The sequence below is a fragment of the Schistocerca serialis genome, chromosome 4 (genome assembly GCF_023864345.2).
Source record: "Schistocerca serialis cubense isolate TAMUIC-IGC-003099 chromosome 4, iqSchSeri2.2, whole genome shotgun sequence".
NCBI lineage: Eukaryota > Metazoa > Arthropoda > Insecta > Orthoptera > Acrididae > Schistocerca > Schistocerca serialis.
The window spans coordinates 704,899,007-704,971,095 of NC_064641.1; positions in this window are offsets into that span (position 1 = coordinate 704,899,007).

The window sequence follows — 72,089 nt, forward strand, 5'->3', positions numbered from 1 at the left end:
TGTAATTCTCAATCACAACAACTGCCTGCAGCTTTGCTCTTCCATGGCTATCCTGTTCGTGTTGAGGCCTATCCAGTGCTGAATTCTTCACTTGGTATTATTTACGCTAGGCTGCTCAATGGTCTAACAGAGGGAGAAATCCAAACCTACCACTCCGATCAGGAGGCCACTGCAGTCCATCAGAAAATGAAAAATTTTCATGGAGTCTTAGGACTTACACGCAGTCTTTTCCTCACATTTGATACAATAGAGCTTCCATAAAAGATCAAAGCAGCCTATGAAGTCATCATGATCAAACCATACATTCCAAACCCGATCCGTTGCTACCAGTGTCAATGTTACAATCACACTCACATGTCCTGTCGAAACATGGCCAAATGTGCTGCTTGTGGTAGGGGTGCTCACGAGGGCAATTGCCCACCTCCTTCTCCTTGCTGTATCAATTGCAATGGTGACCATGCAGCCTTATCCCGAGAATGTCCCATGTATCTCGATGAGCAGGCCAAGCAGGAGATCAGGGCGAAGGAAAAGGACCTTAACCTGTCACTCCCAAGTTGTTGGCTAGTCAAAAGCCTTGAATTTTACCATCTTGCACTTAGAGTACCGTTCTTGGTACACCTCGCTCCACAAAGGACATGGCCATGCAGAATTACAATGTCAAATTCAGCACTGCAGTTGTCAAATCACTCAGTATAATGGTAGCATCCCCGTCTCCTACTCCTCCAGCTACACGACAAGCCACCAAATTTTCGCCCCGGTGGGGAAATCAACCTGTTTCACAATCAGATGGCTGGAAAGGACAAAAGGAATACTCCTACAAAGACTTCTTACATCCTCTCCAGCCAACAAACATCTGAATCCTCATCTGCCAATCGAAAAGGCCCTAAGAAATCGAATACAGACAAACCGTCTTCTCCTCCCCCGATTCGGAGATGAACAGTGTCTCTGCCTGATACCCTCACCTGGTGGATCTCAATTTTCCTGGTGTGCACTGCCCACCGTTTTCCTGCTCTGGAATCTCCAGGTTCACCCAGAGAGAATAACGACGCATCTGTAGATCTCATGGAATAGGATCCTCCCACCTCTGCACCCTGTAGCAATGTCTTTGAAGCCTGGCACTCGTGAGCTGCCGAGGTGACAACCCTTCATTTATTCCCTTCTCTATTTTCCTCATCACGACTCTCCTCCAATGAAACATTCAGGGCATTAGATCCAACAAAGAGGAATTATGGCTGCTCTTGGAATCGTAGCATCCACCTGTTCTCTCCCTCCAAGAAACAAAAGTGCGTCCTTGTGTCTGATTTGACCTCTAGCATTTCCTTCCAGTTTGCTCTGACCTTCCTATTGAGGATGGCATTGTATCTCATGGGGGAGTCATAGTGGTCATACAGGATGATTTTCATAGTTGAACCATCTCACTGAACACTTGGCTGTATCTGTTGTTTTCCTTCCTTGCTTCAGCTTTTGTCTTCGCAGCAACTACATCCCTATGTCATTTAGTGTCGCCAGGACAGATTTCCACCAGCTTATTGGTCAACTCCCACACCCCTTTTTGCTGCTTGATGACTTTAATGCACACCATCTTCTTTGGGACTCTCCCAGAACCTGTCTAAGAGGTGCCCACTTGACTGAGCTTCTCAATCAACTCAGCCTCATTTGTCTTAACATTGGAGGATCCACATTTAGTGTCGCCAGAGCAGATTTCCACCAGCTTATTGGTCAACTCCCACACCCCTTTTTGCTGCTTGATGACTTTAATGCACACCATCCCCTTTGGGACTCTCCCAGAACCTGTCTAAGAGGTGCCCGCTTGAATGAGCTTCTCAACCAACTCATCGTCATTTGTCTTAACATTGGAGGATCCATATTCCTTTCAGACTCCACACACATCTATTACCATTTGGATCTCTCGATCTCCATTGCTCAGCTTACCCGCAGTCTTTGTGGTCCATTCTCTCAGACACATACTCAAGTGGACATTTCCTGTGTGCTATTAGTTTACTGCCTCCTACCCCACCGATGTGGAAACGCTATTGGTAGCTTTCTAAGGCCAACTGGAGATTTTACTCCATCCTGGCGACCTTCAACGAACAAAATTTACTCAATAGTGATAGCCAGGTAGAAGACCTTAGAAACATTAACCTTACCAGCACAATATGCTCCATACCTCACACTTTATCTTTACTGCACTATATTCCAATCTATCGGTGGACTAAGGCGTGCTGCGATGTGATTCACACATGGATACATATTCTCTATGTCCTTAACCATCATTCTACGATGGCAAACTATACTCATTATAAACAGTTGTGTGCACAATGTCGTCAGGATAGCAAAAAAGCTAGGTGGATTTCATTTAGTGGTTCTTATAACAGTTTCACTTCCTTTTCTGTCATGTGGGGCAAACTCCAATGGCTTTCTGGGACCCAGGTCCATTCTCCTTCGAGCTCTACTAACTGTCGACCCACCTTCCTCAGACCTCTGCCCTAAGTATCATTCTCTTTGCTATAGCCATTAACCCTTTGCTATAGCCTGTCTCCCACTGGGCATCTGCAGCTTCTATTTCGTTGACGACTTTGCGATCTATTGCAATTCTCCACGGACTTGCATCAGTGAGTGGCGTCTTCATCGATGTCTCTGTCATCTTTATTCATGGGGCATCGACAATGGCTTTCGCGTTTCCTCTGACAAAACCGTTTGGATGAATTTCTGGCGGAGCAATGGCTTGCTCCCACCATTTTTACATCCTAGGCCTATTGCTATTCCATTCACTGAAACAACGAAATTGCTGGGGCTCATGCTTGATAGAAAACTTTCTTGGTCCTCCCCCATGTCTTACCTGGCTGCACGCTTGACCCACTCCCTCAATGTTCTATGTGTCCTAAGTGGTACTTCCTGGGGAGTGGAACAGACCACCCTCCTTCATTTGTACATAAACCTTGTCCGTTCGAAAGTAGGCTATGGGTGTTTCATTTATGCACCTACATGTCGATCCATCTTACCTATATTAATACAATCCACCATCGTGGAATATATTTGGCCACTGGCACCTTTTACACTAGTTACAGTTGAGAGTCTCTATGCAGGAGCTGCATAACTACTGCTCTTATACTGCAGTGATGTTCTCCTCAGCAGAAACACATACCATTTGGCTGCCATGCCTGGCCACCCATCCTATGCCTCCTCCTTGGATGACTTCCTTGAGCATCAGTATGGTTGTGTGTTTCTTCTTTATTGCTTCCCAGAATTCGCTTCCAGCATGTGGTCCAGCAGCTTAACGACACACTACCTGTCACTTTCGTGATGGGTGTGAACACTTCGTCACCTTGGCTTCATGTGGCAGTATATGTTCACCTTCGACTTCATTTGCTTCCTAAGCATACAACTCTGGATTCGATCTATCACTGTAAGTTTTTTGATCTTCGCACAGAATTTAGTGATAGTACCTTCACGTACACTGATCGCTCTAAGACTCACTTTGTAGTTGTGTGTGCCTTTGTCACAGGCACTGACGATTTTTAGTATTGGCTTTCGGAATAATGCTCAATATTTAAAGTGGAGATCTTCACACTGTATCACGCCACGCAGTACATCCAACGACACAGACTTTTTGTGTCATATTCTCTAATTCTCCCAGTGCCATTCAGAGCCTCTGCGTGCTGTACACAGCCCATTCCTTAGTACAATGTGTCCAAGAAACCTGCCAATTGATCGTTCTCGAGAGAGTCGCTGTGACGTTTGTGTGGTTTCCTGGTCACGTCGATGTGACGGGAAAAGAGGCTGCTGACACTGCTGCCAATGCTGCCGTCCTCATACTTCAGCTTGCTAGCTCTTCCATTCATTTGGATTAACTCCATGTTGTCGTCTGTCAGCAGGTGATGACACTTTGGCATCACATCCTCTCAGCCCTCCCGCCCCTAGGAGATCATTTTAGCTAGATTGCATACTGGGCACTGTCATTTGTTAGGTGCTGATCCCCCACACTATGTGCTCGCTGTAGTTAATGTTTGACGGTTCGCAACTTCCTGAACGAATGCCCTTTTTTTAACGACTTTGTGTCTAGTGTCTGGTTGCCATCTGAGTTATCAAAAATGTTCATATGTGTGTGAAATTTTATGGGACTTAACTGCTAAGGTCATCAGTCCCTAAGCTTACACACTACTTAGCCCAAATTATCCTAAGGACAAACACACACACCCATGCCCGAGGGAGGACTCGAACCTCCACCGGGATCAGCTGCACAGTCCATGACGTCTGAGTTATCAGCCGTTTTAGTGAACCACGCTTGGGCTGTCAACAGTATTTTACTTTTTATCAGAAGTGGCAATACGGCAAATCACATTTAATCTTTAGTTTGGGACCTCCATTGTCTCTACGGCGTATTTTATGGAACGTTCTCCAAGAGGAAGTCTTTGTTCTTAGCTCTTTTTCCTTCCCTCGACTGGGCTTAACGTATAGTCGCTTTAGTATTGTAAGGTTTTGACATGGGAGCTTATGATCTCAGTTGTTTTTACACCCTAAAAGAATATAAAGTAAAACCAGCAGACAGCACTCCATGGTCATGAAGCTTTAGTAAAATAATCTGTGGATGGGAGTGGGCTGCTACAGACTCCCTCCCTCTTGGTTCTGCCTCTGCTGGCGTCCAGGTGACCATATCGTCGTATCTAGACATTCAGCCATCACACTCTACAGACATTTGAAAACACTGGTCCATTTAGTAGACTTTACTACTGTGTTGTGCGCCGACTTCCCTAAACACAGCAGAACTTGCTTGAATTACGAAGGATAAGGAGTTAGTCCGGCTTGTATATGTAGTAGGCTGCTGAACTAGGGCGGCGAGTCAACAGGTGCGTGGCGGACCGACCGCAACATCGCAGCCGCTGGAAGCGTTAATGGCCGCAACAGGCCTTCCTAATGTGGCGTGACGGCGGCGGCGGCGGCGGCGGCGGCGCCTCTACCGGCAGCCCGTGGAAGCCGGCATTCCCCTGGCGGGAGGTGGAGTGGCCCAGGACCCTGGCGGGCGATGTGTTGTGGTTTTAGCGCGCAGCCATTACGGCCACTCCGGCGCATTTGACGCCAGCGTGCTGCAGGTAATTACCGCTAACGAGCCGAGCCATTCCAATCACAGCTGCCGCCGTGCATCTACCACAGACGCGTCGCGCCGCCCGTGCCTGGCTCGTTGTCACTGCTAAGCGACAGCCGCTCTGTGCTCGCCGACAACCATAAAACTCGTAATTGGCCGATTTGTCCTATTTGCTTATTTTGTGAAGCTGTACTGCAGCTCGGTACCGGAGCTGGGGAGATCAAATTTCGGAGCGTGAATGCGCGTTTTAACGTTTGAAGCTTTGATGGGGTCGCTTTTAGCGGATTGAGGTCCCAGCACGGGTACTCCCGATAGAGTCAACACGTTAATTTGTCTGTGATTTCTAAACGACAGCAAAAACAAGAAAAGAGAAACAGCAAGTTGTTCGAGTGTTACGCTTTTTATTTCTGATTTCAAAAGTAGAGTTAACACACAACATGACTGGTCCCTGTAACATACCCGTGGACTGCCAGGTGGCAAGACTGGAGAGTCACCGTGACCCAGACGGAAGCTGCCCACCGAATTAATGGCCTTTAGCATTGTACACTAGCAGCGAAGGTGTATGTTTTGCTGGCTTATCACAATCTTACAGTCAAATCATAAATTCGTTCGTCTACTAATCTGAAACATGATACACAAACTGTTAAAACTTGAATGTGCAGTACGGCAAGGAAAAACGCTTAGGAACTGGAACATAACTGGTGTTTGCATCTACGAAAGTTTGTTCCATTTTGTAAGTACATGTTTATACGCGAAAACGCAGATCAAGTGTCAATTTGACCTGCAGGTTTGTTCTTTTTTATCGGTTTTTTAAAGTACCGTAGTCAAATTGCACTCCTTGTGTTCAAATGGATAAGCAGAAATACTGTGTCATCATAACTATATCTGTGTGGCTATGTTTGGCTGACCACCAAAAGAAATTCATCTTACACTTGTGAACATATAGGGAGTGAGGGTCTCAATTTTCAGTAGTAAAAAATCAGTAACTGATCTGAAATGTAGTTGTACTTTGCTTAAAAATTATCCACATGTCCGACGTTTCAAATAAGAAATACGGAGAAAAAATTACGCTCTGAAACAGTGGTTCCATATGAATGGCGATTCACGCTCAGTTACGCGCTATACATGAGCGTATCATCACTATCATACAGTTATAGTCAGACTGTTTGGACTACTATTTTCGTGTGTTGTTGTGCCACTTTCAGTTAGCATACGTTCCTGAAACAGTGCTTAGAAAATAGTCACATGGCACTGCCAACTTAGAGAGCCTGAGGGGAACACATAATGGATATGGGTTTTCATCCTGCGAGCATGATGGTCCCATTGAACATGGCGTATTTGTGTTTTACGCTCTGCATGTATCCGTTGAGTATAGTGACTGCAATAAATGTGTATACAGGCTGATTTTGCTAAATGGGGACAAAGAGCAGGATATAGTTCCTGGAGGATACGGAGTAAAAGAGGCCATATGGACATAAGGGCAGAAATGTATTCCAGTGGAGGTACACCAATTTGAAGGTGAAACTGAAGGTCTTTCACGGTGGCATTGGTATCAGCACCAGGCACTTGGTCTGACAGCATGGGATAAGCCCGACAATTGTGTGGCACATACACTACTGGCCATTAAAATTGCTACACCAAGAACAAATGCAGATGATAACCGGGTATTCATTCGACAAATATATTATACTAGAACTGACATGTGATTACATTTTCACGCAATTTGGGTGCACTGATCCTGAGAAATCAGTACCCAGAGCAACCGCCTCAGGCCCTGATAACGGCCTTGATACGCCTGGGCATTGAGTCAAACAGAGCTTGGAAGGCGTGTACAGGTAAAGCTGCCCATGCAGCTTCAACACGATACCACAGTTAATTAAGTGACTGGCGTATTGTGACGAGCCAGTTGCTCGGCCACGATCGACCAGACGTTTTCAACTGGTGAGAGATCTGGAGAATGTGCTGGCCAGGGCAGCAGTCGAACATTTTCTGTAACCAGAAAGGCCCGTACACGACCTGCAACATGCGGTCGTGCATTATCCTACTGAAATGTACGGTTTCGCAGGGATCGAATGAAGAGTGGAGCCACGGGTCGTAACACAAATGAAACGTAACGTCCACTGTTCAAAGTGCTGTTAATGCGAACAAGAGGTAACCGAGACGTGTAACCAGTGGCACACCATACCATCACGCCTGGTGATACGCCAGTATGGCGATGACGAATACACGCTTCCAACGTGCGTTCACCGCCTTGTTGCTAAACACGGATGCGACTATCATGATGCTGTAAACAGAACCTGGAGTCATCCGAAAAAATGACGTTTTGCCATTCGTGGATCCAGTTTCGTAGTTGAGTACACCATCGCAGGCGCTCCTGCCTGTGACGCAGCGTCAAGGGTAACCGCAGCCATGGTCTCCAAGCTGATAGTCCATGCTGCTGCAAACGTCGTCGAACTGTTCGTGCAGATGGTTGTTGTCTTGCAAACGTCCCCATCTGTTGAGTCAGGGATCGAGACGTGGCTGCACGATCCGTTACAGCCGTGCGGATAAGATGCCTGTCATCTCGACTCTCCTCCTTACACGAGGCATCACAACAACGTTTCACCAGGCAACGCCGGTCAACTGCTGTTTTTGTATGAGAAATCGGTTGGAAACTTTCCTCATGTCAGCACGTTGTAGGTGTCGCCACCGGCGCCAACTTTGTGTGAATGCTCTGAGAAGCTAAACATTTGCAAATCACAGTATCTTCTTCGTGTCGGTTAAATTTCGCGTCTGTAGCACGTCATCTTCGTGGTGTAGCACTTTTAATGGCCAGTAGTGTATTACTAACAGACTTGCGTCCTTGGCGGCGGTTTTATCGCTGGTTTTCTGCAAGGCCAACACAGTGTTGGGACTTCTATTATCGATCCTATTCACAAATGAGGCTTCCTTTTTGAGGGGCAGAATTATCAGCCTTTACAATACCCACCTACAGGCTTCAAATAATTCCCATGCTATGGTGGCAGCGAACCATCAGCACCAGCTGAGCACCAGTATGTGCCTGTAGATTATTAGGTATCGCCTCGTGAGCCAATTTATCTTTCCATAACGCCTCATAGGTGAAACATACCTGCAATTGCTGCGGATGACCCCTGACTTTCCTGCTGGAAGACATGCACTGATGGTACAAAGAATAATGTCACTACTACATCATGGTGGTTCCTTCTTGAATGTTGAGCTGAAACACTAGTACACCCAGAATGTCCCACGTGCCTGTTATATTCTCAAGTGTGCTGTTAATCATTGAAATGTACACTATCAGAGCTCTTTTGTCCTCCACTTTCAAATATATGTACCTCTCGTGGGACGCCATTTCCAGCCATATACGAGTATTCATATCACATTTTTTTCTCCTTCAGCTATCATGTCAAACCTTCTGCGTGCATAAAGCTACCCAGACCCAGAAAACTAACTGCGCGGCAGTCACGCCTTTAAGATCTAAGCTACAAATTTTAATATGCACAACTTTTACGTATAACACGATTTTAAAGATCTAGCTGCAGATCCTAATGGAGAGATTTACGCTAAGAATATTTTAATTTGAATAGAAGGTGTCTAACAGAAACAATCTTTCAGTTAACACATCAATTTATTAAATAAGCATAGTCGTATTGAACAGCTTATGAAAGACTGTGGAATGATTTCTAAAATATTTACGTATAAATTCTAATTTTATCGATTCCTAGAGTTACTTGACTGAATGATAGAAACAGGCCCTTCCAACGAACCTGTCGATCTGGACATGAATATGAAAGTTTATTAACCCTAAACGAATGCAGTGACTGTGAACCTGCTGTTTAATCAACATGCTCAAACATTCAGTACAGCAATGGTGGGCCTGAGACAGGGGATTGTACAGATGTCTGCGAGTATGGACCAAGAAATGCACTATCACACTAATGCTGGTACTTACGCTCATCGAAAAAATTCACAGACAGCTGTGCTGAATGCCGCTGTCGCGCTTGTGTCTGTGCTATAGAGAAGCCGAAGGTGGGTTGCTGCTGGCACACCTCTGAATCCCATTCCTCTCCTAAGAAGCACGCTGATATCCCTCTCTAACGTAAGCGGCTGATATGCGTAAGATGTGTACAGCTCCATGTTTCTTCTGATCCTCTCTCCTATGCACATAACCATCATGTTCACGAATGTTCATAGATTCCTACACCCTACTATCATTTCCCGCCAAACACTGCATGCCCACCAATAGCGTAAAATGAATACACACCGGCCTAAAAATGTGGTTCCTTCCAGCACACAAAACCCCAAGTCAATGCATCTTGGTTCACGTCAATAAATGACAAAACGCCGTCTGACTTCCAAAAAAGCAGCTGCCACAGCTCCGTCTGCGTGACGCCACTGACTAATTTGCCAAAGGCCCATTTTGTGTTCAGCACTAGCTTCTCATCAGAGGTCCTCTGAATCTGGAAAGTTTTTCATGAGGTTAGGCCATTACGTCCCGCACGCCGAGCTTCTTTTAGAAAGCAAGCGATGGTTATGTACAAAAAGCTCTCAGTAAAACATGAAAAACTGACACTCTCCTGCTGCTAGTATGGTGTCCCAGCCACTGGTCAGCAACTGGGCAGGGTCCAGGTTGTAAACACTCAATAGCAATCAAGCTGCCGACATTTTGCCTTCCGCGAAGACAGACATCTGAGGCTCCAGATTCCGCTGATGGGAATGGAGTGCTTTTTTCGCAGCATTCTGTGCCCGAACTGTCAGATTCAACATGCTGTGCTTTCCACACACATAGAAATCATCCAGAAAACAAGTGGTCCCTGTACCATATCAAATGAAAGGAAATGAAGGTTGAAGAGTGCAGTGTGTCCAGTCACTGTCACTTCATATATTTTAATGACATAAAAACATTGCCCAAGGAATCCATGTCACTTTTTCACTTTAATTACCTAATTGACCTTGATCCGAATGAAAAATGCATACAAAATGGCTGCTGTGTTTTATAATATCCCCTATCTATGAAAATTTTGTACAGCAGGTGACCCCCATGAATTCGGAAGAGGGGCAGCGAGAAGCAAAATTTCGCTACCCACTGACCATCTGAAATTGCATAAATATCTTGTTTGTCCAAATGACAAAGCTTATTATTGACCCTCAATATCATGCTAACCGACTCTGTTAATTACCATGTGTGACACATGTATACAATCTCATACTTCCCAAGGAGCCAATGTAACCTCACTTTATTGGTGGACACAGTGCTGAAGGCAGGTCCATAGGAGTTATGGCAAATACAACAGCAAATAAGGACGAGAGTACCAACTGAACAATATGAAGAACAAACGATTCTCTCAGACTAGAGTGAACATTACGTTATACGCTCTGAATCTCTTACACTGCCTGACACTTAATATGGCTCCTTGCCGCCTCACATTATTTCATGACCAATATAATTGCGACTGAAGGTCCACTTATATCCTACACATAATAAATGCGTACAAGATTTAAAATGTTTTCAGACTATGCAGTAGAACACGGGAATATTGATTATGTTGTAAATATCGACACTGTAAGGTGTGATGGATGCAAAACTGGTTGACACAATCGAAAAACATGGAAAATTAAAACACCACAATTCCATTTTCATATGGCCATGTTTTCAAATCACTTAAGCGGCTAACTGAACGTTGAATGAAACGCTAAATATAAGATGATCAGGTGTTTGGAATTACTAAATTACAGTGCTGGCGAAAATATTGTGTGAGTTTTAGATTAATGACAATTAGACATAAAAATAAACCCTCTGGGCAACTGTGGATTTTTAATTGTTAACATGTGGAACTAGTATGCAAATGATTAGCTTTTCATAACATTCACACAATGTTGGCGCCGGTGGCGACACCTACAACGTGCTGACATGACGGAAGTTTCCAACCGATTTCCCATACACAACCAGCAGTTGACCGGCGTTGCCTGGTGAAACGTTGTTGTAATGCCTCGTGTAAGGAGGAGAAATGCGTACCATCACGTTTCCGACTTTGATAAAGGTCGGATTGTAGCCTATCGCGATTGCGACAGGAGCGCCTCCAATGGTGTACTGAACGGCGAACCTGGGTGCACAAATGGCAAAACGTCATTGTTTCGGATGAATCCAAGTTCTGTTTACAACATCATGATGGTTTCATCCGTGTTTGGTGACATCGCGGTGAACGCACATTGGAAGCGTGTATTCGTCATCGCCATACCGGCGTATCATCCGGCGTGGTGGTATGGGGTGCCATTGGTTACACGTCTCGGTCACCTCTTATTCGCATTGACGGCACTTTGAACAGTGGACGTTACATTTCCGATGTGTTACGACCTGTGGCTCTATCCTTCATTCGATCCCTGCTAAACCCTACATTTCAGCAGGATAATGCACGACCGCATGTTGCGGGTCCTGTACGGGCCTTTCTGGATACAGAAAATGTTCGACTGCTACCCTGGCCAGCACATTCTCCAGATCACTCACCAACTGAAAACGTCTGGTCAATGGTGGCCGATCAACTGGCTCGTCACAATACGCCAGTCACTACTCTTGAAGAACTGTGGTATCGTGTTGAAGCTCCATGGGCAGCTATACCTGTACACGCCATGCAAGCTCTGTTTGACTCAATGCCCAGGCGTATGAAGGGCGTTATTACGGCCAGAGGTGGTTGTTCTGGGTACTGATTTCTCAGTATCTATGCACCCAAATTGCGTGAAAGTGTAATCACATGTCAGTTCTAGTAAAATATATTTGTCCAATGAATACCCGTTTATCATCTGCCTTTCTTCTTGGTGTAGCAGTTTTAATGGCCAGTAGCGTATAAATACTCTTGGCCGTGAATAATCTATTTGTCCTTCTTAATTCTAAACAGAGCAGCGTGGGATAAAATTTCAATGAAACTGTACCAGTCACCCTACTTGATTATTTACAAAGTCTAATTTCATAAACGCAGCAATCTCCTCCTTCACCTCCTACCAGTGATTACGTGATTCTTGTCCGTCCCAGGCAGCGCCTGTCGTCCGCATCTGAGCTCAGCCATGTTCACAACTTCTGTATCAGTTACCTCCTATAACAGGCTTACTAAACTACTGGTCACTATGGGCATGATTAGCAGAATTGCTTGGGTAATTTGGCCATATAACTGGTCAATATCGTTGGGTACGGAAAAGCCGTCGCCTTCTTTCTTTTCTCTCCCTTCACTCTGTCCCCAACATAGCTTCCAACCATCTCCTAAACTGATTACTATTTATCCTCTTATGTACAATTATGGCGCAATTAAATTTGTTATGCAGCTTGTCCTCGCAAAAACACTCTATTTCTCTGACGGAGAAGGCATATACAGACATAAATTCCTTCTTTCCTGTTCGTTGAATAGGCGGACTGGGTTCTCGAATCCCGTCTCTCTTAGAGCGTGCACACTCGACATTTCCTCTTTGATGATATTTTATTTTGTGCCAGCCTCGTAAATGTCAAGAAACTTCTCCCAGAAAGCAAAAAACTACAAGCACATATCCGCATGGAACACATTATGAAAGACTGTGGAAAGATTTACAAACTCTATACATCGAAATTCGAGATAGTGGATTTTTATCGATTCCTTGAGTTGCTTGACTGAATAAGAGTGTGCCCTCCAAACGGAAACATCTATCTGTACAGGAATCTCAAACTTCGTTTACCCCAACTAAAACAGTCAGTATAATCCTGTTGGTTAAGCAAGAAGTTGAAACATTCAATACAGTAACAGTGAACAAGAAACAGACGATCGTAAAGATGCCTACAAATGCTGCCAAGAATGCACTATCACACTGATGCTTCTACTTACGTAAGTTAGCTTGCGTCATGGCACTATGTGTAAGTTGCGGAAAAAATTGGCGTTTTGTGTAATTTGCTTGAAGCTCACTTTGAATAAGAAAATGCTATCTGACATTGAAATTAACGTAAAAGATTGTGTCTCCATCAACTCTAGCCACACGACAAATAAAGGGTTCGGCTGAGTCGTAAAATTAATTAATTTAATCATAAGAAAAAAGATTCATAAGAGAACTCGTAAAGAATGGGATGTAATTACTAGTTTGGTCCAGGCATTGTTCACGTGAATAAAATATTAAAATAAAGTAAATAATGCGTGAACACTGTGCATAAGAACAGCTTGCAGCAGGACTCCTGAAAACAACATCTATTCTAAAGAATTAGTTTTAAATAAAACGGGAACACTAATTATTGGACCTGTGCGCATGGAAACGCTATGGACGGGCTAACAAGGAAACTACAAGGTAAATGGCGTAGGTAACAGAGACGTAACATCGGTACACAGGATAAGATTGGTGGCAAAATTATTTATTCCTTAAAGCATTGATGTAATGCATCTACACAACAGCTGTTGCCTGGTAACTAAGTACAATTTCTTGTGAATCGGTACACGATTCACAACACACTCGTATGCCCACGTGGTTTGCAGAGACACAGTTTCTACCTACCGTGGCCAAGTTTTAATCACTTTAAACCACGCAGCCGAGAACAATTAACATTTTTCAGAAGGCACATTTGTTTGGACAAAGGATGATTGCAGTGGGCCAAAAAACTCTAATGTTAAACCACGTGGATGGCTTCCAACGGACGTAAGGTAAATGAGACAAAGAAAATTCACGAAGAGGGAACATTATTAAGGTTCAGAAAAGATTAGAACGTATACAGACGAAGTTGCAGGCAGACAAACATTCACACTGAACCGAAGGCACACTTCTAACATATGCAACACCTTAGTGTTACGTTCTTCTTACGGTTCAAAGTCTGCATTAGGAATGAAACTGAAAGTCTGCAGAAGCCTTGCATTCCTTGCTGCGACAAGGTTAAACAATCTTTATGAGACGAGACCAAAAGCTAAAAGCTCCCCTGTCGCTACGAGACAACGCGCCACGCGGTTAAACCAACTGACCGTCCTTCGAAGAGAGCTCGACTTCAGACCCTTGGCGCGCTGGAAGCAGACTGAGCGTCTCACACACTCCAACGTCTCCCACGCGATTCCGTGGCCAGGAAAACCCAGAGATGAGGCTTCCGCCACCAACCTAACACCGGCAACTTTCACGAAAGGAGAGCAAACCTCTTTGCCTACCAGAAAACTACAAGGGTTTGCCATTCTGTACTACTACCGCTGATTCTCTGCAGCAGACTAAATCACCGCATAGCAACATGAAACACACCACATTCATTCACTCACGCCTGCCAGAGAGTTTTGTATCACTGGAAAGTAAATAAAATGATAATGAAAGGGGACTACAGGACCGTTTCACTTATGCTCACTGTACATACTTGTGGACAGGCGTGGTGAACGCCGCTGTCATGTGTATGCCTCTGCTGCAGAGAAGGCGAGGGTGGGTTGCTGCTGCCACATCTGTGGTCCCCGTTACTCTCCTACGATGCCGACTAATCTCCATTTCCAACGTGCGCGGCTGATATGCAGAAGATGTGCACTGCTCCATATCTCTTAGACCCACTCTCCTACACACGTAAACAAGTCCTCCACTAATTTTCACTGATTCATACACCCCGATTATTTCCCACCAAACACTGCATGCCCGCCAACATCGATAAATAGATATACGCTGTCCCAATGGTGTGGATCCTTCCAGCACGCAAAATCCCACCAAGACAATGTGCCGCAGTGCAATGCTAATCACATGACAAAGCGTCTTCCCACTTCTAAAAAAGAACGGCAACTACAGCTCCGTCTTCATAAAGCCACTGACTAATTTATCAATGTCACGTTTTCGCGCCCAGCGCTAGTCTTGTATCAGAGGTCCTCCGAATCTAGTTTGGACTGTGTTTTATTTTGGGACCAGAAGGAAGTAGCGGATATGCCAGCAGACCTGACCTCTATTTTTTCTTTTTTTTCATTTCGCTGCTGCTTTCACTCGGCTCTTCCATGGTTTTACATCTGTTTTGATCCAAGGTATAGCACCTACCGCCCTTTCTCGGTTCTCTTCTGGCGTGTGATATAGAGTGATTGTGTGGTTCAACTTGCGTGAGGTAAGGATGAGTGAACGAGATTTTCTCATCACCGTGTGCAACGGTTTTAGGGATTGTATCTACATACGTTTGTTTTAATGAGAGTCAGGGCGCAGCTAACCTCGCCGCTGGGTTGTCATCAGCTCCAAACGAACAAACACAAACACACACACAAACACAAACACACACACACACATCTGAATCTGCAAAACATCTCATGAGGCTAGGCCACTATTTTCTGCAACCCGTGTTACTTTCGGAAAGAGACCGATGGCTACCAAGAAACAGCTGTCACAACAGTAAAATATGAGAAAGCAACCGTCACCAGCTGATGGCGTGCCATCCCAGCCACAGTTTGGCCACTGGTCAGCGCCCAGGTTGTATATATACAACAGCCAGCAACCTACTAGCTCGCCGTTGGCCTCCCGACTTCCACAGAGACAGGTACCTGAGGCTCCAGGCTGTGCTGTCGGCAATGCACCGCTTTTTTCGTAGCAGTCTGTCCCCAACCTGCCTCAAATCCAATGGGCTGTGCGTTCCTAAGCACACAAAAATCAGCCAGAAACAAACCATCTCATCACCGTGTCACATGAAAGGAAATGAACAAACAAAGAGTGCAGTGTATCCAGTCACTGTTATTCGATATACTTTAATAACCACATTGCCCAAGGAGTCCACACAGTTATCTCATAATTACCTAATCGACTTCAAACTCAATGAAAAAGGCATGTCAAATTTCTTGCCAGGTCTTAGTAACAGACTGTTTTCTGCATTTAGTTTCCGTTTAGCAAAATCACCATATATAAAGTGGCATGTTTGTGTTGTGTGACAATGAGAGCAGGAACAGGGTGAAACCCAGAGCCAGCGCACAGCCTAATCCTCTCGAAAGCATCAAAGGGATCCTTGAGCTTAATGTCCGCATCTGGCAGAAAAATCACCATCAAATGTATCACACACCCTCACTTCATAAGATGCTGCGGAGAAATTTGGCGGCAAATCTGGTGGTAAGGAACTTTACACCATCACGTCTTCTCCTCCAGTTGGACAACCACTGATGGCGAAAATTTTTTCCAGCAGTAAGATTCGAACCGGCTACCTCCTAATCGAGTGCCACCGCACAGGCGTGCGTTAACGACTTTGACTGAGGAGTCAGGTATCGTGCTTGGAGACAGGTGGTCTTAGAGATGTCGGATATAATTTTGGAAATTAGTTTACCATAACAGCCCTATTTTGTCTGCTGTTCATCAGGGGACGTTGGCAGTAGTGTATACTGGCCCGGGTGCTGACACTTCAGAACAAACACATTGTTAGAATGTGGGTGAATTTTGCTACTTTATCTGCGGCAATTCTTGTATGGGGGATAGAAGGCAGAGTCGTGTTGGTGGAGAGAACTATGCAACATCCTCTGTGACAGGTGATTTGTCGCCAAAACATTATGTAATTCACGTGAAAGAAACTAGGCTACAGGAGAGCAGTGCCAAGTAGGTGCACCAGACAGGACTGACCGAGTTGTGTCGACCTGCAGAAATATTATCGTCAAGTTGGGTTAGAATTGCGTCTCCATGTTGTGACACTTGAAGATCCGATTATCGTTCACTTATTAATAAAGTGCGTCATAGCACACGCTAAAGAAGGAGTCACAAAGTTTAGCTATCTATCTGCCCCAGAACAAATTTCTGAGTTGGCATCTCTAACTTATAATTTACTTTGCATATTTAGCATGCTGAATGACAGCTAGTTGCCTATTCCTTCCCACGTCCCCCAACTGTGCTACCCGCCAGAGAGCAAAAACAAATAGTAAGAATGAAGACAGCTATAACATGCCTAGTGAAAAATTTCAGGGAATTGTAGAGTGTGTGTAAAAATGTTAAATCGGTGGAGGATGAGGAGGTATCATAGGAGTAAGACAACTGAGAGATAGAGTAAGGAAAAATTGACGTCGATTTGTTTTCGTGTTGGCTGGACTGAACATAGAATGTATAAAAATCTGGATATGAACGACCAAAGAGCTAATATGTAGTGAAAAAGGTATATAAAAGCGGGGTTCAGACTGTGCGACGTCGAGTGACCAAAGCTACCGTGCTTCTGCTAACGAATCCCAGCAAAGTGGCGCTACAGATGAGGTATAAATGAAGGAAGATAACTGACTTAGCGGCGGCACCTTCCACTGAATAACGGCGAGGGATGGTTAATTAAAATGGTTCAAATGGCTCTGAGCACTATGGGACTCAACTGCTGAGGTCATTAGTCCCCTAGAACTTAGAACTAGTTAAACCTAACTAATCTAAGGACATCACAAACATCCATGCCCGAGGCAGGATTCGAACCTGCGACCGTAGCGGTCTTGCGGTTCCAGACTGCAGCGCCTTTAACCGCACGGCCACTTCGGCCGGCGGATGGTTAATTACTAAGCAATACTTTTATGAGGTCATAGCATACATAATTGATTCGTATTGTTCTGTTTAATTAACGGCTGTGTCCCAACAGTCATACGGGACTCCACCGACATACTTTCAAAGGTTATTCACGGATACCTTCTGAGTATTTTGGCATAACGAACACACGGTCTCCGGCTACTCGTTAAAGAGTTACTGCATTTCGTTTCCTTTCTTGCCCCAGTTAGCTTTGCATCTATATTACTCTGAAAACAGTGGACAACATATCAAATATCAACGGCATGAGCTGTGAATCTTGTTTCCTTTCGCCTGCTGTTGACAACAGTAGTGCTCTCTTTACCTCGTTACCCTCAAGGTTGCATCCAGTATTGCTCTGTTCTGTACAGGGTTTTGTTTTCCGGCATGTTGGTTGTGCGTTCACAGTGATACATAACCGTGCTACTGGCAGGTGCTCTGATGAAGAGCTGGCTGATTCGCACCTCGTATCTGGGTTCACGGAATGCAACGTAAGAGCGGTACAACGACGCTATGTTGAACCGTTCCCGCAACGATGGCAACCACGTGCAGTGTACGTTTCTTGTCTGAGGGTTTTGCCTTAACGCTGTGTTGTGTGTCGCATGTTTTAGTTATTGCATATTATGAATACCAGACACTGTCGGCTGGAGAGCGATTAATTAATTCACTGTAAATAAAGCTTCTGATATGAAGTTTTTTATTGCCTTGACAGCTTGTATGTACACTGGATTACTAGTTGCGACAGCACAAAGATGCCATCTTCAGATATACAACGTTATAAAATTTATTTCGTAATTTTTACAATATTGCAGATCTGAAGATCTTATCCTGTCGAAAGTAGTATCAAGTGTAAATACAAGCGGTCAAGGCAATAAAAAGCTTCATAGCAGTAGTATGTTGTAGAGTAATTGAGAAGGCAGCAGTGGCAAGATGCCGTAATGTGGTGTGAGGTACCGATGACAGATGGTTTGTTCGGTACGTGTATCGTGAGAAAGACCGCCTACATTGTAATCCCTCTCCGGGATTTGGCTGCTGCGTTAGGAAACTTCGCGCCAAAATGATAATCTTCTCTTATTAATAGTAGACAAACTAAACAACTTATTTACTTGTATTTCAAATTAAAGCATCTCTCAGTAGAGTGCAATCATTTCATTATTTCACAAGTATTAACAACCAGCAGAGTAATAAACAACTGCTTAACGGAAAGGGACACGAATCACTTCGGAGATCTTCGGAACGCGCCCAAAATTGGAAGGCGGATAAAGTGGTTTGGCTGTGAGATCATAGCTGCTTCGGCAGTGTCGGAGGACAGACATGTTGTCTGCAGCCGTTGGTATCAGTTAAGACTTAATTCAATAATGTCTAGTTTGTAAATGTGAGAGCTATAATTACGGAAGTACGCAGTTCATTATTTAGTTGAAGAACGAAAATTATTTGTGGCTTTAAAGTGGAATGTAATTGTACAGTTTCTGGTGTTCTGCCAATAAAAAGAAAGTGGCATCCCTTATAAGGAAATTAATTGAAAATTTAATTACTCTCATAATATCAAATCCTCGCTAAGAGTTTCATACAGCCGCGAGACGACGGATTCACGGCCTAGGTGCTGTTTTCTGCGCAGGGGACAAGTGCAGAAGACTGCAGGTTGGTGAACATTAATTAGAACTTATGCATTCCACTCAGGGCGGTCGAAGCAAATACGCACCTCGCGTGTATTGCAATCTTAGTACAAATGAGGTCAATGACACGTCATCTGTGGTAACACAGAGGAGGTATTTAAAGAGAGAAATCTTCGTGGGAAGGGGTTTACAAGAAGCACGAATATCTCATCCGCTCTCACTCTCCTCCTCTCTTTTTCAACTTGCCGTCCTTGGCTTACTACGTTAAACATTCAACGTAAGATTACGCCTCTCAATGAGTATATTATGAGAGTATTTGTAAATACGAACAGTAATTATATGAATACTGAAAAGAACTGTTCGTCGCCTTTGGAAGCTGTTAGACAGGCAACCAGCAACTGTGAGTATGTGATTGTTTTAGCTGTTCACTGGTACGAACTTGGTCCAATCAAATAACGGTCGACGAGGCTTAATGATTTTTCACTCGAGCTACATGGGTTTCCATCGAGCAGCTGCCGCGTTGAGTTGAGGTGGGACAACCAGCTAGCCTTAACAACCGATTTGCTACTCGATTGTTTTCTTTTTTTTTCGTTTAGTGTTTTTTTTTCAGTCGAATGAAACTAGTCTCCACGGGCATGTCAGCTATATGAATGTTTTCACACACTCTCCGTGTCTGAGAGTTTTCACTCACATACTTTTTCAACTTTTTCGGGTATACATGAGCCATGTTGCAAAATTTTTAGAAAGTCAAATGACGCATCTTTTTTTCGAGGAGAGATGAATAAATATATATATATCTATAGAACGAAGCATTTCCAAAATTTAGCCGGCCGCAGTGGCCGTGCGGTTAAAGGCGCTGCAGTCTGGAACCGCAAGACCGCTACGGTCGCAGGTTCGAATCCTGCCTCGGGCATGGATGTTTGTGATGTCCTTAGGTTAGTTAGGTTTAACTAGTTCTAAGTTCTAGGGGACTAATGACCTCAGCAGTTGAGTCCCATAGTGCTCAGAGCCATTTCCAAAATTTATTTATTTCTTTATTTAAATACGAATTTCCGTACTGCTGGCATGAAATATTTATTTTTGGTTACTTTTAAAAGGTTAATACCTGGTGCTACAACATAAATTTATGTTTAAATAAATGAACTTTTTTATTTAAATTCGTCGAAGTTCTGTCTCTCTCTTCCCACAGCGATATTTTGCTTTCGGTAAATGCTGAGGTGACATGAACGAAAGCATATAAGATCATTTTTTTATTTGTTTCGTGACTTAATCACTTCTTTCTCAGCCATGTGCCGTCACCTGCCGGAAGTACTTTTGTCGAGAAATATTCGTCATCATTCGTTAATTTTCTCTGAATTTCTTTCTTAATTAATATAGTTTCAGAATCTTAATCATCACTGTAGATGGTGTATATCGCATTGAATATAACTTGAGGGTCAAGAAAATGGCTCCCAGCACAATGAGACTTAACATCTGAGGTCATCAGTCCCCTAGAACATAGAACTACTTAAACCCAACTAACATAAAGACATCACACACATCCATGTCCGAGGCAGGATTCGAAACTGCGACTGTAGTGGTTTCGCGGTTCCAGACTGAAGCGCCTAGAACCGCTCGGCCACACCAGCCGGCATACTTGAGGGTCAGTTTTTATTCAGTGGTATGGTCTCTTCCATTCCCGCAGCACCGAGCGTGACGCTGTTCTGACATAAAGCTAGTTCATTATCAAGTAAACGCCTATACGTAGACTAAACATCGACGACAAACTCAACTAAAATCTACTTATCGCCACTCAGTAAAAATCGAATTTAGAAACAACGATAACAGTGACGATAGTTGATGACGGAGAGTAGGCAGCAATAACGATTTAAAAATGGCAAAACGACCGAATGTTTCCGCTCTGAACTGAATGCGCAGGGGATCAGGCGACTGTGTCGGTTATTTTCGTTCGGTTACTCCCACCGACTGGTTTCGCTCGAAAGAAATGAATGAATAATAATCCACCGGATACGTAAAACTACAGCCGACTGATTCGTTTGCTTTCATTAGGTTGCTCACATAGAGTGGTTTCACTCAAAAGAATGAATGAATAATTCAAACGATGCGTACAATTACAACCGAATGAGTCGCCTGTTTACCGACAATCGAATGAATAGATTGTTTTCCTTTCGGCTGTTCACATCGCTAGTGTAGATCGTAAACGCAGTTGCACGATGTTCCATTGCCTCTTCAGGCGCAGCTACACAGGCGCCTGGCATCAGAGTTCGCGTTGACCTAACGCTACGTATTCCGCCGGCTGCGGCAGTGCCCGAGCGCCGGTAGCCTCTCGTGTTCCGCGAAACGGCGCCGAGACCTCTTTCGCCGACAGCTCCCCTTCCGGCCGTACTTCCATTAGGGCAGTACGTGACCTCTGATAATCAGCGACTGCAGGCGGCCCTCACCTCGTCACAATGCTCGCTGCTACCTGCACGTTCTGCAGGCAAACCAGCTTCCTCTCACATCTCCCGCACCGAAGGCTGCGGAATTAGGCACGGCCGGCGCAAAGTGCCAAAGTCTGCCATTCGGGCGTGCTCTTGATGGCTGTCTAGTACGATGAACTTACTAGAAACCTCCCGAGATTATCGCATTCGAAATGATAACTTCCACGCTTTATAACTGCGTCTTATTAACAGAAGTTCGCTGTTGCATACTCCTACCGATATTTCAGATCTTACAGCTTTGTAACTGACAAATGGAAATAGCAAATGTGCGTGTGATGTCCCTGTGTTGCGTTTTAAAAAGGTATTTTGTGGAGATCACTATAGTAGCTACGATTTCTTTCATGTCACGTGTGAGGCACAAACCCCTTCTGTTTAAGCCACATTTTACACTACTGGCCATTAAAATTGCTACACCACGAAGAAGACGTGTTACAGACGCGAAATTTAACCGACAGGAACAAGATGCTGTGATATGCAAATGATTAGCTTTTCAGAGCATTCACACCTACAACGTGCTGACATGAGGAAAGTTTCCAGCCGATTTCTCATACACAAGCAGCAGTTGACCGGCGTTGCGTGGTGAAACGTTGTTGTGATGCCTCGTGTAAGGAGCAGAAATGCGTACCATCACGTTTCCGACTTTGATAAAGGTCGGATTATAGCCTATCGCGATTGCGGTTTATCGTATCAAGACATTGCTGCTCGCGTTGGTCGAGATACAATGACTGTTGGGAGAATATGGAATCGGTGGTGTCAGGAGTGTAATATGGAACGCCGTGCCGGATCCCAACGGCTCGTATCTCTAGGAATCGAGATGACAGGCATCTTATCCGCATGGATGTAACGGATCGTGCAGCCACGTCTCCATCCCTGAGTCAACAGATGGGGACGTTTGCAAGACAACAACCATCTGAACGAACAGTTCGACGACGTTTGCAGCATCATGGACTATCAGCTCGGAGACCATGGATGCGGTTATCCTTGACGCTGCATCACAGGCAGAAGCGCCTGCGATGGTGTAATCAACGACGAACCTGGGTGCACGAATGGCAAAACGTCATTATTTCGAATCACTCCAGGTTCTGTTTACAGCATCATGATGGTCGCATCCGCGTTTGGCGTCATCGCGGTGAACGCACATTGGAAGCGTGTATTCGTCATCGCCATTCTGGCGTATCACCAGGCGTGATGGTATGGGGTGCCATTGGTTACACGTCTCGCTTACCTCTTGTTCGCATTGACGGCACTTTGAACAATGCACGTTACATTTCAGATGTGCTACGGCCCGTGGCTCTACACCATCATTCGATCCCTGCGAAACTCTACATTTCAGTAGGATAATGCACGACCGCATGTTGCAGGTCCTGTACTGGGCTTTCTGGTTACAGAAAATGTTCGACTGCTGCCCTGGCAAGCACATTCCCCAGATCTCTCACCAATTGAAAACGTCTGGTCGATGGTGGGCGAGCAACTGGCTCGTCACAATACGCCAGTCACTACTGTTGATGAACTGTGGTATCGTGTTGAAGCTGCATGGGCAGCTGTACCTGTACACGCCACCGAAGCTCTGTTTGACTCAATGCCCAGGCATATCAAGGCCGTTATTACGGTCAGAGGTGGTTGTTCTAGGCCATGATTTCTCAGGATCTATGCACCCAAATTGCGTGAAAATGTAATCACATGTCAGTTCTAGTATAATATATTTCTCCAATGAATACCCGTTTATCATCTGCATTTCTTCTTGGTGTAGCAATTTTAATGGCCAGTAGTGTATTTTCTTATCTTCCAGTTTCCCAGTTTTGTGCCGTGTCTGCAGGTATGATGTAGCCTTCAATCAGTTCCTGCGGAACGCTCACAGTCGGGAGTAATATTTCAATTCCCACTCTTGACTGTGGCAGCCTGTGGAGCATATGATTTGCCAGTGCACGGTGGCATGAGGCGCTTTGGTTAGACATGAAACTAGAACTGTTGACATTTTTAACAATATCGGGAATCCGATATATCCATATTTAAAAAGAATATCGTAATCTGCTTTAGATATTCGGAAAAGTTATTGATATACCGACGCAAATAATACAAACGTACGTGCCTTAAAAATATCGGCTGCAAATTGTAAATATACGGCCGGTTTTAGAGCTGTATATTTAAGTATTGATTTATTATTCGATGTTCTGTACAGCAACAAGCTAGCAGTTTGCCTGTCCCCATTAGAGTAAGAGCTGAAAGGGAAACGATGCACGTTCACGCTTGGCGATGACCACTTTGCTGACAATGGTATCTGCATGTAAGCTGCACAATAAAAGGTGTCCGATGAGTGCGTTGTTCGGTTTCGTCACACATTGGTTTTGTCCGGAACACTTCACGTCGACTTCGCTGTTTTTTTTCCGTTTCTGCCAACGCCAGCGACCTAGCTGTGTAATGTCAAAATTGCGTGGTGGAGCTACACGTTGCAGTTTCTGTTAGTAGCGCCGAGTGCCGATTACGTCAGCATTTCCCCTCACAAGTCTCCGCCCACCGCAAAGACTCATCAATTACATTTTTGGTCGTCATTTTCAGCAACTGTTTTTGAAGAATATCGATGTGAAGAAAGAGCACAGTAGTTACGTTAAAAGTTGCTTTTTAACGCAACTTGCGTGCTATTTTTTCATATCAAAAATCTTGTTATTCCATTCACACCCACCACTCCCTCCCACCAGTATAGTCGGACTATTTCTTTTGTGCCACATATACTTGCCTCACACAGTGAAACAGGAAGATTGAATGTGATGAAAGCTCAAAAAGTAGTAAGAATTTTTTGCACAGTGAAAGTAAGATTACGTTCTACAACAATTTCATAAGATGAACTTCAAATATTTTCCGAAATTTATGAAAAAAATAATATAAAATAAAAATGTTGGTTCTCGATATTGTCACTGTGTTACTGATATATCAGGGAATAAACCGTCGCTAATGTATATCGAACCTTCTTGGGAAAAAAACAGATAATTGATATATCGATATTTTACAGGTAGCCCTAATGAGAACGCCAGTAACGTCGGCAGCGAGGTACGTATGGAAAGCACAGCTATTGTGGCAGGAAGCAAGTAATTTGGCTTCATAAATAATTCCTGATAGAAGTCGCATTTTCAAATACAGATATTTGGACAAACCTACAGGTCATAAGTACTTTCTTACAACAATATTATAACACCAGAAATAGATCATCTTAACCTTAACGTCCTAGGTGTGATCTCACAGCCCGCCAGCGTTTATTATTACTCTGTTGCTAATGAAAAGGGGTGGGTCAGGTGATTACAGTGTTGTCTATTTGTTCTTTGCCGAAGCTGCTGTGGTTTCTTTTGTCAGTAGCCACTTGAACGTGCGGTCGATCGATACTATTACTGCTTCTATCATGCTAGGAGTCTGTGAGACAGCATCTGGGACTTTACCTTATGTATTCAGTAGCCAGGTCTACTGTTCGTGTTACGAATCATGACTTCGAGGGTGCTGTTTTAAAATGGTCTGAAGACAGTTTAAGAAGTGATATTGGATCAGATAGTGATAACGAAATTGAAAGTGAACATAATTCAGACTCGGAACAGTGAGAAAGCGAAGCTGAATTTGTTTTGCCACCTGCGAATTCCTTGAATGAAACAAGTGATCAGAGTGATGTGGACAGAGGCATAGGGACTGAATTTTAAGCTTAACATTCTGCTAGAAATATATTTGGTCGAAACAAATATCGTTGTTCGTCAAAGCTTCCTCTCAGGCTATCTCATGTTCGGCAGCACAACGTCATTCGTTTCCCAACAGTATGACCACCTGCTCATGTAGGTAATAATCCAAATCCTCTTACCATTTGGAATTGCTTATGACTGACGCTATTTTGAGTGTCATATTGAAATTGTCTAATGTAAAAATAAACAAGGAAAAGGCTGAAAATAATCCAGATGTTTGGCATGAAACTGATTTAAGTGAAGTAAAAGCATTTTTCTGTTTACTATTTTATTCAGCGGTTTTAAAATTCAGCAGGGAAGATTACAAATGATCTTAACCCACAGACGGTACTGGACGTGGTATATTTAGATGTGTTATCTCCAAAAATCGGTTTTGTGTACTCTTAACAGTCTTGAGATTCCATGACCCTACAATCCGTTTTGAACGCAAGCAAAATGATCCTCCAGTGACGGAAGTTTTTACAAAATTTATTGCCAACTGTCAAACATTGTACAATATTGAAGAATGCGCATGTATCGATGAAATGCTGGTCGGTTTCGTGGCAGATGAAGACTGAAAATGTACATTACGACCACAAAGTCTAAGCGGAGTAGAAGAAAAGGTCCAAAAACCAACTCAGGTTGTGAGTAGACTAGCTAAACCAACTGAATAGATTAACTGCCGTATTACTGCATGTAGTTGGTTTAGCTCAGTCGAGTTAGCAACATATCTCAAATCAAGACGACTAACGTACATGGGAACATTGGAAAAGAAATAAATAAAAGAGAAATACCAGAAGAATTTTTACCTGTGAGTTGCAAGGAAGTCAATTCTGCAATGTACGCTTTAACACATGATCTAACTCTATTTTCATTTGTGCCGAAAAAGCACATGGTAGCGATTCTGATATCGTCTATGCACCATGATGAATGTAAAGGTGGTGATTCAAGTAAACCAGAAATAGGTACATACTATAATCACTCTAAAGGTGGTGTTGATGAGAAGTGTGCCAACTATTCAACTGCACGACTTACCAATCGATGGCCGATATTGTTTTTCCGTATGTCGGACATAAGTGGGGCGAATGCCTTTGCCCTTCACAACTCCTACAACGACACTACTCAAATCAGCCGATTTAATTTTTTCGAGAAGCTTCTACACACATTGGTGACACCACAAACGGAAAAGCGAGTCAACAACTCTCACACACCTCATGAACTTCGCGCAGCCATCCGCTGTGTTTTGGGTGTAGCAGAACCAAGAGCAGAGGTCGTCGTAGTGTGACCCAGAAAAGAAGAGAAAGACTTCTTATGTTTGCCATCGTTACAAAAAGCCAATGTGCCTTGAAAGCTCTACAAAAAATTTGCAAATTGTGCAAAGGCAACTTCTGAAAAGGAAACTAAAAATAAAAAAAAGTATTAATGTCATTTTTACTTCCTTAATCTTGTATGAGTGTTTTTTATGTTTTTATTATTACATGTATAATGAACAATGAAAATTAAGCAAAAAGTAAAATTTGGAGTTGAGGGTATTTGAGGTTTTATAGCTTTAATATTATCATGTAATGTTACGTTCATTTTGTACAGTTTTCTACTTAAAGGTGTTTTTTCTTAAAAATAAACTTTAAAATTTATTTGGATATTTTTGTGTGGTACTAATGTAACATTTTACATAAAAAGCTGAACTGTCTCGCAGACATTGCTCAATGCAATTTTTATGGCGGTTTAAACATAACGGTCTGCCAGACTGCGCCAAGGATAGTGCGTGACAAAAAATTGACCTGGTAAGCTAAGGGTTAATAAATAAAGCAGTAATGTTTAAGCTAAAGAAAATCTATGAACGGCTGCGAAATATCACGAATCTAAGTACGAGGTACAGGCTGCGCGCCCTATCGCCAGTCGCCGGTAGGGTGTCTTCCGATGTAGTTCTATCGTAAGACACACGCTCTCAAGACAGTTGGTTTTCAGTTAAACATTATTAACCGTATCGATATTATAAGTTTATGCTGTTTAATAAATAAATACATCATAATGTCGTCCATTTTTGAACGTTATTCCGGGTAACATAGCTTCCCGCTTTATCACTAAAAATCACAGGAAGCAGAATTGCAGTTTACAGAGAACCCAACGGCACTGATACTGCTTATGTGAGGAACATAAACTTCGAGAGCTTCTCGGCAAAGCTGATAGAAAGAATCCTGCACGACGATTCACTAAGATGGTCCAAGCAAAGATTTCTTAAATCTCCGCAAAATTTGGATGGAAAAGCTCGGCTAGTTATACTGTGCGCCTCTTATACCATCCTCTACGGACTCAACTGGCTATAATGAGACTTTTCTGGAGGCTTAGTAGAAGTTGGGCGGGAGGGGGGGGGGGGTTCTTGCAGCTCTGTGTTTACCCAAAGATCTATTCCTGGTGGTGAACAATCAGTGCTGTTTTTTGGTGAAATCTTCAGCCTTAAGACTAGCCTGAGGTAGCTCTCCACTTTAGTCAATCCTGTGAACTGCCACAATGTCTCGCATAAATGTTTCTCGGTTTCTCTTGCCACGAAAGATTTGATTGGATACTCCGTCTTTCACGACTTTCTCTGCCATTGTCACCAGTTAACTGTCGTTCCAATACACCTTATGGTACTTTCATATATTTGGTAAATCACTTACGAAATTACGACACGGCTTTTTAAACTCCTGACGATTGCAGAGGAAGTCGTTGAAAGGTTGAGTGTACAAACAAAACTGAGGCGGAAATAAAGACGATAAGTATTTATCCAAGGATTTCTCCGCCAAAGACTAGGACCTCAGCTCTCCAATACGGAGAAGTGGTTATGACACATATTAATTGTAATGACTTGGCAAGACAGCCAAGCCACTCGGAGGTAGCCGAAAGGCACGCGTTTAGCTCACACAGACTGGCGTGAGGTCTGGAACAGTTAAGGGAATTAATAGTAGCAAATAAAGTACGTAGTTGATGAAATACTTAACTTTAATCCATAATTGGTGTACATCGCACTTGACGGTACATTATTAACAATCTCAATATAACTGGTAATGGCGCCTTGCTAGGTCGTAGCAAATGACGTAGCTGAAGGCTATGCTAACTACCGTCTCGGCAAATGAGTGCGTATTTGTCAGTGAACCTTTCCTAGCAAAGTCGGTTGTACAACTGGGGCGAGTGCTAGGACGTCTCTCTAGACCTGCCGTGTGGCGGCGCTCGATCTGCAATCACTGACAGTGGCGACACGCGGTCCGACGTATACTAACGGACCGCGGCCGATTTAAAGGGTACCACCTAGCGAGTGTGGTGTCTGGCAGTGACACCACATTAATGAGACTTGGTAACTGTTTAGCTTTCTATTAAATTTTGTTATTGTTAATCAAAAACATTAATAAATTACTGGCAACACTTATATACATTGAAGTACTATATATTCATTGACAAAGAACGTTGTCAGACTGCCTTCGAAAACTCAACTTTGACTCGCTATTTGAACTGAAAGAGTAATTCATGCTCGGAAGGATACCGATTCGTCCAAATTTATGGTAAATGCAGTACCTGGCCAGAAATGAAAACGACGGAAATGAGAGGTTCACATGGCCCAGCGTTTAGAAAGAAACAGCATTTTTGCCGTGGGTCGGGTGAGGCAGGAGCCATTTATGTTACTATGGTTTCCAGGAGCAGGGGAAAGAGTACAGAACAGTACTCCGCGGGTCGCGAGATTAAATATCTATGCGTAAAGTTTATTTTGAGTTTTTACGCTACTTAAACTGAAAGTAAACCGAAATAATGTTCAATATGAGGCCTGAAAATGAAAGGCAAATGAAAATTTGGGATTGCAAAGTAACTTCCAGGAAAGGATTGTAGAGTTTACACGAGAACTTGATATATAAAATTAGATACTTTCATTGTTTTACAGTTTATTGTTTACAAGCGCTGGGGTGATATTCATCGTAGAAACAGGAGATCCTATATTTTTCTGAGCATCTTGCACACGTTATAAACGCTGCATATTTAGAGTTACACGGGTGTTTTAAAGTTTCTGTAGAAAAAAATAAATGGCTTTTTACATTTTCTCTCACTGGACAGTCTGGAAGCGAGCCACGCGTAACGATGTGCTTTACGCTTCCATTACTGAAATACTGAAAATAAAAAATAATGTGGTCACATAAGGACTCGAGCCCACGACTTTCTTACTACCCTCTGAATACCTTCCGTTACGTCAACCGCTGCGAGGGAGCTTTGCCAACATAAATGCTCATGACGCCCGACCTGCACAAAAAATGCTATATTTAGGATTCCGTATCTCAATCAGTAAAAACGGAATTGTTATAGGATCACTTTGTTTTCCGTCTGTCTGCCTGTATGTGTATCAGACTGCTAAAGTCCCTTTACTTCAAGAACGGGTAGGCGTATCAAGTTCAAATTCATGTCAAATTCTGAGGTTCATAGCTACTTGACGGTGTAATAAATGTAAGTTTCTAAGTCAATGTAACCAAACGATACAGCCATTTATGTCACATATTTTGATACTTGCAAACTCAGTCATTGCAATCTCTAAGGTATTTCCCCTTGTGCGTAAAATGTGAAATTTGGCAAGAAGAAAGATTTCACAGTAGACTTAAAGAGGAAAAAATCCTAAAATTGTTAATATGTAGTTACATAGAATGAAAAAAATATTTGTTTTCTCATTTGTTGTACAACTTCAAACTTGAAATTAAAATATCCTCGAAAACCTTGGAGTCTCTGGGACCGATATCTTGCCGGTATCAATGTCGGTAGCAGGCAAAAATCGACCTGATTCTCGAGTCCCGGAACAGATAAACTGTCTGTGTACACAATTAAATTTCTGTGGAACACTCATACCTCGAGTCCCACTCGCACCTGGCCATTTTTTCCCCCTCTTAACGCTTGGCCATCTGTGCTCAAATTCTGTCACTTTCAATTTATACGAAATCTGTGATGACGATTGCGACAGGCCTCATGTAAATTAGTAAAATCTGTATGATTTAAGTATAATCACTGCTGCAACACTTTGTTTTCAATCATAGATTCCGGTTAGTCAACGACAATACAGATTATCAACCGTGTGCTGTTTGTTGTTTTCCGATCCACGAATGTGCGGATCGTAGTGTTCTTTCCTCGCGTTGGTTAGATCCGTGCATCTGATGTTATATCTCTCCATCGCTCGCCGATTTTGCTACGAGAGCACAAAGAATTTCTTGATTTTATGTGAAGAAACACTAAAATTGTTATTCACGACCTTAGAAAGAAAATTATCTTGATTGAACATGTGTTAATTTGTTGGTATACACATGGGTTTCCTTGGTAGAATCTACAGCAGTCTGTAACTAGTCATTATTTATTGATCAGTAATATTCTATAATTTTATTTCATAACGCTTTGCAGAGAAACTACACTTCGCAGTTAATTCCTTAGTGGCTGTTACAAAGGTAGTTAGTAATGAAATTTTTGGCACGTACTACCCTCATTACTTACTAAGGCCTCCATCGTTTGGTTTTGTTACATCTTACGTCACATACGACTGCATATTTATCATTGACTTCTGTGCATTGAATTTAAAAATTTTAGCTGGTCTCTACATTAATAAGGTAGATACTGTGTCGTGCTACACTTCTTTTATTGAGGAATTAATTTAGGTATAAATTAAAATAAATAAACCCCGTCTCCAAATTTTCTGTGTGCGTGAGACGAGAGAGAGGCAGATGATAATAATATTTGGTTTGTAGGACGCTCAACTGCGCGGTCATCAGCACCCGTACAAAGTCCCAATTTTTTCACAGTCCAATTTTTACACAGTCCGATCGAGCCACTGTCACGAATGATGATGATGATAATGAAATGATGAGGCCACACCGACACCCAGTCCCCGGGTCGAGAGAATCCCCAATTCGGCTGAGAGTCGAACCCGGGACCCCGTGATCCAGCGTCAGCAACGCTGGCCACTACACCACGAGCTGCGGTCGAGAGAGTGAGACTGAAACAGCTCGGCATTATTACCCTTATGTGCAGTAATTTAGGGCAAATTAACTTTAATGCAATACCTTTGAAACTGTGACTGCTTCTAATCACCAGGTTGGTGGTGACCGTCAGAGAAGCTCATTGGTTTGAAGAATGATGCCAGGGCCAAATAATGCCAGCCTAACAGATATGGAGAGTTCCCGCAGAACTCGCTGATATAAGACAGGCAAAGGTTTTTATAGGAACGACAATTCAAGGTGGCAGAAAATAGAGCCTACCATGACAGTGTGCTGTTTCCTAGGTGCGACCGAGTTTTTATGAAAGACGCAGCATGATCACTCAGCCTCAGTTTTGGCGATGTCCTGGTGCAGGCAACACACAGCGTCGTATCCATCACGGAGCATCTCGTGGAGAACCGCCAGCTGCTGTCAGCACAACACGGCGAGTCGCTACGGCCTCCGTAACAGGTAATGCGGCATAGTGCTCCACTGTTGTTCCTCGTTGCTAGCTTTTCGGTCTCAACCTTACAGAGGCTTCATTCAGTACATTTTTGTAGCTTTTCTTTTAAGTGAAGCCTGATAAAATGTACTCGTATACTCGGTACTGAACACTAGGGCACTCTTTCATCCCGATTTCAGTGTTTAATACTCGTATTGCGTTGCTTTGTGAATCTTGAAGGCAGAATATATTGTCATTGTGGATTCGAATTTGGCCTCTAATCATTCCTATGATGGATATACTGCACTTCCTCTTCACCTGCATACCCATGATTAGCTAGAACGAGTCACAGCTGCATCTATCATCAAGTCAGACGCTATCGAGGCCTCACAGTACGGCATCACCTTCCTTGGGTTCCATTCGTTAGCGGAAGCGGAGAGCAGGCAAAATGATAAACACCACAACCGTTACGTTTGCGGCCTCGGGCACTTGCGTAACGTCTCTGAAATACAGAAGACGCTGCCCAGGCAAAAGAGTCCAGGTCTCGTGATTTCAAGATTTCCTTAAAAGTTTATACTGACTTGGTTCTACATTTCATTCAAACAGCTTTTCTGAAGAGTACGATAAAATTCCGGGCAATATATGAAGGAATAACCACGCAGGACAGATATTTTCAGTCAGTCACATATTCACATATCATCACAATGGCCTCTACACAGGGTTTACCAGAACTTCACCAACATACTTTCAGAGGTTGTTCAGGGATACCCACAGAGTATTTTAGTATCAGGGACCAATGGTCTCCGGCGTTTCGTTACAGAGTAATAGTGTAATTATGATACATTCAGTTTGTTACCGCAGTCGAGGCACAAATATTACACTACTATTCAAGCTATAAACCGTGTGTATGTCTTGACGTAGTGAAACTCACGGCGCGCAGATTACCCAGACTATATTCTACATCTGCATCTACATATATACTCCGCTAGCCACCAAGCGGTGTGTGGCGGAGGGCACAATTCGCGCCAAAGTCATATTCCCTCCCCCCCTCCCTAGCCCTCACTGTTCCACTCGCGAATCGCACAGGGAAAACGACTGTCTGAACGCCTCAGTACGAGCTCTAATTTCTCTTATCTTTGAATGGTGATCATTGCGCGACTTGAAAGTTGGTGGTAATAATATATGCTCTACTTCCTCGGCGAAGATCGGATTTCGGAATTTAGTGAGCAGCCCCTTCCGTTTAGCGCGTCGTCTCTCTGCAAGTGTATCCCACTTCAAACTTTCTATGAGATATGTAACGCTCCCCCCATGAACCATGGACCTTGCCGTTGGTGGGGAGGCTTGCGTGCCTCAGCGATACAGATAGCCGTACCGTAGGTGCAACCACAACGGAGGGGTATCTGTTGAGAGGCCAGACAAACGTGTGGTTCCTGAAGAGGGGCAGCAGCCTTTTCAGTAGTTGCAAGGGCAACAGTCTGGATGATTGACTGATCTGGCCTTGTAACAATAACCAAAACGGCCTTGCTGTGCTGGTACTGCGAACGGCTGAAAGCAAGGGGAAACTACAGCCGTAATTTTTCCCGAGGGCATGCAGCTTTACTGTATGATTACATGATGATGGCGTCCTCTTGGGTAAAATATTCCGGAGGTAAAATAGTCCCCCATTCGGATCTCCGGGCGGGGACTACTCAAGAGGATGTCGTTATCAGGAGAAAGAAAACTGGCGTTCTACGGATCGGAGCGTGGAATGTCAGATCCCTTCATCGGGCAGGTAGGTTAGAAAATTTAAAAAGGGAAATGGATAGGTTGAAGTTAGATATAGTGGGAATTAGTGAAGTTCGGTGGCAGGAGGAACAAGACTTCTGGTCAGGCGACTACAGGGTTATAAACACAAAATCAAATAAGGGTAATGCAGGAGTAGGTTTAATAATGAATAGGAAAATAGGAATGCGGGTAAGCTACTACAAACAGCATAGTGAACGCATTATTGTGGCCAAGATAGATACGAAGCCCACGCCTACTACAGTAGTACAAGTTTATATGCCAACTAGCTCTGCAGATGACGAAGAAATTGAAGAAATGTATGATGAAATAAAAGAAATTATTCAGATTGTGAAGGGAGACGAAAATTTAATAGTCATGGGTGACTGGAATTCGAGTGTAGGAAAAGGGAGAGAAGGAAACATAGTAGGTGAATATGGATTGGGGGACAGAAATGAAAGAGGAAGCCGCCTGGTCGAATTTTGCACAGAGCACAACATAATCATAACTAACACTTGGTTTAAGAATCATGAAAGAAGGTTGTATACATGGAAGAACCCTGGAGATACTAAAAGGTATCAGATAGATTATATAATGGTAAGACAGAGATTTAGGAACCAGGTTTTAAATTGTAAGACATTTCCAGGGGCAGATGTGGACTCTGACCACAATCTATTGGTTATGACCTGTAGATTAAAACTGAAGAAACTGCAAAAAGGTGGGAATTTAAGGAGATGGGACCTGGATAAACTAAAAGAACCAGAGGTTGTACAGAGATTCAGGGAGAGCATAAGGGAGCAATTGACAGGAATGGGGGAAATAAATACAGTAGAAGAAGAATGGGTAGCTTTGAGGGATGAAGTAGTGAAGGCAGCAGAGGATCAAGTAGGTAAAAAGACGAGGGCTAGTAGAAATCCTTGGGTAACAGAAGAAATATTGAATTTAATTGATGAAAGGAGAAAATATAAAAATGCAGTAAGTGAAACAGGCAAAAAGGAATACAAACGTCTCAAAAATGAGATCGACAGGAAGTGCAAAATGGCTAAGCAGGGATGGCTAGAGGACAAATGTAAGGATGTAGAGGCCTATCTCACTAGGGGTAAGATAGATACCGCCTACAGGAAAATTAAAGAGACCTTTGGAGATAAGAGAACGACTTTTATGAATATCAAGAGCTCAGATGGAAACCCAGTTCTAAGCAAAGAAGGGAAAGCAGAAAGGTGGAAGGAGTATATAGAGGGTCTATACAAGGGCGATGTACTTGAGGACAATATTATGGAAATGGAAGAGGATGTAGATGAAGATGAAATGGGAGATATGATACTGCGTGAAGAGTTTGACAGAGCACTGTAAGACCTGAGTCGAAACAAGGCCCCCGGAGTAGACAATATTCCATTGGAACTACTGAAGGCCGTGGGAGAGCCAGTCCTGACAAAACTCTACCATCTGGTGAGCAAGATGTATGAAACAGGCGAAATACCCTCAGACTTCAAGAAGAATATAATAATTCCAATCCCAAAGAAAGCAGGTGTTGACAAATGTGAAAATTACCGAACTATCAGCTTAATAAGTCACAGCTGCAAAATACTAACACGAATTCTTTACAGACGAATGGAAAAACTAGTAGAAGCCAACCTCGGGGAAGATCAGTTTGGATTCCGTAGAAACACTGGAACACGTGAGGCAATACTGACCTTACGACTTATCTTAGAAGAAAGATTAAGGAAAGGCAAACCTACGTTTCTAGCATTTGTAGACTTAGAGAAAGCTTTTGACAATGTTGACTGGAATACTCTCTTTCAAATTCTAAAGGTGGCAGGGGTAAAATACAGGGAGCGAAAGGCTATTTACAATTTGTACAGAAACCAGATGGCAGTTATAAGAGTCGAGGGACATGAAAGGGAAGCAGTGGTTGGGAAGGGAGTAAGACAGGGTTGTAGCCTCTCCCCGATGTTGTTCAATCTGTATATTGAGCAAGCAGTAAAGGAAACAAAAGAAAAATTCGGAGTAGGTATTAAAATTCATGAAGAAGAAATAAAAACTTTGAGGTTCGCCGATGACATTGTAATTCTGTCAGAGACAGCAAAGGACTTGGAAGAGCAGTTGAATGGAATGGACAGTGTCTTGAAAGGAGGATATAAGATGAACATCAACAAAAGCAAAACAAGGATAATGGAATGTAGTCTAATTAAGTCGGGTGATGCTGAGGGAATTAGATTAGGAAATGAGGCACTTAAAGTAGTAAAGGAGTTTTGCTATTTGGGGAGCAAAATAACTGATGATGGTCGAAGTAGAGAGGATATAAAATGTAGGCTGGCAATGGCAAGGAAAGCGTTTCTGAAGAAGAGAAATTTGTTAACATCCAGTATTGATTTAAGTGTCAGGAAGTCATTTCTGAAAGTATTCGTATGGAGTGTAGCCATGTATGGAAGTGAAACATGGACGATAAATAGTTTGGACAAGAAGAGAATAGAAGCTTTCGAAATGTGGTGCTACAGAAGAATGCTGAAGATTAGATGGGTAGATCACATAACTAATGAGGAAGTATTGAATAGGATTGGCGAGAAGAGAAGTTTGTGGCACAACTTGACCAGAAGAAGGGATCGGTTGGTAGGACATGTTCTGAGGCATCAAGGGATCACCAATTTAGTATTGTAGGGCAGCGTGGAGGGAAAAAATCGTAGAGGGAGACCAAGAGATGAATACACCAAGCAGATTCAGAAGGATGTAGGTTGCAGTAGGTACTGGGAGATGAAAAAGCTTGCACAGGATAGAGTAGCATGGAGAGCTGCATCAAACCAGTCTCAGGACTGAAGACCACAACAACAACAACAACATGTAACGCTCTCGCGATGGCTAAATTTACCAGTCACGAATCTTGCCTCTCTTCTTTGGACCTTACAATCTCTTGAATGAGAGCCAACTGTTAAGAGTCCCATGCAGACGAACAATACTTTACAACTGGACGAACTAAAGTATTGTAAGCAATTTCTTTTGTTGAAGACTGCGTTGCTTCAGAATTCTACCAATAAACCGCAATCTAGAGTTCGCCTTGCCCGTTACTTGTGTCATCTGATCATTCCATTTAAGATCATTTCGAATAGTCATACCCAGATACCTGACGGATGTTACAGCTTCCAAAGACTGGGCATATATTTTGTACTCGTACATTAATGGGGATTTGCGCCTTGTTATACGCAGTAGGTTACACTTACTAATATTGAGAGATAACTGCCAGTCATTACACCACGCATTTATTTTCTGCAAATCCTTATTGATTTGTTCACAACTTTCGTGTGACACTACTTTCCTGTAGACTATAGCATCATCGGCAAACAGTCTAATGCCGCTGTCAATACCATCAACCAGATCGTTTATGTAAATCGTAAAAAGCAGAGGACCTATTACGCTGCCCTGGGGCACACCTGAAGTTACCCTTGTTTCTGTTTAAGTCAACCCATTCACGACGACATACTGTTCTCTGATTCTTAGAAAACTTTCTATACAACCGCATATGTCGTCGGATAGACCGTAAGCGCGCACTGAGTCGAACGCCTTTCGAAAGTCGAGAAATATGGCATCAACCTGGGAGCCGGTATCTAGAGCCTGTTGTATTAGCATGCACAAAGAGGGCCAGCTATGTCTCGCATGACCGCTGTTTCCTATAACGGTGCTGGTTTCTGTAGATGAGCTTCCCAGAGTCTACAAAGGTCATTATGTGTGAACACAAAATATGTTCCATGACTCTACAACAAATTGATGTCAGTGAAATTGGCCGGTAATTATGTGCATCCGATTTTCTACCCTGTTTATAGATTGCTATGACCTGGACCGTCTTCCAGTCCCGTGGAACTTTCCGCTGTTCCAATGATCTCTGATAGATGATGGATAAGAATGGTGTTATTATTGTAGCATAGTCAACGTATAATCTTACGGGGATACCTTCTGGACCAGATGCCTTCCTGGCGTTTAAGGATCTTAACTGTTTTACAATCCCAGGTATACTAAACACTATGTCAGCCATCCTTGCGTTTGTTAGATAATTTTAAGGGGGAATGGTGCTGCAGTCCTCTACCGTAAACGAATTTTTGAAAGCTAGGTTTAGAATTTCGGCCTTCTGTTTATCATCATCCGTTACATTACCCGTACTGTCAGCAATAGAAGATATTGAGTTATTTGTAGCGTTCATAGATTTTACGTACGACCAAAATATTTTGGTGTTATTTTTAGAATCTTCAGATAAAATATTGCTTTCAAATTCGTTAAAAGAATCACTCATTGACCTTTTGACAGCTGCTTTCATTTCGCATAATTTCTGTTTCTAAGTGGGGCAGTGACTACGTTTGAAACAACTGTGCAAAATTGTCTGCTTTCTCAGAAACTTCCTAATTTGTTTGTTGTAGCAAGATGGACCCTTTCCCTCCCCTATATTTTTGCTAGGCACATATTTCTCTAGCACGTGTTGGATAATAAATGGTTAAAATGGCTCTGAGCATTATGGGACAACACCTTAGGTCATCAATTCCCTAGAACTTAGAACTACTTAAACCTAACTAACCTAAGGACATCACACACATCCATGTCCGAGGCAGGATTCGAACCTGCAACCGTAGCAGTCCCGCGGTTCCGGACTGAAGCGCCTAGAACGCCACGACCACCGCGGCCGGCTGTTGGATAATACCTTTAAATTCCGACCAAAGACGCTCAATATCTTTGTGCCCCGCGGTGAATGCTTGGAGCTGCACTGACATAGAAGCCATTAGGACATTATGGTCGCTAATACCTTCTTTTAGATTAACTTCCTCAAAAAGATCGGGTCTGTTTGTAGCTAAGGTATGTAATATGTTCCCATCTCGAGTTGGTTTTGTAACCAACTGCTCAAGGTTGTATGTTGAGAGGGTTCCTAGAATAACTTCACACGAGTCTTTGCTTCTGCCCCTGTGATAAATGTGTAATTTTCCCAGTCAACTGATGCCAGATTAAAGTCTCCACCTACGACTAATGGATAATTTGGATATTTAATTCCTATGTATTCAAGACTTTCCCTGAAACGATCTTCGACGTTTGTTGCGGATGCTGGTGGTCTATAAAAACATTCTAATACAATGATCAATCCAGTATTTCAGAATGACAGTACATGGTGACTTTGAATAAACTTTATACGTAATTTGAAAACTTTTCGAAATTTTTCTCGGTGGCACAATAAAAGACAAGAAAAAAATTACTCGCTTACTGTGTTTTCGCCGTTCACGCAGTTAAACTGCCGCCTCAGGCATTGCGTCATAAATTATGACTTCTATATTACTAATTCCACATTCAAAACACTTTGCAGACGACCTGCAAAACGTATCTGCAGAATTATGTCATTTCACAATACATAGTTCGGCAGTTGCGTAAAAAACTGGCTGTTTTATAAACGGATTCCTTAAAAAAATGAAGGTAGGTTGAGGTTAGGGGAGGGAGAAGGTGCAGCGTCATTGGTGGCTGTACAACCGTCGTCTGGTGAGGGCATATATGGACGGTTTGGCGGTCAGAAAGAGAAATCACATTATTTGTTGAAGGTCGCACTATGGCATAATTTTCACCAAGAATAGGGAACTTGCTTTTAGCTGAATGGACATAGATTATAGATTATAGATTAATTTCTTTTTAAATGGCAAGAAATTTCAAGAAAAATCTAAATCCTTCAAATATTACAAAGAATGTCAGTAAACAAAATGACGATCTTTTAGGGAGAAGCCTCAGGCAACACTATATGTGCTACAAGGGTCTTTGTAAAATGTCCAGTTATCCCTTATACCAGAGGTGTGCAAATTCTTCTTCAAGCCCGCCTGCCCCTGTCTCCGCCGCAACCATTAAAGCAGCTCAACCTGCCGCAATGAAGACAGAAGAGTACGTGTGTACTCAGCGGTTAAAGCAGACCAACTTGGGTTTCCGCTAGCATGGCAATCTTCACGGGACCCGTTCAGCCGGCTGCACCTAATAACAGGTGCGTTAATCATCCGACCAGACTAGCTACATATATGTTTGCGTATATAGTCTCACTGCAGCACATTTATTATAACGGTGTGGACAGGCAAAAGGAAGAAACCAAAATTAAACGAGATTGAGAATAAATTGAGGATTGGAGAATACATGCTAGTCACGAAATAAAAGTAAGCCCAGCACGGTAAAATTTGTCGAGTGCTGATGAGGCAGCTTCAAGGAAATCGGTAGGTGTCTCTCAATGCGAACTGTGTACAAAGTTAATAAACACTCATTCGGGAACCTCGAGTATGTTCCGGCATGTTTGTAAATTTGTCAGCGATTTCCACACTTCATAAATATTTCGAAAGAGGACAAAGACTAACTGGCTGGGAAGTGCGTGCAAATATGTGGTAAGGACTTGAGGCAATTTAGCAGTATACAGGGTGGTCCATTGACCGTGACCGGGTTAAATATCTCACGAAATAAGCGTCAAACAAAAAAACTACAAAGAACGAAACTAGTCTAGCTTGAAGGGGGAAACCAGATGGCGCTATCGTTGGCCCGCTAGATGGCGCTGCCATAGGTCAAAGGGATATCAACTGCGTTTTTTTTTAAAATAGGAACCCCCATTTTTATTACATATTCGTGTAGTATGACAAGAAATATGAATGTTTCAGTTGGACCACTTTCTTCGCTTTGTGATAGATGGCGCTGTAATAGTCACAAACATATGGCTCACAATTTTAGACGAACAGGTAGGTTTCTTAAATTAAAATACAGAACGTAGGTACGGTTGAACATGTTATTTCGGTTGTTCCAATGTGATACATGCACCTTTGTGAACTTATCATTTCTGAGAACGCATGCTGTTACAGCATGATTACCTGTAAATACCACATTAATGCAATAAATGCTCAAAATGATGTCCTCAACCTCAGTGCGTTTGGCAATACGTGTAACGACATTCCTCTCAACAGCGAGTAATTCGCCTTCCGTAATGTTCGCACATGCATTGTTGTCAGGCGTTGTCAGTGGATTACGATAGCAAATATCCTTCAACTTTCCCCACAGCATGAAATCCGGGGACGTCAGATCCGGTGAACGTGTGGGCCATGGTATGGTGCTTCGACGACCAATCCACCTGTCATGAAGTATGCTATTCAATACCGCTTCAACCGCACGCGATCTATGTGCCGGCCATCCATCATGTTGGAAGTACATTGCGATTATGTCATGCAGTGAGACATCTTGTAATAACATCGGTAGAACATTACGTAGGTTTAGATTGCCATCGATAAAATAGGGGCCAATTATCCTTCCTCCCATAATGCTGCACCATACATTAACCCGCCAAGGTCGCTGATGTTCCGCTTGTCGCAGCCATCGTGGATTTTCCGTTGCCCAATAGTGCATATTATGCCGATTTACGTTACCGCTGTTGGTGAATGACGCTTCGTCGCTAAATAGAACGCGTGCAAAAAATTTGTCATCGTCCCGTAATTTCTCTTGTGCCCAGTGGCAAAACTGTACACGACGTTCAAAGTCATCACCATGCTATTCGTGGTGCATAGAAATATGGTACGGGTGCGATCCTTTGTTGATGTAGCATTCTCAACACCGACGTTTTTGAGATTCCCGATTCTCGCGCAATTTGTCTGCTGCTGATGAGCGGATTAGCCGCGAAGCAGCTAAAACACTTAGTTGGGCAACATGATTTGTTGCTGGTCGCGGTTGACGTTTCACATGTGACTGAACGCTTCTTGTTTCCTTAAATAACGTAATTATCCGGCGAATGGTCCGGACACTTGGATGATGTCCAGGATACCGAGTAGCATACATAGCACACGGCCGTTGGGCATTGTGATCACAATAGCCATACATCAATCTTTTCCGCAACTGGTAAATGGTCCATTTTCACACGGGTAATGTATCACGAAGCAAATATCGTCCGCACTGGCGGAATGTTACCTGATATCACGTACTTATACGTTTGTGACTATTACAGCGCCATCTATCACAAAGCGAAAAAAGTGGTCCAACTAAAACATTCATATTTCTTTACGTATTACACGAATACGTAATAAAAAATGGGGGTTCCTATTTTTAAAAAAACGCAGTTGATATCCGTTTGACCTATGGCGGAGCTCTCTAGCGGGCCAGCCATATCGCCAACCGGTTTCCACCTTCAAGCTGGACGAGTTTTGTTCTTTGTAGTTTTTTCGTTTGATGCTTATTTCGTGAGATATTTGGCTCGGTCGCTATCAATGGACCGCCCTGTATAGGCTTTCTAAATTTAGGGCAAACGTTGACTGAAATGAGAAAAAATGTAACTCAGTGAATACAAAAATCCACGTTCTGGTGGTATGCAAGGTAGTGCGAAGAAAGATTAGTATGAAAGAGAAGCTTCTTCTTTCTGACATGTACGTTTTAGTTTAACATGATATGAAAAACGAACTTGTTGTTTGCTAAAATGCTTTTGGGGAATTTAGACTGAACTATTTTGGCCACTTATAATGAATTCTGCGAAACCGGAATACACATCCTGGAAAAAGCAATTAAAATTTATGTAACAGGGGTCAGTTTTGGCTGGAAAAGACTAAGGTTACAGAAACTAGGCCGGCCGGAGTGGCCATGCGGTTCTGGGCGCTACAGTCTGGAGCCGAGCGACCGCTACGGTCGCAGGTTCGAATCCTGCCTCGGACATTGATGTGTGTGATGTGCTTAGGTTAGTTAGGTTTAATTAGTTCTAAGTTCTAGGCAACTGATGACCTCAGAAGTTAAGTCGCATAGTGCTCAGAGCCATTTGAACCATTTTGAACAGAAACTAGACTACCAAAACGTTACTTTAGTTGGCGTATCAGTATAATAGACATCTGCAGGTTCTTAGGTGCAAAGAATCTCTACTTTCAGAGATGGTTCTCATTATTACAAAAAACATGAATAAGATGATGCTTCGAATTGAGAATAGCTTGTACCCTGACCTGATCATTCTTCGAATTTAGAAATGCTAGTACCCGAAAGAGGTTGAAGTTGCAGACGAAACCGTTCGTATCGAAATAAATAACCTACAATGACCCAAAATTAATACACATTTCAGTGAGCCTCGCCTTGTGACACTCTAGTATTTTCATCAGCTTTTGAACGCTACACGTAACACCACATTGAAAGCGCACAGAATAAAATTCTACGTAGCGCAGCACGGCGAGAAGACGGGCAGGCAAGCAAGATTCGTTTCCGACCTGCTTGGGTTGGGCACAGCTTGGCTGGAATGAGAGTAAGGCAGCCTGCACGTTCTGCTCACTCTATGCGACTGCTTGCCTGCCTGACTAACAGGCAAGCAAGGATAGATTAAAAGCGTAGCGTGTAGACTTCCGCCTAATAGGCAGCGCTCACCTCCTCCATAAACTCCGAGAAACTTAAGCGACGAATTTCAGTCTTTTATTAGAAAGTGCTATATTTGATTTGTCCGTGTGTTTAATTAATTAAAAGTAGTTAATACGAGGTGCATTCAAGTTCTAAGGCCTCCGATTTTTTTTCTAATTAACTACTCACCCGAAATCGATGAAACCGGCGTTACTTCTCGACATAATCGCCCTGCAGACGTACACATTTTTCACAACGATGACGCCATGATTCCATGGCAGCGGCGAAGGCTTCTTTAGGAGTCTGTTTTGACCACTGGAAAATCGCTGAGGCAATAGCAGCACGGCTGGTGAATGTGCGGCCACGGAGAGTGTCTTTCATTGTTGGAAAAAGCCAAAAGTCACTAGGAGCCAGGTCAAGCGAGTAGGGAGCATGAGGAATCACTTCAAAGTTGTTATCACGAAGAAACTGTTGCGTAACGTTAGCTCGATGTGCGGGTGCGTTGTCTTGGTGAAACAGCACACGCGCAGCCCTTCCCGGACGTTTTTGTTGCAGTGCAGGAAGAAGTTTGTTCTTCAAAACATTTTCGTAGGATGCACCTGTTACCGTAGTGCCCTTTGGAACGCAATTGGTAAGGATTACGCCCTCGCTGTCCCAGAACATGGACACCATAATTTTTTCAGCACTGGCGGTTACCTGAAATTTTTTTGGTGGTGGTGAATCTGTGTGCTTCCATTGAGCTGACTGGCGCTTTGTTTCTGGATTGAAAAATTCCATCCACGTCTCATCCATTGTCACAACCGACGAAAAGAAAGTCCCATTCATGCTGTCGTTGCGCGTCAACATTGCTTGGCAACATGCCACACGGGCAGCCGTGTGGTCGTCCGTCAGCATTCGTGGCACCCACCTGGATGACACTTTTCGCATTTTCAGGTCGTCATGCAGGATTGTGTGCACAGAACCCACAGAAATGCCAGCTCTGGAGGCGATCTGTTCAACAGTCATTCGGCGATCCCCCAAAACAATTCTCTCCACTTTCTCGATCGTGTCGTCAGACCAGCTTGTGCGAGCCCGAGGTTGTTTCGGTTTGTTGTCACACGATGTTCTGCCTTCATTAAACTGTCGCACCCACGAACGCACTTTCGACACATCCATAACTCCATCACCACATGTCTGCTTCAACTGTCGATGAATTTCAATTGGTTTCACACCACGCAAATTCAGAAAACGAATGATTGCACGCTGTTCAAGTAAGGAAAACGTCGCCATTTTAAGTATTTAAAACAGTTCTCATTCTCGCCGCTGGCGGTAAAATTCCATCTGCCTTACGGTGCTGCCATCTCTGGGACGTATTGACAATGAACGCGGCCTCATTTTAAAACAATGCGCATGTTGCTATCTCTTTCCAGTCCAGAGTAAAAAAATCGGAGGCCTTAAAACTTGAATGCACCTCGTATGTTTCTAAGCATGTTTCACTTACCTTATAGTAACCCTTATCTTTCTGCTGGCGATAAAAAGCACTTCCTCAATGTATCACGACGTTGAATTTTCATTTTCTCATTAAAATACTGTTCATTGAATCCATAAAAGTAAAAACTTTTTTGGTAATTTCTTCTGTGTTAAACGTAACGTGTGAAATACTTCATTTCATAATCTTTCACTGATAATGGAATATACACCCTGTTTCCTTTACAGTTTCTAAACCAAAATATAGACCAGTGTTGTCAGTCATTTGATACTCACAGCATTAGATAAGCAGCATGCACACGAACACGTATTAAGAAATATCTGGGCAACTGATTGACTGTATGAGCTCCCTTCCGACTAAAGGACTGAACCCGTGAGGCTTATCGATCTAGACTCAATAGTTTAGTCTATGGAACACTAGAGTTCGTGTGTTCCGCCTAAGTAATGTGTAGAGAAATCAGAACGTCACATTCGCCCATTGTAGAGCTATGAGGGCTATCTTTTTCTGCCTCCTATAGGGCGGGAAATTAAAAGAAAAACATGATTATCAGAAAGGGTTTATGTAGTTTATGTACAAGTACCGCATACTTACAATGAGAATTGTCCAACGTAACCATCGACTGTGACATTTGTCACTACAGTGCGTCGTCTTCCCTATTCTCTCTGCAAGTGGCCTGTCTGCCCACGTACACTGTCACCACGCTGTGTAAACCCCTATCTGAGGAAGCTGCAGGATTTCGTGCCACCAATGCCCTCCACCACTTCGGATGTAATCTTGTGTGAAGGCTAAAAAGGTATATTCGAGATAAACGAAGAGGCATTTCCTTGTCACGAATCTTCCTGGCGCACGACAATCACAATCAGCGTCATCATCAACTCAACAGCATCTTCAGCGAACCAACTATAGGTCACCGACCACCCTCTCTACAGTCCAGATCTAGCACCAAGTGACTTCCATCTATTGCCGAGATGAGGATGAGGATGCACCAACTTTGATCTCAAATGAAAAATTAAGGGCACCACGAAGTCATAGTTTGGCAGATTTTTTCACCGAGGAAGTAGCTCGCGTACAGTTACGGCAAATGTCTCAATGGCTATGGTTATTATGCTGAGAAGTAGTCAATAATTGTATGTACACTGCGCAACGCAATTTAAGGACAGCTTTTCCGGAACCTCGTAATTGTCTTCCATTACGACGCGCATGTCTGAAATTTGGCCCAAAGGTGCCAACAATATTCCTCTGTAATGCTGCAAAAGCGTGGTGCCATGTGACGTCATCCTCGGACTCCTCGAGCTCAGAAGTTCATACGAGGTGTAAAGTGGATTAATGATGTTACATTGGCACCAAATTTCGCCACCATTCCATCCAATGCACAGTGGACGTGTCACATGATGGGAAGGTCGTCACATGCCCTCTCATCCATATTTCACCGCTTCTTTTAATACGATTCTGCAGTTGAGGTCAGAACCTCGACGCCCAGCGTTGAAATCACGCAGTTTTTTATGGGTGGCCGAGGAAAACATTTTAGACACACTGCCGGTAAGAATCGAGAAAAAACGACCTTAAGAGGTGGCGTCATTGAAACCATCCATTCCCTTGGGGCGTTGGTCCTATATATTTCACGGTCGAAAACACGAGTTTACAGTGCGAAGAACAGCAGGGCGACATTCTTGAAAATCTTTAATACTGCTGTTATCTCCCGGGCGCTTCAGTCCTTCTCAGATCTAATGCTTGTTATGAAATCTACGACACCTTTGAGTAACTGTCTTTCCACATATATTTAAGCAGCAGATTTACATAAAAACCGATCTTTACGCAGCTTGTTAAGTGCCAGTTCATTGAATGCATATTTAAAGTTTGTGTAGTTAAAATTAACTAAGGCACAAATATATTGATTTTGTAAGATCATTTTCATAAATATTTACACAGAATTTTGTAATAATCAAACGTCAATTTGTGTAAGAACAATTTTAAAAATTTCTGTTGGATATAGTACGGTATATGAAAACACTGAACTCTTTTAGTCACCTGCATAACAGAATCTTTGCCCTGCTTCTTATTCGCACCTGGCAGAAAGAGTGCCGGCCGCGGTGGCCGTGCGGTTCAAGGCGCTGCAGTCCGGAACCGCTGGACTGCTACGGTCGCAGGTTCGAATCCTGCCTCCGGCATGGATGTGTGTGATGTCCTTAGGTTAGTTAGGTTTAAGTAGTTCTAAGTTCTAGGGGACTGATGACCTAAGATGTTAAGTCCCATAGTGCTCAGAGCCATTTGAACAATTTTTTTGCAGAAAGAGTTGTGTGATGGTGTCCTAAGAAAGACAGTTGTAAAGAGCAGTCATGTTAAGTAGTTGAAAGCAGAAGCTTGTGAAATCTTCTGCAAGACGTGTATTGTCAACCAATTATCTACGAAATTTTGAAGGTATGATAATCAATTAAGGAACAGGTTTATTTTGTAGTTTGCAACCATCAACGCGACACACCTGAAAATAGTATATTTCTTTGTAGAACCAAGTCCGGAGACCAAAGTCATATTTCTGAAAGGAAGACAACGAGGCCAACTTCGAGACAATCAGTTAAGTAAAAGATTTATGTTTTAGAGAAGTGGACATTTCATTAAATGACACTTCTCTCAGAAAAATGACGAAGATCCGCTAAGTGGACACGACATTGTATAGATGGCATTGAAATGGCATGTTACAGTGGCAATAAAGGGGATTGAAAAGGAGAAGTCCCAACCCGGTATCTATGAATAACAGACAAGCTGGCGTTTGAGTTTTCGCACTTAATAATAATGTTATACTCTTGGTGTGAATGATGCGTCCGCTACGAGGTATTGTCTACTCCAAGCTTGCGCTCCACATTTGATGACCTCGTCAATGACGGGAGATTAAAAGCAAATCCTTCTATATTTTAGTAATCTCTGACTGTGCAATGTCTGTGTTGATTAGGCTCTACAGGAAAGTAAAGTTGATTATAATATAATCCCTCTTGCCTTGCCGTTATGTTCCTGCAGAACAAGTGTATGTCTGTGTGTGTGTGTGTGTGGGGGGGGGGGGGGGGGGGCAAGTTGATGATACCTCCAAAACCACCGCCAGTCACTGGATTTTGTACCTGGTGCTACACTTGATTCGCCCACTGTATTGTGTACAGATTGTGCCGTGCTTTCTGCCGTTGTTGCAGAGACATGAGCGTTCGAAGTGGTCGCCACCACATCTTAATGGTCACGAGGACATCTCCTGTCTGTTTTGTATCAATGCGCTATTCAATTGAAAAAAATTCGTTTTCTTCTGTAATGTTCACTAGCTTTTACGAATGTTCTCGAATGTTGTACCAAAAAACTTGTAAACGTCACATATCGCATTGATCCATATTACAACTAAATCGTCTTAATCGACGTGTTGCGAAACAATGAAAACAGGAGCAACTCCTCGAAATATTTTATCTGCTTATAGACACAACAGCAACAATGAGCGAACAATTCTAGCAACAGAAAATGACGTATGGTACTTCAACAAACAAATCAGCGTATGTAAAATATCCTGCCTGGGGAAGAAAAACTTTTAGATCTGTTGACACAATGACGAACCAAGAAGAAAGCTTAAACTTCACAACAGAATTCCTAAATTCGCTCAATGTTCCTGGTATGCAAAGAGGATTCTTAACAACACTGTAGAACCGGAAATATTAACCGGAAAAGAAAAAGGCATATCGCGCATATCACTTATTTCAACTAACTTACCATTCAGCTGTAACTGCAATTTGTGGTAAGATTAACGTGCCGTATGACTATCTATAAAAAACAAGGACAGGCATTCAGTTGTTGCGAAATGAATTTAAAAGATTTGTGTTTCTCGCACGGAGGTCTATACGTAGCGCGTTCGCTTGTTGGAGAACCATAAAAGTTGTTTATTTTTACACCCAAAGATGATAAACTAAATGGAATTTAAAAGAACATACTATCAATAACATAGATGCTACACAAATGGGATGATTAATTCAACATTTGTTTTTACAATTCAGAAAAAAAGGGGGAAAAGGGCCAAGCGAAGAAGGTCCTTTTCGACTAGTAAATAAATAGTTAGCCCAGTAGTTTATGGAGTACACACACACGTGTAGATGTGAGCCTGCGTTATACTTATTTCGGTTCAGTGATCATTATATACTGATACATTTTACTTATCAGTGTCTCGGAATATCGATGCAGGCTTGTGCCAGTTCGTCATGTGTCGCGTGATGGAGCATGAACGATAGGTACTTGTTCTCTTCTGGTAAGGAGCCTGAGGTGTGCCTGTTAATGGCAGAGCAGCAGTGGAGCGTGCAATAGTGCCAGCCGGGAATGCCGCATCGGGGGAGCGCCTTGAATTACGACCAGCAGCTACGCCGTTGCAGAGATGCAGGCCATGCTGCCAGCAGCTATGCGGAGCGCCATTGATGTTTATGGTAGTCAGGAGACTGGCAGCGTGTGATTCGCGGTCCCAGTCGACGTAATAGCCTGAGTGGTGAATCCAGCTGCCTGATGTACATTCCGTGTAGTCCCACAAGGGCGCCGTCCAATTTACGTGTTATCGTTTGAAGGCTCCGCCATACTGAAATATAGAAACCTTGTAAGGTTACTAGCTTATTTTTGTTATTCAGTTAAAGTGATGTGAACTTTCTTTTTTATCGATGTGTCATACGTCATATTTGTACACTGGATATATTTCAAACACAGGCCTCCTCAGGTGCCGAATAGAAGTAATGTGATCTTCAGTTATCAGTAGCAATGTCGTGGCCAGTAGCATTCAGTAAGAAGTAACTGAATAAGTCGGGTGTTGGTTACGCCACTGAATGATCTAGTAATAACTTGCAGAACACGAGTTGCAAATGCAGAGGATGTTGATTTTTGGAAATATGATTTGGTAAGGATTGGTTTGCTAATTGTGAAGATTTTCATATAGTATTCTCTCTGCATTCTTTCTCGTGCGTAATTTGTCATCAGGTTGAAAAAGACAAATGCTCAGCAGTTTTCTGTTTACTGGTTCGGGTCAGTTACTTTGACTGTTCAGACGCGATTAAACAAATTATCTGCTCACATAACTTCCACTCAGCGTTATAGATGCAGCATGCCTTTATCATTCTATTAACTTACTTCATAGCAGCGTCATATTTTTTGTAAGAAGTGACGTTTGTAAAGATGATTGTAATTGTTAATGAATGAGTTTCACCGATACAGTTTTGAACGCTAATCTCTATTTAATCTTTTAGTAAGTCGAATTTCTACCAACGTCTTCTCAGGAAAACTTTGTTTTGCAATTGTGTCACCGCACTGCAGTGATCAGAACAGTCATCCAAAGTGAAGTATTGTGTGATTAGCGTAGCTGCTTTTCCTTGGATTGCCCTTGGGCAGGCTTTTCCTTTCCTTCAGCCGCTTTGCTGTTACGCTACGTTTTCATGTTCACCTGTTTCAAGCAGTACCGAGTACTCATTCGTACAATGAATGTCATGTAAATTTGTTAGGGTCAGTTTAACATTACATTCATGTCACAATAAGATAATTTACAGTTAAGCTTTGGATTTCAAAACTGTTATCAGCTTTACCTTAGATTAGAATTAATTCAGATTCCTTTACGTTGTCAGACAGTCCTATTCTTACTATGCAGTGTTACACTCTGGTGTACATCATTTAAAGGTGTGAATTTTAGTCAGTCAGTTTTCCCACGTTAATTTAAAGGGCACTAAAATAAAAGCATTTTAGACGCTTATTCCTTCGAAATTCCATTTGTATTTTTATGTAGAATTCTTTTATTCTGTTGAATTCGTGTGCTGGAACAGCAAGTCACGTACTGTGACGTCACGCATTGTAGCACTGTTCACTGCACAGCTCAATACAAAATTTCAGGTGACAGCTTATTTGGTATACAGTTTTACGTTTCATAATTTTTTTGGTAAAAGTAAATTGCAATACAATTACACAGTTTCAGAAGGATTTGGTGATTCTTTTCGTCAGCTAGTATTTACGTAATCCCACCACTTGCACTGTTCAGGTTGACATTTCAACACAGACTTATACGAAAGTTTAAAAACAGGAAACCAGTTTAGTTTACAACATGATACAAGAACAATATAAAACAATAACTATTATAACCTATAGCCATAAATCTGTTTGGTTTTTCCTCAAATATAGTGACTGTCTGGCGTGAGACTATTTATACATATATCACAAGGAAAATTTATTCTGTTGTTAGGAATTACCTAGTATCGCCCCCTTGGGCGTTAACAAGCTATTATAACATTTCAGGTCGGGACTGATCTATGAGGTCTTAAATATCTTATTTGTCTATGTCATTTGGTATGGAGAAATTGAGATTTGGGGGTTTTCTTTTTATAGTTTTGTATGACTAAGTCCAGACACTATGCAAAGCTGTCATTTAGTTACGTGCGATTAGCGATCTGTTATGTGCTACTTTCCGATAGTAAATCTTTTTTTCTGATTACCGTTAAAATATAATGACGATAAATGCTTGAGATCATTTAGAATAATATTTTAATAACTATGTAGATGACGTGACGTCATTCGTTTACTCTTTGAAGAAAAAAAAGTGTTAATTGTGCGTTTATGGACAGTCAGTGTCGAGATCAGTGATTACGATTACAGAAATAATTGATCTGACGAAGTTCAAATAAACACAATCGTGTAGGGTGAATTATGACCTTGAAATTGGTTGTCGATGTATGCAGGTCAATTTCGTGACAGGCTAGCAAGCGTCGCGAGTGTGTCGCGGTATCAAGACTGCTTTCGCGCCGCCGATGGTTTACTTTAAACTCGCGAAAACACAATTTACGCGAATTCTTAACTGTTGCGAAAGGGTAGAATATTCGATGACCCATTGTGGAGGACGTAAGTTTGTATAGAAAGATCATTTTCAAAAACCAATATAAATCCTGTTGATCGAAGTAGCCTAGCAACATAAAAGCTCATACGTGGTTATCAGCAGAAACAGTGTACTATTTTCATGCACACGTTTACACTCTACATCGAGGTGTGGATGATTTGTGGGCGCGAAATAAACATTTGAAAGCATTTTAATAAAAAAAAGGAAAAATATAAAGAAGTTTATTCGTGTTGTTGTCTTCAGTCCTGAGACTGGTTTGATGCAGCTCTCCATGCTACTCTATCCTGTGCAAGCTTCTTCATCTCCCAATACTTACTGCAACCTATATCCTTCTGAATCTGCTTAGTGTATTCATCTCTTGGTCTCCCTCTACGATTTTTACCCTCCACGCTGCCCTCCAATGCTAAATTTGTGATCCCTTGATGCCTCAGAACATGTCCTACCAACCGATCCCTTCTTCTCGTCAAGTTGTGCGACAAACTCCTCTTCTCCCCAATTCTATTCAATACCTCCTCATTAGTTATGTGATCTACCCATTTAATCTTCAGCATTCTTCTGTAGCACCACACTTCGAAAGCTTCTATTCTCTTCTTGTCCAAACTATTTATCGTCCACGTTTCACTTCCATACATGGCTACACTCCATACAAATACTTTCAGAAACGACTTAATGACAATTAAATCTATACTTGATGTTAACAAATTTTTCTTCTTCAGAAACGCTTTCCTTGCCATTGCCAGTCTACATTTTATATCCTCTCTACATCGACCATCATCAGTTATTTTGCTCCCCAAATAGCAATACTCCTTTACTACTTTAAGTGTCTCATTTCCTAATCTAATTCTCTCAGCATCACCCGACTTAATTCCACTACATTCCATTATCTTCGTTTTGCTTTTGTTGATGTTCATCTTATATCCTCATTTCAAGACACTGTCCATTCCTTTCAACTGCTCTTCCAAGTCCTTTCCTGTCTCTGACAGAATCACAATGTCATCGGCGAACCTCAACGATTTTATTTCTTCTCCATGGATTTTAATACCTACTCCGAATTTTTCTTTTGTTTCCTTTACTGCTTGCTCAGTATACAGATTGAATAACATCGGGGGGAGGCTACAACCCTGTCTCACTCCCTTCCCAACCGCTGCTTCCCTTTCTTGCCCTTCGACTCTTGTAACTGCCATCTGGTTTCTGTACAAATTGTAAATAGCATTTCGCTCCCTGTGTTTTACCCCTGCCACCTTTAGAATTTGAAAGAGAGTATTCCAGTCAACATTACCAAAAGCTTTCTCTAAGTCTACAAATGCTAGAAATGTAGGTTTGCCTTTCCTTAATCTATTTTCTAAGATAAGTCGTAGGGTCAGTATTGCCTCACGTGTTCCAATATTTCTACGGAATCCAAACTGATCTTCCCCGAGGACGGCTTCTACCAGTTTTCCATTCGTCTGTAAAGATTTCGAGTTAGTATTTTGCAGCTGTGACTTATTAAACTGATAGTTCGGTAATTTTCACATCTGTCAACACCTGCTTTCTTTGGGATTGGAATTATTATGTTCTTTTTGAAGTCTGAGGGTATTTCGCCTGTCTCATACATCTTGCTCACCAGATGGTAGAGTTTTGTCAGGACTGGCTCTCCCAAGGCCGTCAGTGGTTCCAATGGAATGTTGTCTACTCCCGGGGCCTTGTTTCGACTCAGGTCTTTCAGTGCTTTTCAAACTCTTCACGCAGTATCGTATCTCCCATTTCATCTTCATCTACATCCTCTCCCATTTCCATAATATTGTTCTCAAGTACATCACCCTTGTATAGACCCTCTATATACTCCTTCCACCTTTCTGCGACCGAGCGAGGTGGCGCAGTGGTTAGACACTGGACTCGCATTCGGGAGGACGACGGTTCAATCCCGCGTCCGGCCATCCTGATTTAGGTTTTCCGTGATTTCCCTAAATCGCTCCAGGTAAATGCCGGGATGGTTCCTTTGAAAGGGCACGGCCGACTTCCTTCCTCGTCCTTCCCTAATCCGATGAGACCGATGATCTCGCTGTCTGGTCTCCTTCCCCAAAGAACCCAAGTAAGTAACCCCCCCCCCCCCCCCCCTTGTGCTTTCCCTTCTTTGCTTAGAACTGGGTTTCCGTCAACGCTCTTGATATTCATATAAGTGGCTCTCTTTTCTCCAAAGGTCTCTTTAATTTTCCTGTAGGCAGTATCTATCTTACCCCTAGTGAGATAAGCCTCTACATCTTTACATTTGTCCTCTAGCCATCCCTGCTTAGCCATTTTGCACCTCCTGTGGATCTCATTTTTGAGACGTTTGTATTCCTTTTTGCCTGCTTCATTTACTGCATTTTTATATTTCCTCCTTTCATCAATTAAATTCAATATTTCTTCTGTTACCTAAGGATTTCTACCAGCCCTCGTCTTTTTACCTACTTGATCCTCTGCTGCCTTCACTACTTCATCCCTCAGAGTTACCCATTCCTCTTGTACTGTATTTCTTTCCCACATTCCTGTCAATTGTTGCCTTATGTTCTCCCTGAAACTCTGTACAACCTCTGGTTTAGTCAGTTTATCCAGGTCCCATCTCCTTAAATTCCCACCTTTTTGCAGTTTCTTCAGTTTTAATCTACAGTTCATAATCAATAGATTGTGGTCAGAGTCCACATCTGCCTCTGGAAATGTCTTACAATTTAAAATCTGGTTCCTAAATCTTTGTCTTACCATTATATAATCTATCTGATACCTTGTAGTATCTCCAGGATTCTTCCATGTATACAACCTTCTTTTATGATTCTTGAACCAAGTGTTAGCTATGATTAAGTTACGCTCTGTGCAAAATTCTACCAGACGGCTTCCTCTTTCATTTCTCTCCCCCAATCCATATTCACCCACTATGTTTCCTTCTCTCCCTTTTCCTACTCTCGAATTCCAGTCACCCATGACTATTAAATTTTCGTCTCCCTTCACTACCTGAATAATTTCTTTTATCTCATCATACATTTCATCAATTTCTTCATCATCTGCAGAACTAGTCGGCATATAAACTTGTACTACTGTAGTAGGCATGGGCTTCGTGTCTATCTTGGCCACAATAATGCGTTCAGTATGCTGTTGGTAGTAGCTTACCCGCACTTCTATTTTTTTATTCATTATTAAACCTACTCCTGCATTACCCCTATTTGATTTTGTATTTATAATCCCGTATTCACCTGACCAAAAGTCTTGTTCCTCCTGCCACCGAACTTCACTAATTCCCACTATATCTAACTTCAACCTATCCATTTCCCTTTTTAAATTTTCTAACCTACCTGCTCGATTAAGGGATCTGACATTCCACCCTCCGATCCGTAGAACGCCAGTTTTCTTTCTCCTGATAACGGCATCCTCTTGAGTAGTCCCCGCCCGGAGATCCGAATGGGGGACTATTTTACCTCCGGAATATTTTACCCAAGAGGACGCCATCATCATTTAACCATACAGTAAAGCTGCATGACCTCGGGAAAAATTACGGCTGTAGTTTCCCCTTGCTTTCAGCCGTTCGCAGTACCAGCACAGCAAGGCCGTTTTGGTTAGTGTTGCAAGGCCAGATCAGTCAATCATCCAGACTGTTGCCCCTGCAACTACTGAAAAGGCTGCTGTCCCTCTTCAGGAACCACACATTTGTCTGGCCTCTCAACAGATACCCCTCCGTTGTGGTTGCACCTACGGTACGGCCATTTGTATCGCTGAGGCACGCAAGCGTCCCCACCAACGGCAAGGTCCATGGTTCACGGGGGCAGGAGTTTATTCGTATATTTTGTTATTTCTTGAATAGTGATATTTTCTTATAGTGGTATAGAGCCTTACGTATTATTAATATTGTGACAGACTGATCGTAAGTGCTCTCATTACAAGTCGAGTTTTGGGCGTGATTAAGAGTAGCTGGTTCTTAAAGTCTCAAAGGTTAAGTGAAGAATAATATCACACTTAAATAACGCTGCATCGAGACCCACTATCTTTATACTATATTAAGCTAGCTATTCCGAAATGCCGGCCGCGGTGGTCGTGCGGTTCTAGCGCTGCAGTCCGGAACCGCGGGACTGCTACGGTCGCAGGTTCGAATCCTGCCTCGGGCATGGATGTGTGTGATGTCCTTAGGTTAGTTAGGTTTAAGTAGTTCTAAGTTCTAGGGGACTGATGACCTGAGATGTTAAGTCCCATAGTGCTCAGAGCCATTTGAACCATTTTTTATTCCGAAATCAGGTGATACCGTGGCCGTGTAGTTGTGTGTTGTCGACAACAAATAAGTAAACACAAACAGAGACATTTCTCATGCTCTGATATCGACGAAGGAAAGAAGAGACGACAACGACGACATACACGTACTGTAGTAGGCATGGGCTTCGTGTCTATCTTGGCCACAATAATGCGTTCACTATGCTGTTGGTAGTAGCTTACCCGCACACCTATTTTTTTTTCATTATTAAACCTACTCCTGCATTACCCCTATTTGATTTTGTATTGTATTTATAACCGTACAAACGGTATATGTGGCGCCTTACGATACAACACAACGGACGTCGCGGTGTACTACATCACACCAAAAATTATGTTAGGCATACAACATGCCTTGATCCACACTGCAGCATGGGAAAAACGACCTGTAATAGTGTCCCTAGTAAATGTTTAATACAACCATTTTAGATACTGTCACAAAACATCACAGCTGTGAAGTTTTATACACTATACCAGGGCCGCACAAGGTGCATGCACCGGTGCATCGCACAGTGCAGAGTGCAGAAGACGGTTGCGCTATGTTGACGACGGTGCAGACCCCCGCCCCCCCCCCCCCCCACCCCTCCACGGCTTCAGCGCTGCCTCGCACTTCCTTAGCTTGTGTCGCTCGCGCCGCCTGTCCCGACCTGTTTCCAAGCTTTTACCCTGTTGTCTTCGTCATTGCCAAATACTAATGTACACTAGGTGGAGAGCATAGTTTGGTGTACCGGTACAAAAGAGATTTATATAATAACTGTAATGGCAACAATTTTAAATTTGGTTTCAACACAAGTGTATCTTCCTATGTGCTCTTTATTTTATTTGCAATTATGCTACTAAGATCTGGAACAAGAGGCTGGCTGACAGCAATTCTGAGAGAATTTTTTAAATTACAATTAGAAATACTCGAACACAATCTAGTTTTTGTACAAGACAAAACAGAAAAAAACTTTTCACATACACAAGTGGAACCAAACATAGAAATAATCTTCGCTGTTTCTCTGTGTAGCTTGGGAAATTCTTCCTTCGGCAAATTATGGTAGAATTGGAGCAAACCTTTTGTATTGTAACACACATCCATTCGGTGAACATCGCTTTGCAAATCAATTACTTCGAAATGTAAATCTGAAGGCGCACTTTCAATATCCATCGAAAAAGGTTTCACAAAAACATCGAGAATTGGCTGCAGGTAGGTAATTTCCTGAAACAATAATAAAGCCAATGTTAATAAATGAATGTAATGTAAGCCGTTGTTTCGAAGTACTAGAATGCGATAGATTTTAATAAACATGTTATGTGTACTATTGGTTTTAATGTAATATTACACTTGCATATGTAACGCAATCTCCTTTATTTAGCTGTATGTCATATACCGGCACATTACCTGGATTCGGTCGGTAAACGCATTTTCAAGGGATTGTAGCACCTCGACGTATTTTTCAAATCGCGCTCCTTCCTGCAGAGATGCTGTCAAACAAAAACATAGTACCGTTTTGATTAGAGCGGTTATAAAAATCAGGCTGTTTTAATAAAGGTACAATTTATATCTCGCTTACCTAGTTCAGGAAAGTGTTGCGTATTTTTCTCTGAAAGGTTGTTTTTGAGGAGCTTCAGTTTATACTGGAAAGCGTTTATTTTGCTGATCATATCGCTAATGAGATTGTTTTCTTTTTGGAGATTCAGAGTTAAATCATTTAGGAGAGCCAAAATGTCTGCTAAAAATCCTAAATCAGCTACCCATTCAGGGTCATGAAAAAGTGGCTCCGGACGTCCTTTGCTCTCCAAAAACTGAGCCACAGTGTGGCGTAGTCGAAAAATTCGGGAAATCACTTTCCCTTTGCTCAGCCAGCGCACCTCAGCGTGGTAGGGAATATCTGGACACTCCTCTTCAAAGGAAATCAAAAATTCTTTGAATTGACGATGAGTGAGTCCATGAGAACGAATGTAGTTCTCGATGCGGACCACTACCTTCATCACATCTTGAAGACCGATAACTTTCGCACAAAGAGCCTCTTAGTGTGCAAAACACTGAACGGAAGGTAAATTCGGCATGTTAAGTTTTTTCCGCAGTAGGCCAATAAACCGTTTTGCTTTACCGCACATTGCTGGTGCCCCGTCTGTGGTTACGGAAAACAGCTTTTCCCGAGGGAGTCCTATTCCTTCAGCTGCCATTTCAACAGCTGCTAAAATTTCCGCCCCTGTAACAGTGTCCTTCAACGAAATCATATCCAGGAGCTCTTCCGTTACATGTAGGTCGTCGTCCACGCCACGCAAAAATATTGCTAACTGAGCCGTGTCGTTAACATCCGTGGACTCATCAAGTGCGATGGAGTACGCTAGAAAGTTTTCAATTTTGGCTACCAGTTGTTCACGCAAATTCTCAGCAATGTCGTTGATTCTCCGATGTATTGTCATTCTGGAAAGTGGTATTCTGCTGTACGCGGGAGCTAATGTGGGACTCATTGTCTCTACTACGTCCAACATAATGTTTTTTATTAATGGCCCGTCCATAAATGGCTTCCCAGCTCTTGCTAAACGTAGAGCAACTTTGTAACTAGCTCTGAGAGTCCTTTCGCAACACCCCTCATCTTCTTCACCCTAAAGTAGAGGAAAAAAGATATGTTAGAAATAATTTATGCGAAAACGAAAACTAAGGAATCTTAACAGATGTTATTTCGTTTCGCACGACCTTTAACCAAAATTACATGCTAAAGTACTTGCAACAAACCTCGTTTGTAGATACAGAATTCTCTTCTGCAAGAGTTTGCAACTTCCGTAATTCTTCCTCTCTGGCATCCCCGGTTATATCACTACGCTTTTCTGAATGCAATTTGCTGTAGTGCCTTTCAATAGAAGATTTTATGACACACGTAATTACTGTACCGCAGATTAGACATTTGGCTTTATCGTCACAGCCGACCAGTGTGGCCGAGCGGTTCTAGGCGCTTCAGTCTGCAACCGCGTGACCGCTACGGTCGCAGGTTCGAATCCTGCCTCGGGCATGGATGTGTGTGATGTCCTTAGGTTCGTTAGGTTTAAGTAGTTCTAAGTTCTAGGGGACTAATGACTTCAGATGTTGAGTCCCATAGTGCTCAGAGCCATTTGAACCATTTTATCGTCACAACGCACAAAAAAGTAGGAGAGTTCCCATTCCGGTTTAAATTGACTTTCGGCAATTTTCCCTTTTTTTGGAGCACATGGTTCTATTATTCCGGTAATTGTCTTGCGCTTACGTGTTCCAATGTTGACTAAGCTGTCTGGCAGCGCATTCGGCAGCGCACAACGTCGGCCTCACCTAGCAAGCCGAGTTGAGGCCAAGTATGCCGAGTTGAACCGATGCACTGTGCAGGCACTCGCTGCACCTCACTTTGCACGCGTGCGGTTTTCCATGTTTGTGCGGCCCTGCACTATATGATCAAAATTAACCGAATATCTTTTAGCGAACGTTAATAGAATTGGACCTCATGGGTGTGTGAATTTTTCTGGAGGAATGGCGGCGCATTCTTCTTCAAGAGCTGAAACCAGAGAGCACACTGGGGTCTGGAGCGAAGTTGACGTTCTAACTCATCCCAAAGGACTTCCATTGGATTCAGGTCGGGACTCTAGGCAGGCCAGCCCATTTCAGGAATGTTATTGTACACACACCATTGCCTCACAGAAGCTGTTACATGACAGAGTGCCTTGTCATGATCCTACAGCCATCGAGTCGAATTTTACGCAGTACACAATTTGTAAAATTTGTTCATATCGTACCTCGTTTAATTGTTTCTTAGGTGCAATAAGGGGGGGGGGGGGGGGGGGAAGCACACCCTAACCACGAAGAAAACACACCAATATCACAACACCACCTACTCCGTACTTCACTGTTGTCATTACGAGCCTTGTCAGGTAACCTTGTCCAGGGATTCGCCAAATCAAGTCCTTCCACACGGTACAGCTTGACTGATCACTCCAAATCACTCGTTTCTTGTCTACATCTACATCTACAACCATACTCCGCAAGCCACCTGACGGTGTGTGGCGGAGGGTACTTTGACTACCTCTCCCTTCTATTCCAGTCTCGTATTGTTCGTGGAAAGAAAGATTGTCGGTATGCCTCTGTGTGGGCTCTAATCTCTCTGATTTGATCCTCATGGTCTCTTCGCGAGATATACGTACGAGTGAGCAATATACTGCTTGACTCCTCGGTGAAGGTAATGTTCTCGAACAAAAGCCCGTTCCGAGCTACTGAGCGTCTCTCTTGCAGAGTCTTCCACTGGAGTTTATCTATCATCTCCGTAAAGCTTTCGTGATTACTAAATGATCCTGTAACGAAGCGCGCTGCTCTCCGTTGAATCTTCTCTATCTCTTCTATCAACCCTATCTGGTACGGATCCCACACTGTGGAGCAGTATTCGAGCAGTGGGGGAACAAGTGTAATGTAACCTACTTTCTTTGTTTTCGGATTGACTTCCTTAGGAGTCTTCCGATGAATCTCAGTGTGGCATCTGCTTTAACGACGATTAATTTTATATGGTCATTCCATTTTAAATCACTCCTAATGCCTATTCCCAGATAATTTATGGAATTAACTGCTTCCAGTTGCTGACCTGCTATATTGTAGCTAAATGATAAAGGATCTTTCTTTCTATGTATTTGCAGCACATTACACTTGTCTACATTGAGATTCAATTGCCATTCCCTGCACCACGCGTCAATTCGTTGCAGATCCTCCTGCATTTCAGTACTATTTTCCATTGTTACAACCTCTCGATATACTACAGCATCATCCGCAAAAAGCCTCAGTGAACTTCCGATGTTATCGACAAGGTCATTTATATATATTGTGAATAGCAACTGTCCTACGACACTCCCCTGCGGCACACCTGAAATCACTCTTACTTCGGAAGACTTCTCTCCATTGAGAATGACATGCTGCGTTCTGTTATCTAAGAACTCTTCATCCCAATCACACAGTTGGTCTGATAGTCCATGTGCTCTTACTTTGTTCATTAAACGACTGTGGGGAACTGTATCGAACGCCTTGCGGAAGTCAAGAAACACGTCATCTACGTGGGAACCCGTGTCTATGGCCCTCTGAGTTTCGTGGACGAATAGCGCGAGCTGGGTTTCACACGATCGCATTTTCGAAACCCATGCTGATTCCTACAGAGTAGATTTCTAGTCTCCAGAAAAGTCATTGTACTCGAACATAATACGTGTTCCAAAATTCTACAACTGATCGACGTTAGAGATATAGGTATATAGTTCTGCACATCTGTTCGACGTCCCTTCTTCAAAACAGGGATGACCTGTGCCCTTTTCCAATCTTTTGGAACGCTACGCTCTTCTAGAGACCTACGGTACACCGCTGCAAGAAGGGGGGAAAATTCCGTCACGTACTCTGTGTAAAATCGAACTGGTATCCCATCAGGTCCAGCGGCCTTTCCTCTTTTGAGCGATTTTAATTGTTTTTCTAACCCTCTGTCATCTATTTTGATATCCACCATTTTGTCATCTGTGCGACAACCACCGTTCAGTTCCATCGCTCCATAAATCAGCTCAAGCTTCACTTAGCACTGACTACTAAAATGTGCGGCCTATGAGAAGCTGTTCGACCATTGTTCCCCATTCTTTTGAACTCCCTACGCTTAGGAACTCAGCTTGCTGGACTGTTGTAACTCACGAGAGACTCCTTTCATTCATTTCATACCAATTTTTGCGATCACCATCCACAATGCTCGACCGTCCCGGTCCATCATTACGTGAAGTCTGCCTTGTCTTGGTTTAGCTGTGAGGTGATTTCATCTCAAATCATAAACGTCATGTCAATTCGTGCTCATCAGTTTCTCTGGAAAATATATATATTAGGCCTCTATATCATAAGTAGGATATAAAATGTACACTGGCAATGGCAAGGAGAGCGTTTCTGAAAAGGAGAAATTTGTTAACATCGAGTATAGATTTGAGTGTCAGGAAGTCGTTTCTGAAAGTATTCGTATGGAGTGTAGCCATGTATGGAAGTGAAACGTGGACGATAAATAATTTGGACAAGAAGAGAATAGAGGCTTTCGAAATGTGGTGCTAGAGAAGAATGCTGAAGATTAGATGGGTGCATCACATAACTAATGAGGAGGTATTCAGTAGAATTGGGGAGAAGAAGAGTTTGTGGCACAACTTGACTGGAACAATGGATCGGTTGCTAGGACATGTTCTGAGACATCAAGGGATCACCAATTTAGCATTGGAGGGCAGCGTGGAGGGTAAAAATCGTACAGGGAGACGAAGAGATGAATACAGTAAGCAGATACAGAAGGATGTAGGCTGCAGTAGGTACTGGGAGATGAAGCAGCTTGCACAGGACAGAGTAGCATGGAGAGCTGCATCAAACCAGTCTCAGGACGGAAGACCACAACAACAAAAACGTATGATAAGTGTTAAAGAATAAATTATTCTCGTTTTATCTTAATTTCTGTAAATGCTACGGCTCTTGGAAAAAAATATATTTTGTAAATAACTCTTAAAAAGGTAGAGAACAAGAAAATATAACTACTAAACCAAAAGTACTTGGGGACCTGCAGATGTTTTGCGTTAAAGCTCCCTCTTAGTGCGTCGAAATTTAGTTATTAGTCAGTGCAAACGCAGTGGACAACATTTTCCTGTCTAAAGTGTTAAAAAATTTTCAGTCCTCTGCATATTTCGCATCACTGAATTTCTAGTGTAAAATATACATGTTTTGAAACACCAATTCCAGAGCTCTTCTGTTTATAACAAACGAGTGAGAACTTGCATATAAACCATTCTGCAACGGGTTTTGTGTTTGGTTTGAAGTTTCTGTTAAATACAGTGTCACTGAGGAAATACAGTACTGAAAGAGTGGTTCACATGACAAGATCAATAAGAGAAGTATCTATCCTAATGAAAAAGGAGAACCTCAATTTAAACATTGGTCTCACAAAATTCTATTCCTTACGACCAAAACGGGTAAAATACCAGCCAGTAAAGGAAATATGCACTTGTATTTACTGCATTAATTTGAAACTTGTTTGTTTCGCCATAAGTAGTGTCACGGGAAAGAAGTACACAGAGAGGGACCTGATGTTTTTGTGTAAACGTCAAGAGCCGCAAGATACATGTTGACTGCAAAGAGTGTGCAATGTATCCTGGTGCTGAAATGATGGGCTGTGGAAGCATTACACCTTCAGGATGGTGACAATGACGTTACCTATGCATTGTGGGAGGGAAGAGAGTTGGTGAAGAAGATAGTAGAGCTAGAGAAGTTTGTTACACAGATTAAGCATTAAGCATTAACGTCTGAGGTCATCAGTCCCCTAGAACTTAGAACTACTTAAACCTAACTAACCTTAGGACATCACACAAATCCATGCCCGAGGCAGGATTCGAACCTGCGACCGTAGCGGTCGCGCGGTTCCAGACTGAAGAGCCTGCAACCGCTCGGCCACACTGGCCGGCTCATTGGGTAGTGAAAGGAAATAATTCACCGTCATATCCGGAGAATTCAGAGACAGGCCGTAGCAGAAGTAAAATCAGCCACATCCCGGAATACTGACTCATTAGTTCTTTATTTCGACTTTTCTGAGAACTGGTCTGTTGCTTTGCAGAACTAAATTCAAAAGTTATCACTGGTACACGTCAAGGATATCGATATTCACAAGTGTTGCTCCCTTCCTTGGAACATCACACTGTTTTGCTATTGTCAGTGATGATCTCGTTCATGACAGTGCACATACATGCTACGCTGTCAGGATAGTAATTAATCACATATTATCTAAAGACCAGGCATTTCCTAAACATGTATATGTGAGTGATGGTACGGCATCTCATTTTAATAACCACTTTTAGCTTTATGAGCTTGGTCAACACCGTAGTACAGGAATTAAGGCAAAAATGGATATTTTCAGCGACAGATCGTGGAAAAAGTGCATGTGATGGAGTAGGAGGTCTCTGTAAACATCTTGCGACAAGATTTACTCTCCAGCATGAAGCTGTTGATGTTATAAGAGATGATTCTAAACTTATACACACCACATCAACATTAGTGACAAAAATGGAACTCTTAATTCTAAATGAACGTACATTGAGGGAATTCCGTTTAAGAGAGAGAAGAGTGGTCTGTTATGAAGTCTGTGGTAGGAATTCGATGAAGTCACTACTGGGTTGCATGTCAGAGTGGCACATACATTGCAAGAACGGTTCTCCACGAAATGCACGCGCTATTGTGTGTGGAATACAGATACCACAGTATACGTTAGAAGACTTTGTCGTGAGCCACTTTATTTCTTGTGTGTATGACAGTCAGTGATGGGTGTGACAGATAATAAGTGTCTCTCATGAGCTGCAAGACATAACCATCTCCTTTATGATACCTCATGGTCTTGTTAATGCTTTCAAATGACTATCATTAAAAGATCAGTGTGCAGTTCCCATTTCCCCAGTACTGTTATTGTTGGATTATCCTCGTTAGTGCGCAAATTCGCTCGGCTACACAAGTTCAATGAGAAGTGCTGATGAAAAAAACAAATGAACTCTCTTCAGCAATGCAATGTTGACTGTTAAACTGTAGGCAATTTTAATTCATGGAAAGTCATGAATAAGTAAAATCATGACAGAAGACAATAATAATTTGTGAATAATATAAAAAGAAAAATGAGTACAAATATTCTATATGTCATTTCTGTTATAAAATGCTTTCGAACAAAATTAAGAATTGTTTTACCACTCACTTATAATATTGTAAAGTAATTATTTTGATTAAGAAACACCAGTTTTGCATGACATTTACTTAAAATCATCGATCAATTAAGATATTTAAGTGTCGATGATATTTTGACCTTGAGGATGGAGCTAGGTCCACCTAAAAATTTCTCATCTTTTGCACAGACATATATTGTCCTCGCTGATTGTACATTCTCTAATTGCAATGATCAACTAATGTACCACGAAATTTTTAGAACATTTTGGATGGGAGCTTTTGAGAAAATAATTTTTAAATAACCCAAAAATTTCAGATTCTTTCCTCTTTATGTACAAATATTTTGCCAGTTCAAGAATTTTATGCATTAATGTCATAGCTGACAGTTAACAGTCTTTCCACTTTATCATTTCTCAAGACAGTTAAAATTCTGTGTCTATTCATATTTTCAAAACATAATTTTGAAATTCGCAAAAAGTTACAAATTTTCATACGGCACTTCATTTTTCCAACAAAAAAAAAAAAAAAAGAAAAAAAAGAAAAAAAGAAAAATACTCAGAAGTGTGTAGCTGTTAATCATGTCTCGTTGTATTTGGAACAAATTATTTATTGAAAATAAATTCAGATCTCTATCACTTTTGGTTTCTTTATTTCAATTTTCTCTTTCGTTACGACATTTGCACAAATACTCTCATTTAGAGAGGTCTGTAGCGTTTTAACAAATCCTCAGAAAATCAAAATATTATAGTTTTGCAGAGATATCATGTGGCACTTCAACATACATTTTTTTCAGCACACTTTGAAATAGTGATGTGACACATTCACTCTTGACCTGTTTGATTTGAGATGAAATCGCCCTGTGGTTATTCCGTCGCGTTTCCACTTCATAGTCAAATCATCAACAGTAGATGTGTGCAGCTTTAGAAGGGTTTCAATTTCCGTGATAGATTTGTCACTCAGGTGACATCAAATGATTAGCCTAAGCTCGAAGTCACTCGTCCTAACTAACCCAGTTCGCTGTTACTGCTTCTCTACTGACAATACAACACTCCCTACATCTTTTTATACTTGCGGATCCATCTACGGTGACATCTAGCATTACATAGAGGTTTCCCGATACTATTGGTCAGATACTGTATGTAGAATGAAACAAGTGCCACCCGTAAGTGGGTTTCATCCGTGTACCGCCATACGTAAGAAATAGCAATAGATCGGCACTACTTTTGAACTGAAATACTCCTGACTTAATGTAAATTTACTGATTTAGGGAACATTTTTATAGTCTGTGAGAGTTACAAATTACGCGAGCCTAATTATTGTCGTTTCTCATATTGGCGATACTGATTTTATGTGATTTCGTAATTCAGTTTATTAAGTAGTCTTTCCATGGAAATGAGGCAACTTGTAGGGATGATAGAAAAGGGCCTACGCTTCAATATGGACGGAGAACCACGGTCGGATAACGGCTATATCGAAAGTTTTAAGTGAAAACGTGAGAATTTCTAATTTACTATTGTTCCAATGATAATAAATATCGAAAGAGCCGATTTCTGTAATAATTTGCCTGCAACGGTTGCACAGTGTGCTTCACTCGCAACTACTGTTCTAAGTGGAGTGACTCAGTTTGTTCACTGGCTTGACGCAAAGTTTAGAGGTACCTCTTTGGATGGCCCTTGTGTTTTTCGAACATTACAGCTAGCAAAAGTAATTGCTAGGGGATAATGTTAAGTTGTCATAAAACTTTCGTACACAAGTCATCTCACACGATTTCATATGCTGTGAGTGGACACTCACAGCCATGCATGATATGAATGGCCTCAGATCTCAGCTGTGCTGAATAAAAAGTGAGAAAAACTCAATGCAATATGAAAGTGACAGCACATCACAGTGATGATTATCACAGTTCTTTGAGTTTTTCAAATGCTTTCGAATACCAGAAAAAACTTTTGTATCGGTTTTGGTCTACAGATTCGGAATAAATCGCATGTTTTACCATGGAGAAATGAATTACGCTGAATTCATACAGACAGCATTATTTGCTCCTAAGTGGCGAGGCCCCATCAAAAACAACGTTATTTTGTATCAAACATTGTATCAGTGTAATAATTTCAGTCACTTTCTTTGCTTTTGGTTCGGCAGCCGCGGTGAGTTTTTAAAAGATTTTGCAGAAATTACAATTTTTAGTGCATTGTGACATGCCAGTTTAGGTTTTAGAGGCTATTTTTACGTAATACCCACAATGGGAAAGTATACAGGAGAAAGCAACATGTAAGCTATAACATACAAAATCGGAACCTGGAAACAAAATTCATGTGCTCTCAAGTTTACTGCAAACACACTTATCATTCGTTTGAACAATACTTAAAAGGAGGTTTTCTTGAGCCACGTGCGAGTGAGCTGATGTAAAGCCGAGGTTCTCAGTTGAAAACATTTGCTAAAAAAGCTTTTCGTTTCCAGCGTTTGCCTTAAAACCGAGGGAAAGCTCCCAGAAACTTTCGTTGGAAGCAGGCGATTGAACCTACGATAATGAATGATAATGAATGATTTCAATATTGATGTCCCTGCACTAGCAGAGAATAAGCTGAGAGTAGACTGGTAATGGAGTTTATTGGTTGATACGTAGGCATGTACTGTGTGCGAGACTGGTTCCCAGGAAATATGTGATTTAGGATGGAAGCCGCGCCATGAGTAGGGAGAATGAAGAAAGATATAGATTCAGAAAATAGAATGAAACTCTCTTGTGAGGAAAAATAGGAAGGAACTGCGTAGATGTGATGAGAGGATTAAATACCTGGGGGCATTTCATTTTCTGGAAAGGTGAGGATGTTGAAGTTTTGTTGGGAGAGGATATGTGAGGTTGGTTGGTGGAATCTGTTACTATGCGGGACAATAAGAAAGTTTCCGTTCGAAGGCCATACAATCCAGAATCGGTACGCCAATCAGGAAAAATCGCTGTGAAAATTAAGGCAATCATCCCACAGACCCACCACTAGTTTGAAGATACCCGTTTGGTAGAACACAATGTCCTACTGCTGCACATCCGACCCTTCAAAGCCTTTTTTAAGGGACCGAAGGCGTGATAATCGCATGTGGAGAGATGAAGACTACCGCATGGGGGCTCAAGTGTCTCCCGTTTGAGTTGGCCTAGTTTCTGCATTACGACATTTTCAGTACGCAGACCTATGTCATCATGAAACATCAGCACCAACTGTCGCTCATCATTCCACAACGATGGTTTCCGACAGACATGGTGCCCCATACATATTCTTCATTCTCCGATGGATGTCTACCGGTGTTTGTTTTTCAGCAGCCAAGAAAAGAATAATAGGACGTTGGTCCCGTTTGGCTGCATTTGGTACGAACGTCGCCATAGCTCACGTTTCCCAATTTACTGCACGCACGTCGGAAAGACACGATTGCCACACCAATCACTTACCCGCATAAGAGTCGTGTCACCTTGCCAATATGCTGTGGAAGCACCCTCAAACGGAAGCTTTTTGATCGCCCTTTATACTGGCTCAGCAAAATGGAAGAATTAGTCATTTGGGAGGAACGAGTGGGTTGTTGGAGTCAAGTTTGTGGTATGTTTAGGATATACAGAAATGTTTGAATGTGGATGAGGAAGGAGTTGAAACTGACGGTCTCTCCCCATGCGATTATCGGCCCCTCCCCTCCATGTGAGTACTTTATTCGTGTAGGGGACGGCAAGTGGGTGGAACAAGCAAGATGAGGTGCTTAGCGTGCAGATGTTTACAGGCACTAATAGAAACTAGGTGAAACGGATAGCCAAGTGGCATTGGCGCAGAAAAAGAATGCTTTTTGCTTGGAGTTCCCATACATATACGAGGAGGTAGAGACGAGTATGCCGGCCGGAGTGGCCGAGCGGTTCTAGGCGCTTCAGTCTGTAACCGCGCAACCGCTACGGTTGCAGGTTCGAATCCTGCCTCGGGCATTGATGTGTGTGATGTCCTTAGATTAGTTAGGTTTAAGCAGTTCTAAGTTCTAGGGGACTGATGACCTCAGAAGTCAAGTCCCATAGTGCCATTTGAGACGAGTATGAGAACACAAACATAATCCGTTTATAACAAACACAGATAGTTGCCGAGAACCTATCCAAAACGTCATCTGCTATATCCTTGGGAATCAGTGCACAATAGATACATCTAGGAAGCGTTCGGTTCACAGTAAGGCACTTTGGTGCGAAGAAGTAGTTCGAAAATTACATGAAATGCAAAATCTCGTGAAATTTCGGAAGTAAACCGGCGCTTGCAGGTAGCCATATACAAAATACATGATCGAAGAAGATGTGTCCAGCGATATATCACAACCATGAGAAAAAATAACAGAAATTTTTCGCAGTGCTATAGAGTCTACTTTTTTATTTTCTCACATTAGCGTCTCCTCCGTCCGAGATGTTTGTTAAAATGTTTCTTGCGCTGTATACATGTCGTTCCATATTCCAATTCATGCTGCCTGCCTGCTGGGCGCTCTTTGCATGTGTTCTGACAGCTTTGCACTGTATGCATGGTGGTGATCCAATATTTTTGGCTTTTGGCAGTAATTTAAGGTGTCCCACACTGCAGACATTTGCAACAAATGCAGCATCGGTAGGAATAGCCGTGACAGGAGTCTATTTCGATATTCGAAGTAGGGTGTTGGCGTCCCCTTCGCCTTCGGCTGCAACCAACGGATTCTTTCAGCGGATCGCAGTCGGCCTGTTTCTGACACGCAGCATTGGATCGTTAGCAATGCAGCCTGTAGGATATTAAATGTGGATGGATTTCACGTTTTATAATAACCGGCGTGACGGGCTGCATTTGTACCGGAAGCGAGATTTTAAGTGGAGAGCTTTTGTGGAGTGGCAGCCGGTGTGGCGAAGCGAGGCGCTGCGTGCGGCGGACAGCTGAATGCGACGCCAGCTAATCGAGAGGTCCGTCAATGCGCTGGCGAACGGGGCATGGGAGGGAGGGGGGAGGTGGGGGAGTGGAGGGGGTGGGGAGGTGGAGTGCCTTACTAATCAGTAGTAGGGTGTGTGCCGAAATAGATCAGTCTGACTGTGTTTCCTTACGACGGTGGATTAATAAATTTTGTTGCCGTAATTTATCGTATAATTCCCCCCCCCCCCCCCCCTCACATATTAGGTTGGTTGGTTTAGGGGATTAAAGGGACCAGACTGCTACGGTCATCGGTCCCCTCACATATTACCAACCCCTAAGATTTTTCATTATAAAAAAATTATTTTATTAATATAACGTACAATTCCCGGTTCGTTCTTACAGGGGCGGCCTTCAGATGACTTGACAATGAGCACCAGTGGACACAGTGGTACTTACCATAAAAATACTTCCATTGCCAAATACCGTAAATCCGAAAAGTGACGTCGCAGACGTATTTCTAGGTCAGTTTGTTACAGGTGGTCATAATGTTGAAATATAGAAACCACACCGAAAAATATAAATTAAATGTGTTATCTTACGCGGATAAAAACGGAGTGAAAGTTGCAAAAAGACATTTCTTCATTGACCCTGGTTCAATACGGTATTGGTGGAGACAGAAAGATAAACTCATGGCTGCAGAGGCAACCTCCAATCTTTCCTTGGCCATAAAACAGGGAAATATCCCGAAATTATAATGGTGTAGTTGCTTATATCAGTGAACTTCGGAATTATGTTTGTGCTGTCTCTTACGAAATAGCTCAGAATAAAGCTCCCGAGATAACTGCCGCGATCACGATAGAAAGGATTTTAAAGCAAGCATCGGCTGGGTGATTCGTTTTATGAGATGGCAAAATCTCACTCTAAGAAGCAGAACAGCCCTGTGGCACCGTTCATTGCGGGACTACACATATAAAGTCATTGAGCTCCATCGTTACGTAGTACAAGTGCGACAGCATTGTGACTGTTTGCCCTCCCGTGTTGGTAACGCTGACCAGACGCCAGTGTTGTTTGATACGACGCATAACACCACCGTTGCTCCGAATGGTTCAAAAAGTGTCCTTGTGAAGAGCACTGGAGCGGAGAAACTAAGATGTGTAATAATGTTGTGGATTGGCCGGCCGGTGTGGCCGTGCGGTTCTAGGCGCTTCAGTCTGGAACCGCGTGACCGCTACGGTCGCAGGTTCGAATCCTGCCTCGGGCATGGATGTGTGTGATGTCCTTAGGTTAGTTAGGTTTAATTAGTTCTAAGTTCTAGGCGACTGATGACCTTAGAAGTTAAGTCGCATAGTGCTCAGAGCCATTTGAACCAATGTTGTGGATTACAGCAGACGGCAATAAACTTCCTCCGTATGCCATTTTTAAAAGAAAGACATGATCAAAGGCGGCTACGCCATATGGAAGTCACTTACGAGTTCAGGAAAGGGCTGGATGACAGCAGATTTGATGGCGGATTGGTGGAGAAAGTCTGGGGAAGACGATCAGGGGCATCATTCCAAAACATGTCCCTACCTGTCCTAGACAGTTTCCGGGATCACCTTGTGGAAGCTGTAAAGGAGAAAATGAAACGGACGAAGTCTCATCCTACCACAATTTCTGGAGGTTTAGCGCCCATTCTTCGAACTTTAGATGTCAGCGTCGAAAAACTGTTCAAACAACATAGTCGATGCCTGTATTCAGAATGAATGGCAACGGGATTTCATCAGGTGACTCCAAGAGGCAAGATAAGGACATCATCAATACCGACGATATGCGAGTGGATAATCAGTGCGAGGGAGAAAATCAGAAAATTTTCGATTTTGCTCAGAAGAGATTAAAAAAAAACTGGAAATACATGTACCATTGACGGTTCCAAAGAGGACATGTGGAGTAGTGAAAATGAAGAAGATTATGTGTTATCTGAGCCTGAAAATAGTGATGATAGTGACGAAAGAGGGGCCGCAGAATAGTGAGAGAAAAGAAACAATGAAACAGTGCTTTGCTGCCCTTCATTGTAGGCAAATGAAACCGTGGCATGAATCCAGTTCTTTTGTGTTAATTGAAAATAAATACCGGTAGGTACGACATTTTTGACAAATTACCGTAAATATGAGTTTCATGTACCTAATACACCGTTTCCCATTTTTCTGAATTCCTAGAAACACCACTCTACTTTTTGGCATGATTCCCTCCCTAGAGTTTTAACGAAAATTTTTCGGGAAAAAAAGGAATCATGCGTTAAATTATGGTAACTGCATGATTGTTGATAAGTGCGGTTCTTGTATCGTTTTGTTGAAACCTGCAAATTTATGAATACTGAACTGTTTGTCGGCAGCACTTTTCATACAGACGAGGAAGGGGCGGGATCGTGTAATGACGAAAGATTGAAAATTTTAAGAAAAAGGTATACTACACACTTATTTCAGTCGCAACTGTTATGGCAGCTAGAGACCATGTTTAGATACATAAATCATAAACATGAGAAATGTACTGCAACAGCCAATGACTGCATTTATGATGAGTGGTGTAAGACGCAACACCCCGATTACTTCATCAACAGGTAGAGGTATCGATGGTACGCAAATGGGCACACAGTTCTGTTGCACGGCTAATGCTGGTAACTCTCGTATCAACAGAAATATTTCAGAAGGGATATTTTTAAAGGGAATAATGTACTTTTTTCTAGCATCTGAAAGTTCTTGGAAAAGAGTGCAGTGACAATGTAAGCTATCATTATGTTTTATGTTGGATGGTATAACGGATCCTGGCAGGGTTACCAATAACTGTAAAACATCTTTATGTTTCATACTACGTGATATGATTAATCCTGGCAGGGTAACCAATTCAAAGATTACTGTTTTAACGTTACTGAATTGCTACCTGAACTTTTCTGGCTGGGTAAGCCAGTCGAAAGGTTACGGCGCCGAAAATGTGTAGTATTGCATTTGAGAACATTGATGTAACTGGATTTTTCCTTTTAAGAATAGTCCCTGTAATGCACATTTGAGTAAAATCTGTATAACATACAAAGCTATATGGCTATGCTAAAAAGCAAACAAAAGTGAATACGTCACTGA